At 46.7% G+C, this 71777-nt stretch overlaps 1 long non-coding RNA gene across 1 annotated transcript, besides 2 other annotated features; it reads left to right on the top strand.

Moving 5' to 3' along the window:
- Window positions 1-28732: 28732 nt before the first annotated feature.
- LOC107985945 (uncharacterized) lies at window positions 28733-45930 on the top strand. Its single transcript, XR_001739711.1, has 3 exons — window positions 28733-28797; window positions 30046-30250; window positions 45678-45930. It is a non-coding gene; the product is annotated as an uncharacterized LOC107985945 (long non-coding RNA).
- Window positions 52258-53069: an enhancer, noted in NCBI's record as "H3K4me1 hESC enhancer chr2:130540153-130540964 (GRCh37/hg19 assembly coordinates)". NCBI's record gives its function as "activates a minimal SCP1, AML or CMV promoter by ChIP-STARR-seq in primed H9 embryonic stem cells {active_cell/tissue: H9 hESC(primed)}" and the evidence as "EXISTENCE:reporter gene assay evidence [ECO:0000049][PMID:30033119]".
- Window positions 53070-53881: an enhancer, noted in NCBI's record as "H3K4me1 hESC enhancer chr2:130539341-130540152 (GRCh37/hg19 assembly coordinates)". NCBI's record gives its function as "activates a minimal SCP1, AML or CMV promoter by ChIP-STARR-seq in primed H9 embryonic stem cells {active_cell/tissue: H9 hESC(primed)}" and the evidence as "EXISTENCE:reporter gene assay evidence [ECO:0000049][PMID:30033119]".

Below are 71777 nucleotides of genomic sequence, written 5' to 3'. Positions count from 1 at the left end.
CCATGCTGTTTTGGTTACTATAGCTTATAGTATAATTTGAAGTCAGGTAATGTGATTCCTCCAGTTTTGTTCTTTTTGCCTTTGCCCATTTTTTAATAGAATTATTCATTTGCTTGTTGACTACTTTGAGTTCCTTGTATATTTTGGATATTAACCCTTTATCTGCTGTATGATTTGCAAATATCTTCTCCCAGTCTGTCGGCTGTGTCTTCACTCTATGAATTGTTTTCCTTGCTGTGCAAAAGTTTTTTAGTTTACTGTAATCCTATTTGTCTATTTTTGCTTTTGTTTACTATGCTTTTGGAATTATGCAGAAATTTCTGTCCAAACCAATGTCATGGAGCTTTCCCCCTATGCTTTCTTCTAGTAGTTTTGTAGCTTTAGGTCTCACATTTAAGTCCTTAATTTATTTTGAGATGATTCTTGTATAAGGAGTGAGACGAGAGTCCATTTTCATTCTTCTGTTTTGAATATACAATTACACCATTTATTGAAGAGACTGTTCTTTCCCCATTGTGTGCTTTTGGCAATTTGGTTGAAAATCAATTAGCTATTGATGTATGAGTTTATTTCTGGGCTCTTCATTCTATTTCATTGGTTGATGTGCCTGTTTTTATGTTAGTACCATGCAGTTTCGATTACTTTTGCTTTGTAATAGATTTTGAAATCTGGTAGTGTTTTGCCTCTAGCTTTGTTCTTTTTGGTCCAGATTGCTTTGGCTCTTCAGAGTTTCTTGTGGCTCCATGCACATTTTAGGACTAATTTTTCTATTCTGTGAAGGGAGACATTGGAATTTTGATAGAGGTTGCATTAAATCTGTGGATTATTTTGGGTAGCATGAACATTTTAACAATATGAATTCTTCCAATCCATGAACATGAGATATCTTTCCATTTATTTGTGTCATCTTAATTTTCTCATTCATGTTTTATAGTTTTCAGCATACAGATTTTTTCACTTCTTTGTTGAAATTTACTCCTAAGTATTTCATTTTATTTTTTGATGATTGTGAATTTTTTTTTTTTTTTTTTTTTTTTGAGATGCAGTCTCACTGTGTCGCCCAGGCTGGAGTGCAGTGGTGTGATCTTGGCTCACTGCAAGCTCTGCCTCCTGGGTTCTCCTGCCTCAGCCTCCCGAGTAGCTGGGACTACAGGCGCCTGCCACCACACCTGGCTTTTTTTTTTTTTTTTTTTCAATCTCTTCCGTGGTTTTATTAAAGGGTCTTTCATGTGTATTAAAAATGCAAAACATCTGCCCAATGCCAGTTTCAGAAATGCACAAATGTGAAAGGTTTGGTTTTTACAAGTTTTCTTTTTTTCTTTTTTTTTTTTTTAGTATTTATTGATCATTCTTGGGTGTTTCTCGGAGAGGGGGATTTGGCAGGGTCATAGGACAATAGTGGAGGGAAGGTCAGCAGATAAACATGTGAACAAGGGTCTGTGGTTTTCCTAGGCAGAGGACCCTGCGGCCTTCCGCAGTGTTTGTGTCCCTGGGTACTTGAGATTAGGGAGTGGTGATGACTCTTAACGAGCATGATGCCTTCAAGCATCTGTTTAACAAAGCACATCTTGCACCGCCCTTAATCCATTTAACCCTGAGTGGACACAGCACATGTTTCAGAGAGCACCGGGTTGGGGGTAAGGTTATAGATTAACAGCATCCCAAGGCAGAAGAATTTTTCTTAGTACAGAACAAAATGGAGTCTCCTATGTCTACTTCTTTCTACACAGACACAGTAACAATCTGATCTCTCTTTCTTTTCCCCACATTTCCCCCTTTTCTATTCGACAAAACCCCCATTGTCATCATGGCCTGTTCTCAATGAGCTGTTGGGTACACCTCCCAGACGGGGTGGTGGCCGGGCAGAGGGGCTCCTCACTTCCCAGACGGGGCGGCAGGGCAGAGGCACCCCCCACCTCCTGGACGGGGTGGCGGCAGGGCGGAGGCGTCCCCCACCTCCCTCCCAGACGGGGCGGCTGGCCGGGTGGGGGCTGCCCCCCACCTCCTGGACTGGGCGGCTGCTGGGCGGAGTCGCTCCTCACATCCCAGATGGGGCAATGGGGCAGAGGCGCTCCCCACATCTCAGATGATGGGCGGCCAGGCAGAGATGCTCCTCACTTCCTAGATGGGATGGCGGCTGGGAAGAGGCGCTCCTCACTTCCTAGACTGGGCGGCAGGGCAGAGGGGCTCCTCACATCCCAGACGGGGTGGCGGCCAGGCACAGGCTGCAATCTCGGCACTTTGGGAGGCCAAGGCAGGCAGCTGGGAGGTGGAGGTTGTGGCCAGCCGAGATCACGCCACTGCACTCCAGCCTGGGCAAGATTGAGCACTGAGTGAGCGAGACTCCGTCTGCAATCCCGGCACCTCGGGAGGCCCAGGCGGGCAGATCACTCGTGGTCAGGAGCTGGAGACCAGCCCGGCCAACACGGCGAAACCCCATCTCCACCAAAAAATACACAAACCAGTCAAGCCTGGCGGCACGCGCCTGCAATCCCAGGCACTCGGCAGGCTGAGGCAGGAGAATCAGGCAGGGAGGTTGCAGTGAGCCGAGATCGCGGCAGTACAGTCCAGACTCGGCTCGACATCAGAGGGAGACTGTGGGGGGGGGGGGGAGGAGGGAGAGCCTTTTTTTTTGTATTTTTAGTAGAGACTGGGTTTCACCGTGTTAGCCAGGATGGTCTTAATCTCCTGACCTCATGATCCACCCGCCTTGGCCTCCCAAAGTGCTGGGATTACAGGCATTTGTTGTTAGTGTAGAGAAGTGCTATTGATTTTTGCAAGTTGGTATTGTATCCTGCAACTCCACTGAATTTGCTCATCAGTCCTGCTTTTTGTATACTTGTTTAATAGTCCAGAATATGTTTTTTATCTTAGTAAGTGTCCTGTGTACACTAAAAAACTGCATTCAGCTCTCATTGTGTGAAGTGCTCTATAAACATCTTTTAGGTCAGGTTGGTTGATAGTGTGTGAAAATCTCCCAAATACCTTACTGATTTTCTGTCTCTGTGTTCTATCAATTATTAAGAGTGGGGCATTAAAATCTCTGACTACAATGGTGGATTGTCTATCTCTCCTTGGAATTCTATCAGTTTTGGCACCACGTATTTTGAAATTTTGTTATTAGGTGTATTGGCATTTAGTTTTATTGTTTCAGGTCTTAAAATTAAGTCTTTATTTTGAGTTGATTCTTGTATAAGGAGTGAGATAAAACTCTATTTTCCCAATTTTCTTTCTTTTTTTTTTTTTTTGAGACGGAGCTTTGCTTTTGTTGCCCAGGCTGGAGTGGAATGGCACAATCTCTGCTCACTGCAACCTCCACCTCCCAGGTTCAAGCAATTCTTCTGCCTCAGCCTCCTGAGCAGCTGGGATTACAGGTATGTGCTATCACGCCAGGCTAATTTTGTATTTTTAGTAGAGGCAGGGTTTCTCCATGTTTACTGGGACTACTCTCAGCCCCTAGAAGTTGCCTGCCTTTTCCTTCCCTATTGCCCCCTCCACAACATGGGAGTTTCTCTTTCAAGGACAGCAGAAATGTCTCTGCTATTTAGAATCTCTGATTTTCTCTGTCTCTGAACCAGCTGTATTGTGCTCTTGTTATTAGATTAGGCCCACAGGAAAATCTTTCTTTTGACTGACTCAAAGTCAACTGATTAGACTTCTTAGCTACATTGGCAAAACCCAATTTGCCATATAATGACACATAATCATGGGGTGGTATTCCGTAATACTCACAGGTTCTGTTCACACTCATAGGGAGGGAATCATGCAAGGTGTGTACATCAGGGGATGTGAATCTTGAGGGCCATCTTTGAATTCTGCCTACCACATTTCAATAATTTTTTTTTTGAGACAGAGTCTCACTCTGTCACCCAGGTTGGAGTGCAGTAGCACAGTCTTGGCTCACTGCAACCTCTGCCTCTCTGGTTCAAGCAATTATCTTGCCTTAGCCTCCCGAGTAGCTGGAATTACAGATGTGCACTGCCATGTCTGGCTAATTTTTGTATTTTTAGTAGAGATGGGGTTTTGCCATGTTGGCCAGGCTAGTCTTGAACTCCTGACCTCAAGTGAGCCACCTGCCTTGGCCTCCCTAAGTGCTAGGATTACAGGCATGAGCCACTGTGCCTGGCCTGGACCCCAATGATTTATAGCCCTTCCAAACATTCCCTAGAATCTAATCCCATTCAGACATCATTCCAAGTTTAAAATCTCATCAGGTAAATCAGGCCCAGATTTGGATGAGGCTTCTGGGTTAATTTTTTGAGACACATTTCCTCTCTATCCAAGAGAGAGGTGATCTCCCCAACACTCCCAGTATATGACGGTGGGACAGACATAGAGTGACAGTTATAGATGTTCCAGTTTAAAAAGGAGGAAAATGGAAGGTGAAACAGAAAGGAGTCACTGCTCCAAAGCAGTTTTGAAATCTAGCTGGATGACTTCCAGCCAGAGACCCTTGATTAGGTTTCCATGCCTGGGAATTATCCTTCCTTGCTCCTCAGTTATCTTGCTCACCCTCTGGGCTCTTGTTGGTTCTGTTCTCTGAGCTCTGAGTCATTCTTCCTTTTCATTAAAGGTAGGAGCATTTGCAGCTGAAGTTTCATCAACCCGCTTCCTGCTGCTGGAATCCTAAGGGTCTGACTGTCTTTTTAATTTCAGAGTCTCTCTGTTCCTTTTAGTCCAAGCTGGCAGTATTTCTTCCCAATTTTAGTCAAGAACCTTGTGGGGTTTGCATGAATTACACTGGGATTCAGACCATTAAGCAAAAGCCATGCCCACAGATCTCCTTTTAGTGGTCACTATTTTATTGCAATTGTACATATTTATGGGGTACAGTCTGATGTTTTGATAAACATATATTGTATACTGATCAAATTAGGGTAGTTAACATATCCATCACCTCATGCATTTATCATTGCTCTGTGGTGAGAACATTCAAAATTCTCTCTTCTAGCTATTTTATAATACACAGTACTGTACTGTCAATCCTCATCACTCCACAGTGCAATAGAACTTACTCCTCCTACATAATTGTAACTTTGTGCCCATTGAATAAACTCTCCTCATCCTCCCTTCTACCCTGCTTATCCCGTCTCTGGTAACCAGTGTTCTACCTCTGCTTCTGTGATGTCAACTTTTTTTTTTTTTTAAGATTCCACATGAGTGAAATCATGTGGTATTTATTTGTGTTTCTGTGTTTGGCTTATTTCACTTAAGATGGTGTCCTCTGGGTTCATCCAGGTTGTTGCAAATGACAGGATTCCATCCTTTGCATGGCTGATTAGTACTCCATTGTGTATATATACGACATTTTCTTTATCCATTTGTCTGCTGACACTTGGGTTGATTCCATATCTTGGAAGACATGTCTAGGAAGTTGCAAATGCTGCTACCTTTAATGAAAAGACATGTTATGGCCAACAGGTCTAGGAAAAAATGCTCAACATTCATCAGGGAAATGCAAATCAAAACCATAATGAGATACCACCTCATTCCATTTAGAATGGCTGTTATCAGAAAGACATAAGAAAACAAGTCAAGGGGTGTAGAGAAATGGGAACCCTTGTACACTCTTGGTGGGAATGTAAATTGGTACAGCCACTGTGGAAAGCAGTATGGAGATTCCTCAAAAAATAAAAATAGAATTACCATATGATCCAGCAATTCCACTCTTGGCAATATAAACCAAAGGAAATGAAATCAGTGTGTCAAAGAAATATCAGCACTTGTAAGTTTACTGCAGCACAGATCTTTTTGAGATAATCTCTTTGCTATATTTGGCTCTTGCTGATGCAGCTGAGGACCAGATGCTACAGGGCTGTGGTCCTCTGGTTTGGTTGAGAAGACCTGTGAGGCACATATGCTATCTCTTGAAAGAGCCCTTTGTACGACTGAATTCTCTGACTCATTGATCCTTCTGAGGTTTTAGCAAAAGGTTGTACAGTCACGCCCTCACCTTCTTTTCTCTGCCATGCCTTTGAAAGCAATCTCCTAATTTTATTGTCCGTAGCTATATGGATGGGCTGACAATTCCCCAAATCATCCAGTCCTGGTTGCTTTTTGTTTAATAGTGCTTTTCTCAAGTTATCTCCCTCCTCTCACATTTTACTATAAGCAGCAACAATGAACTCAGCCACATCTTCAACACTTTGCTGGGAAATCTCCTTAGCAATTTATTCAAGTCAGTCATGTATACCTTCTGCTTTCTGCCTAACTGCAGGGCACAATTTGCTAAGTTTCTGCCAATAAACAGTAAAGATTCCCCTTCTTTCAGTTTCCAATGACATGTCCCTCCTCTTCTTCTGAGGTCTCACCACTAGGATCCTCCAAGTACAGATTTCTACTAATAGTCTGTCCACTGCACTTCAGGCTTTTTCTGCCACGCTCCTCAACATTCTTAGAAGAATGCCTCTGCCTGCTGTCAGCTTCCACTGGCACAGCCACATTTTTAGGTATTTGTTACAGTACACCCCACTTTTAGGTAACAAAATGTGTATTGGTGCATAACAAATGACCACAAACGTAGAGGCTGGAACAGTGTGTCCATCAGTGTGCTGCTCTGTAGGCGAGAGGGATGATGATGTAATGCGTCTGCGCTCTCTGCTCAGTCTCGCCAGGCTGAAATCAGGGTGCTGGCTGAGTTTGTGTCTGCAGGCTCTGGGGAAGAATATGCTCTGAAGCTCATTCAGGTTGCCCGGCAGTCCTGGTTGCAGGGCTGAGGTCCCTGCCTCTTCACTGCCTGCCAGCTGGAGGCCCCCCAGCATCTGCAGGCTGCCCAGCTGGCTGGCTGATGGCTCTCTCCTCCTTCAACACCAACAATGGATAATTTCTCAGCCACGGAGTCTCTTTCTTTTCAAATCCCTTCTTCCGGGAAGAACCCTATTCCTTAATAAGGGATCACCGGATTAGGGGTTCTACCTAGGATAGCCTTTTTCTGAACTCAGCTGAATAGGGACATTGGTTACATCTGAAAAGTCTCTTCAGCGCAGCATGCAGATGAGTGCCTAACTAGGAGAAGGTGTGAACACACACAGGGACCAGAATCCCGGGGGCATCTGAGAGTTCCGCCTGCCACAGGGATTCTGAAAAGCCTCGGTTGATGGTGTATTTGTCCAGAGAAATTAGCCCTTGTTTCTGTGTTGGTTTCCAGGAATATAATATTTTGGGGACAGTTTAAGGTTAACTTCTTGGCTTAAATAGTATAAATTTCAAGTTCAAACCTGCATAAAAGCAGGGAAACGATTAGAAATTGTCAGGGAAATGTTTAGGCCAAGATAACAAAATTTCATGTTGTCATTTGATACGTGCAGGTAAATATTTTTCCAGTTATTGGTCTTTTGTTTTCTGAGGCAATGGCCCCTGGAGAGTCCTAACTTCACGCAGCAGTTCTCAGCTCCTCTCTATCCCATCCTCTCAATCTGCCCCATCCATTCCTGTTTGTAGAAACCCAATCTTCTGGGCTACCAGAGGGCCACCGTCCCCCACTTCTGCTGCTCCTGGCCCTAGGCGCAGGGCTTCATGTCACAGGCTGTCCATTCAATTTTCAGTGACTGCTTTTGTTTCTGAGGATTCCCTTACTTTTCATTTAAGTTCACGTTGCCTACAAATATGTTTTATTACATACTATCTGGTGCTGCTTTTTGATTGCAGTCGGAGGCAGATTCTTTCATCTGCCACACAGATGGGGGTGGGAGCTTTGTTCTCTCTGCCTGTGGTTTGAGGCCTCCTCATTTCTCCCTGCCTGGAGGCAGCAGACCCTCAGCGCTCTGTCCTCAGGGCCTGCCCTAATCCATGGCCTGCCCTAATCCACTTCCAGGCACCTGACAAAGTCACCTTTGGAAAATGTAAATCGGATCACAAAGCCTCTCGGCTTCAAGGTGCTGAGCCACGCCTGCTTCTGTGCGGGATCTGGCCTGGCCTCTGACCCAGCAGGGCCCTGCCTGCACCGCGCACCCTCTGCCTCTCCCGGCCTGAGCCCAACCCGGGGGCGCCCCAGCACGTTTGCCGGTGGTTTGCTCCTGGGAGTGCTCCTCTGCTGGCTGTGGGCGGGGAATCCTCCTTTGATTCTCAGGCCCCGTCCTGGGGAGTGTCCCTGACCGCCATGGAGCTCAGCCCTGTTCCTCATCCCCCTACTTCACTGCTGTGCTGGTGGCTCTCAGAGTGGGGGCCCCCTTCAGCCGGCCCCGCCCGCCCACGCTCCCGCACCTCCTGCCCCTCCCGCACCTCCCGCACTTACCATGACAGCACAGGCCAGGGTCCGGCCCAAGACACACTGCGCCCAGCACGCAGCAGTGGGGGCTGAGCCCAGGGCTTCTGGCTACACCAGTGGGGTTCAGGAGGCCAGAGCAAGCCCCACGCTCCGAGGCCCCAGCTCGTGCTTAAGGTGCAGGGCTTTTGTGACAGGCACAGCAGAAAAGTGGACAGAAACAAATCCAAGCCCACCGGATTAGAATACAGAGACATTTTCGAATTAAATCATTTCTACAGGCCTAATCTTTTTCTTTTTCTGCTCTAAATATTATTATATATTTTTAAATAATGTCAACTCTATTTTTTTTCTTCCACTTTTATTTTAGGTTCAGGGGTACCTGTGCAGGTTCCTTACATGGGTAAATTGCATGTCTCTGGGGTTTGGTGTACAGATGATTTCCTCATGCAGGTGGTGAACATAGTACCTCATAGGTAGTTTTTTGATCCTCTTGCTTCTCCCAGCCCCGACCCTCATGTAGGTCCCGGTGTCAGTTGTTCCTCTCCTGTGCTCATGTGTGCTCATGTTTAGCACTCACTTATAAGTGATAACATACAGTATTTGGTTTTCTGCTCCTGCATTAATCCATGTAGGATAATGGCTTCCAGTTGCATCCATGTTGCTGCAAAGGACATGATTTCATTTTTTTTTTTTTTTTTTTTTGAGATGGAGTCTCTTATTGATCAGGCTGGAGTGCAATGGTGTGATCTCGGCTCAATGCGACCTCGGCCTCCTGGGTTCAAGCTATTCTCCTGCCTTTGCCTCCCTAGTAGCTGGGATTATAGGCACCCACCACCACACCTGGCTAATTGTGGTATTTTTAGTAGAGACAGGGTTTTGCCATGTTGGCCAGACTGGTCTCGAACCCTTTCCTCAGGGGATCTGCCCGCCTCAGCTTCCCGAAGTGCTGGGATTACAGGTGTGAGCCACTGCACCCGACCAATTTCATTCTTTTTGTATTTTTAATTGGCACATGATAATTGTACATATTTATAGGGTACAGTGTGATATTTCAATACATCTGTACAATGTGTAATGATCAAATCAGGGTAGTTAGCATATCCATCACTAAAAACATGTATCACTTCTTTCTTTTGGGAACATTAGAAGTCCACTCTTCCAGCTACTTGAAAATACATGACAAATTGTTGTTAATTATAATCCCCTATGGCACTATAGGACATGAGAACTTCCTCCTCCTAGCTGGCAGTCCTGCTGTATTCGTTAAACAGCCTGTGGCCCTCCCTTACTGCAGGCCTCATCCTTCTAACATTGAGCCCAACTTTTGTCACAGTGTTGGGAGAAAAGCTTGGGATGACCGACTGCGGGGGCGAGTGGCGGTGGCCAGCTGAGGTCGGCCCTGAAGGTGCTCCTAACACAGCCTGCGAGCTGCCCACGGGGACGGACAGACGCGTGTGCCTGCCTCATGCTGGTGTTGGAGGTCATTTCCTCCTCATGTGTCCAAAGAATTACTTGAAGTAACACTGATGGATGGCAGCCCTGTGGCCTGGGTTCCTCCGATACCTGTGAGGCAGTATCTTTAACACCACCCCTACAGTCGGGGCCTTTCAGATGCCAGGCTGTCCTGGGTCTTTTACATGGGCCTTTTCATGGACCAGAGTGGGGCTTCCCAAACGGCAATCTGGAGCCCTTTCCACCAGCATGGCAGGCCCAGGAATGAAGGATGCTAGTGGACACGTTGCTCATGACCCTGACTGCAGCCTCCAGCACCCCTCTTGTTTCCTCCCCCCTCCAGCCACTTTTTTGAAACAAAATTTTCTTTTAATTTTTACGTACTTAAATCATACCATGTTTTTATGACTTTGACACTGTGCTAGAAAAACTCACCCTGCCACAGAGTAAGTCAAATATTCACCTATGTAATCTCTTCCCATGCTCATGTTTTCATTTTTTATACATAAACCTTAATTCCTTCTAGAATTCATTTGGGTACATGCTGTGATGTATGGCTTTGTCTTTATTCATTCCAGCGGTTAGCCAGTTTTCCCAATACCATCATTTACAGGACAATCTATGCTTCACCCACTGGTCTGAAGTGCCAGCTTTATCATAAACTAAGTATGTGTCTGTACACGTACATAACAAATAAGTTTATATTTTATATAATGCACACGTGTTTATGGACTTTTAGTCATCTTAACAGTTTTTCAGTCTATCAGTCTATTACTGTTGCAGTAACACCATTTTATTGATTGTAGCTTTATAAAGCATTTCAGTATCTAAGAAGATATATCTCCCTCATAAAATATTTTCCCAACATTGTCTTATTTTCTTTTGTCAGTTTCTCCAGATGAACTCATGTTTTCAATACAAAAAACATCCCAGCAATATTTAGTTTGAAATTGTGATAGATTTAGTTATTAAATTCAGTATCTCCCCAATATCTGTTCTGCTCACTGAGAAACATGACTGTTGAGGAACATCAGTTTACTCAAATCTCTTTTGATGTCCCCTGGTCAAGTTTGTGGCTTTCTTCATATAAATCCTGTATAATTCTCTATCTTGTTTAAGCCACTGTTTGGGAGTTTTCTGCTACCCTCAGAAAACCTAACCTGCCTTGCCTTATAACAAACATGTTATTAAATGTGGCTATTTCTAATAACTTGTTCAATTGATTATCTTGGCTTGCTCAGTAGGCAATCATAGTATCTATAAATTATTATAACAATTTGCAGGGCCACCTCTGTGCTCTGGCTAGTGGAGAGTTTACCTGGTATCCATCGGGTTGTTGACCGATATTATGACTTGGCTTTTGTGGGAATTGAAGTTCCAATAAGCAGAAGGCAAATCAGGCTGTTAGAATGACTACCTTTTGAGACAGAAGCCAGCTACTTGATGTTCTAGTTGACTACTTTTTGCATATTGTTCACACTGGATTATGACTATTGTGAGAACAAAAGCCATGTCCTGTGTCCCTGAAAATGTTTGACAACAAATATTTGATAAAGGGAGGAAATGAAGAAGAAAGAAAAACAGGAGAGAGAGAGAGAGAGAGAGTGAGAGTTCTGCATAGTGTTCATACACAGGGCCCCTTAGTTTCAGTTGTAGAAATCATAGAAAATTCTGTTTTTCAGAAGAGTGCTATTATTTTTATTTTTTATTTTCTTGAGACGGAGTCTTACTGGAGTGCGGTGGTGCGATCTCGGCTCACTGCAACCTCCACCTCCCAGGTTCAAGCTGTTGTCCTGCCTCAGCCTCCCAAATAGCTGGGACTACAGGCACCTGCCACCATGCCCGGCTAATTTTTTGTATTTTTAGTAGATACAGGGTTTCACCATGTTAGCCAGGATGGTCTTGACCTCCTGACCTCATGATCTGCCCACCTCAGCCTCCCAAAGTGCTGGGATCACAGGCATGAGCCACCATGCCCAGCCAAAGAGTGGTATTAATTTAAGAAAATAGATGTTTTCCTGGCATAAACTTGCTTATAAGTGGATTTTAAAAATCAATGTCTAATTTTAGCATCCTCAAGACCCTTCTTTTAAAGAATGCCCTTGGCCATACTCTGTGTCCACAATGTCTCAAGAGTGCAATTCTGCAGGTATGAGCCGAGGGTAGTGTTAAAAAAAAAAAGTGCAATTCTGGATTCTCAGAGTTCTTTTTCAACAGGAAACTGTTGTGTATATATATATATTCTCAAACACAACTGTGAGAGCTTAAATTGATAATAACCTTTTCTTTTAAGCTTGACGTATGTTTCAAAAACTTTATACTAGCGGACTCAAGAGTATAAACTTTGGGTTTGGGTCTCTATCCTAAAGACATAAAGATTATGGGCATGGAGTTTCACTGCAGCATTATCTATAATAGCAAAAAAATGTGAAAGATGGAATCACTCAACTATAGAGAAATGGTTGTGTTAGTTATGCCACCTCTCTATGAGGATTAATTATGCAGCCATCGTGATCAAGTTTTTCATGAATAGTTAATGACACCCAAAGTGACCATGCTAAAATGGAATTTAAAAGATGTAGACATACACAGGGCAAGGGTACAGGGCAGGGGGCTAGATGCAGGCTCCGATGGGCATATGCTCACTTGATGATGCCTACTGGCGACACTGCTGTGCCTGCCTGTGGCTGACGTTGTCAGCCTGGCCTCCTGCTCCTCTCACCACTCCTGCTGCCGCAGGATTTGGCTCATGTTGAAACCATTTCCCAGCGTCCTCTGGAGGTGCCGCGGAGGGACTGAGTCAGCTGTCCTTGGCTGCTCACCTGGGGAGGCAAAACAGCTAGCCATGAAGACATCGTGCGGGGCCTGGGTCTTTCATTGACATCAGCCACAGAAGTGAGGAATTCCCTTCACACCTCCCAAGGGGAAGCCAGGCCGCTTTGGTCTTCTTGGGGAAGGAGGATGATTGTCCAATGCTGGGAGGTGAGAGCAGCTACTGCGAGCACGAGGTGGGGCCCCCTCAGCATGGTTCCTCAGGTCTGAGAGGGGTTCCCTTGCTTTCCTCCCTCCTGCTCCCCTTTCCTCTTCCCTCTACCTATTTTTTCCTTCTCACACATCTCTCCTGCTTCTCCACAATCCCTAACATTTACTGCAGGCTCCCGAAGAGCCATGCCACTTTACACCCTCAACCTCATTTAATTCTCAGGAAACCCCATGAGGCCATGCAATTCTTACCCCATGTACCAAGTGAGCCAATTCAGGTGCAGAGAGACTGCCCCTTGCCCAGAGATCCTAGCATGAGGGCTCTGTACTGGTCAGGGTCTCCAGAGAAACAGCTCCAGTAGATTGTGCAGATATACAGGGAGAGATTTGTTTTCACCCATTTATGCCTGAGGTTGCGATATTTTGAATTTTTGCAATCAGGCCTTGGCAACGACCTTGAGCAGTAGGATAGAAATAACTCTCACATGCTTAGCGTTCCAATAATGGAACACTATGGCATAAGTGGATAAGAAGTTGGCTCATACAATTATGCAGGCTGGCAGGTCCAAAGCTGCAGGGTGGACCAGCAGGCTGGAGAGCCAGGAAGAGCTGACGGTGCGGCTGGAGGCCGGTGGCGGCTGCTGCAGAGCCCCCTCTTGCTGGAGGGAGGTCATTCTGTTCCGTTCAGGCCTTAGAGCATGGGACGAGGCCCACCCATGCTAGGGAGGCCAATTTGCTTTCCTCAGATTCTGCTGATTTAAATGTTAATCTCCTTCCAAACACTCCTAGCAACACCTAGAATAATGTTTGGTCACATATGTGAGCACCATGGCTCAGCCAAGTCACACATAAAACTAGCCATCTGAGTCTCTCCATCTGAAACTCCCTGCTAATGTTCTGAGCCTTGTGGGGAAACATTATGAAGAAGGAAAATAGAAAAAGTTCACAGAATCATTAAATTAACATGGTGCAGTGCAATCTGTGCGCTCTGGCCATGACCCTGGAAGGACTCGGGAGGTCCCTTGGTGTGTCTTTCGCCTGCCACCCTGGGGCTGGTCCCTGCGCCAGTGTCCCCTGACACAGCACAGGTGTGCAGTGAGCACCTGGGGTGAGGCCGTTTTTCTCCCAGCACAGGCTTGGCTGTGCTGAGAGGGAACGAGCTGGGTTTGGGCAGTTCCCTCAGGCCTCTCCAGCATCTGTGGGAGGGTCTGAGCTCAAGTTTTAGGTTTGTGGCCTCTACTATCCAGAGCCTGCATAACTTCCACAAGGTGGCAGGGAATGGGGATAGCTTGGACTCCTCAGGGTCCTCTCCTGGACCTGCCGTTGGGCGCCCCCAGCACTCTGGGAATTGAGCAATCCACTGTCCTCATGCCATGATTCGGCCTGGGAAGCCCCAGAGGAGATAAGAGTTGCTGCATTCCTTATTTCATTCAAAAATGATGTCACACCTACCCAGCCAGACCTGTGCTTAGCCCTGGGGACACAGAGGGCCTTGTTCCTGCCTCTAGGGAGCTCCCTGCACAGAGGGAACAGAAAAGATTTGTGTAATGTGCCGAGGTAGATGGAAGCATGGGGAGGGCGGTGCACAGAGGAGGGCTACCTGGAGGAGGTGACAGCTAACTAAGCACTGAAAGCAGCCAGGCCGGGCTGAGCATGAGGGGAAGGGGTGGGCCCAGGTGAGAAGGTGAGAGGCCCAGTGCAGGTGAAGACGAGGCTGGGGAGCGCCCAGCAGCTCACAGCACAGGAGTTGGGGATGAGGTGGACGGAGGCCACCCAACAGGCCTTTTCTCAGGGAGACCTTGAGTGGATCCCAATGTTCAGACATGCCCCTGCAGGGTGCTCGGCTCTTAGAAAGGGGATGTGGCACAGCTCAGCACTGGCATCAGGCACTGTGGCACGCTGCCCACTGGGCACAGTTCTCACCAGCACAGGGCCTGGCATGTCAGTGTTCAATAAATATCCTGAGCAGTGGGTTGTGCCTGGGCACTCTGCAAGCCATCGGAGACACCTTGATGGGTGAAAAGGTGTCTGTCAGGTGGGAAATTAAAGAAATAAAGAAAAATAAAATTAAAAAGAGAAAGAAATAAGCTTTCCTGTATTAGGCTGACTTATCCCAGAGGCAGCAACGGGCACAGCCCAGACCTAGGGAAAGTCTTGATAATACTATCTAAGAAGCCGGGACACAAAGGAATGTGACCTGGAGACTCTCCCAGGACTCCCTCAACACAGGGAGAAGAAAAACAAATTTTCCTTTGTTTTATGTTATGAGTTTATAGATTCTTGTTCTCTGCAACTAGTAACTTCAAGTATTCTGTTGTATCTAAGAAGTACAACGAAGGTCATGAGAAGCCTGAGCAGGCCTGAACTACAGCTGTCTGGGCACCATAGTAAAGGTTATGAGATAAACCAGTGTAAGGCTGTTTAGAGCAAAACCTAGAAAACAGACATCTGGGTTGCTTGGCAATGGTCATGTGTAATCCTGAGTTATGAACCTGTCACAATTTGATGAATTGTTCTGCCTCTGTATCCTTGCTTTCATGCCACTGTCACTGTAAGCCTGCTTCAAGCTAACCCACCTCGTTTTTGAAGGGTGTATAAAAGTCAAGTGCTGTCTTTGTTCTGGCCCAGTCTTTGGATGTTAAGTGCGCTGGGTCTGAGTGCACTGAATAAAGATATTCTCCTGTATACACCCGAAGGTCTCTTTCTCTGGTCCTCCTGATTCCGCAGCACCGCATGTTCTTATGGTTTGCTTCTCGTGAATACAGTAGCTGGTGGTTATTACGAAACTCCTTGACTTGCCATAGGCCTCCCCAGTGGGCAGAAGTGGGTGGAATTAGTGTGGCACACCCAGGTTGACACTCACGGTGGTGGTGGGTGGTCACCCCTTGACAAGGAGGGGAGTGCCCTGGACGGGCAGCCCAGGTGTGTTCATCACCTCAACCTGCATGGAGCACACACGGGGAGAGAGGGACTGCAGCTCTGCCCCCTCGGGCTGCCTGGCCCCACGTTCTCCATGGTGACCCATGGTTCTTGCCCTTGGGAGCTCACAGATGAGGCAGTGGACTCAGGTGCCCACATGTCTTGGTGTGAGAGGCTGTGACTGAGGTGACCAGAGTGTGGCCAGGGCAGGATTCCCCAGAGAGGCAGCTCCTCCCTTAGCTTTGAAGAGTGCTCACTTGTCAGTGAAAAAAACCTTCAGTTTTGTGAAAGATTCAAGTAACTCTCAAACAGCATGATTCTGTGTGTTTCAGTGAGTGAAGGAGACAGCTTTCATGATGACAGTTTGCAAAGTGACACGGCTCAGAAACAGCAGGCCTCACCAGACTAGCCATTCTCATTTTTATTCTTTTTTATTCTCATCCTCAGCAGTTGTTATTGTGAAATGTCCCCATTATATAAAAGAGTGTGAAATTTGTGCCATTTCAAGAATAATAACACAGGCCCTAGAGTACCTACCCCAGGTTAAGAGACAAGACTGCTAACACTTGCCATTCCTCCGTCTTTGGCAGCGGTGCCTATGGTCTAGAAATTTGTGTTAATAATAGCCTGGTTGGGTGTGCTGGCTCACACCTGTAATTCCAGCGTTTTCGGAGGCTGAGGTAGGATTGCTTGAGCCCTGGAGTTCAAGACAAGACTGGGCAATATAGTGTGACCCCATCTCTACAAAGAAAAAAAAATAGCCTTATTTTTCCCAGCATGTGCATTCCTGTCATCTGCTGCTCACTTTCCCCCTTGTTTGGACAGTGTGGGACTGGTACCACCCTCCCTCATCCTGTGGCTCACTGCTTTCGCTCCTGTTATGTGCTGCAGATTCATCTGTGATGATGGATATGGCTGTAGGAGTCTGCTTCGTTTTACCTTGTGTTGTGTTTGATGGTGGGCATTTGCCATGATTGATTTTTCTGTTCTGGTCCTGGGGAGCATGTGGGCCGTTGCCACGTGTTTGCAATTATGACACAGCTGCTGTGAATGTTCCAGTACCCACTCGTGTGCATGTGCCAGGAATTCTGGAGGGCAGTAGTTCTCAAAGCTGGTCTGGGAACACCTGGGTTCCCAGACACATTCACGGGGGCTGTCAGGTCAAAACTATTTTCATGATAATACTGACACATTATTGACCTTTTTCACTGTCATTTTCTCACAGATGTGTGTTTGGAAGGTCTGCTCAACTCAGGGACCCAATATTTTCCAAATGGCCCATGCATAATGTTACAAAATCGCGCATGGTCAAAAGAGCCATTCAAAGTGAGACAAACCAATGAATTTTAACATATCCGAGTATGACAATTCTACTGGTATGGTTTCAGGTTCCACAATTGCAACCAACCTTTAAGGAAGTACCACTTGTCAAATTTTGGTGTAAAACCTAAACAGAATATCCAGTTAGCCGAAAGTCTACTGGAAGACTCCTTTCTTTTCGAACTCTGTATCTGCACAAGGCGGAATATTCTTCTCATACTCTGACCAAGCCAACAAAACACACACAGACTGAATGCAGAGGCAGTGTCCGAGCCCATGCCTCACACATTGCAGTCCGCATGGCTTCCTGGCTGTTTGAGGATGGCTTTTTTTTTTTTTTTTTTTTTGAGACAGAGTTTTGCTCTTTTGCCCAGGCTGGAGTGAAGTGGCGCGATCTTGGCTCACTGTGACCTCCGTCCCCCAGGTTCAAGTGATTCTCCTGCCTCAGGCTCCCAAGTAGCTGAAATTATAGGTGCAAGCCACCATGCCCGGCTAATTTTGTATTTTTAGTAGAGATGAGGTTTCGCCATGTTGACCAGGCTGGTCTCAAACTCCTGACCTCAGTTGATCCACCCACCTCGGCCTCCCAAAGTGCTAGGATTATAGGCATGAGGCACCATGCTTGGCTGGGGATGTTTCGTAAATTTGCCTTTCATCAATGTCACTAGACAGTTTCACCTGGAAGCCTTGGCACATTAATGCCAGAATTCCTGGATTGTGGCAGGGTTTTGAAGGCTGCTGTACAGTTGGGCCTCCAAATCTGTGAGTTCTGCATCCATAAAATTCAATTAACTGTGGGATTGAAAATATTTGGAAAATAATTTGCATCTGTGATGAACATGTGCAGAGTTTTTTATCATTATTCTCTAAACAATACAGTAAAACAATTATTTCCATAGCATTTACATTGTTTCAGGTATTACAAGTAATCTAGAGATGATTTGAGGCATACGGGAGGAGGTGTGTAGGTTATATACAAACACTATGCCATTGTATTCCAGAGACTTGAGCATCTGCAGATTTTGCTATCCCTGGGTCCTGGGATCAATCCCTTGTGGATACCAAGAGACAACTGTATTAACATTTTAAGAATCTGGACCTTGCTCCCCTCATAAAATTTCTGGTAACCACAAGTGCCTCTGGCACCTTAACTTGTTTCCATTATCTTCGTCTGTTCCAGCTATGACTTTAGTGGCAGGTGGTGGGTAGACTTCACCACAGTGGGAAAAGGGTGGTGACAAATGGATTCTGCATAATCTTCTTAATGTGACAACCTTCCATTTCAAACAGGCAGGCACTGAGACATCAAAGTAGCCAAGTGCCGCCCTGACATTGAGCCGGCCTCTGTACCGCGAGGCTGCTGCTGTTGGCTCTGCGTGATCAGGAGAGTGGAGATCAAAGGTGCCCATTATGCGGTGAGCGCCGTGCCTGCGTCTGCCTGTGTCAGGCCTGGGGGACTGTGCTGACGGGGCACTTTGGGGCGGCCCCTGGCAGGCTGGCTCAGGCTCTGGTGGTTCCCAGGGTGGAAGGTGCCCAGTGCCAGGTGACAGAGGGTCACCTGGAGATGGCTTCCTCTGGCCGCTCCCAGGGCCTGAGGGCTCACAGGTGGTTTGCTGAGAAAACTATTGGAGTGATGGTGGCGCTGGGCTTGGGTTGGAGGTGCTCGTGTTTATGGTCTCTCTAAGGGTCTCTCCACAGAGACTTCGTGGCTCAGCTGTCTGCCTCCCCAGCTCCTCTGCCCTTTCCTGGAGCTCCAGAGCCTCCTCCTGGCAGCCCTGGGCCTGCCCCCTGCTGCTGGGGGTTCACATGGGACCCTTTCTGTGGGCAGCACCCTTCCAGTCCTGTTGTGCCCTCCTCTCTAAAAGGGCCTTTCCACTGGGCACAAGGCCAGATAACAGGTCCTCCTGATGCTGCCACACTATTGGCATGCTCCTCAGATGCCTGCCGTATTTCCCACGCCAGCCTGCCACAGCGAGGGCTGGGCTGCCTTGCTCTCTAGTGCACTCCAGGGCCTGGAGGCTGCTGGGAGCAGACAGCATGTCCAATAAATGCGTGGTGCACCAATGGATGAATGCACCGGCTTGGTGAACCTAGATCACTGAGCTTCAATAATGCCTAACTCACATGGTTAAATAAGACAACATAAGGCAGTGAATCCTAGCAGTTTTATATCACTGACCCCTTTGAAAAATCTGATAAATGTGGTCAACCATCTCCTCAGAAAAATGTATATATGCAAAGCAGCAATTTTGTATATGTGAAACAGTCCCTGTAACATTTATAAAATTAATCAAGGAAAAAGGGGGGTGGGCAGAAAAAAATTAAACACAGCTTGCTCCATGCTCAGCATTGATCACTGGGTCAGCCTCCTCTCTGACCTGCTTCCTCATAGCTGTTTGGTGTCTGTTGCCTCAGAATTGCATGGATCCTGTTACAAGATTAGAGGTCCCCTTAACCACTCTAGAGATAACCACCTGAACATTATGAAATGTTAGGTTTTCCCTCTGAGATATCCTTGCAGGTCCTATATATCAGTGAAACTACTGATGCCAGCTGGTCTGTAGGACCCCACTGGTGCCAGCTGGTCTGAAAGACCCTGTGAAAAGCTGACTGAAAGACCCTATAAAAAGCTGACTCACCAAAGAGTGTAGTTTCCACATCTTGATGACTTCATCCCTCTTACCCTGATCAATCAACAATTCCAGTTTTCCAGCCCCTCGCCCTCCATATTCCCCTTAAAAACCCTAGCCCAGAACTTCTTGGGGAGATGGATTTAAGGGACTCTTCCCATCTCCTTGCTTGGTGCCCTGCAATCATTACACTCTTTCTCTGCTGCATCCCTGCTGTCTCAGTGTATTGCTCTGTTACTGTGGAGCAGGCACATTAACCTGGTGGTCCTATAACACACACTCACTGGAAGTTATCCTAATACCCACCCCATACGTTCTCTGCATAGTTTATACTTTTCTTCTATGTGCTTTTGAACTTCTTGCACATATCTTTGTTAAGATAATTGTAGCTGATAGGCAGAAAACCCTGCTGTCTCTGTGGCTTATCACAGTCCACATTTTTTTTTCTGCCTCACCAAAGGTCTGACCAGTGGCAGGGAAGGCTTGAAGGTGGCCTGCTCCACAGAGTCATTCACGGATCCACCATCAGGATGTGGATCCCATGTCCTGAGGCTGTGGGGGGCAGTGGGGCCCTGAGTCTGGCCCACCAAACCATCCTTCCCTCCTATGCCTCTGAGCCTGTGATGGGAGGGGCTGCTGCAAAGGTCTCTGAAATGCCTTCGAGGCCTTTTCCCCATTGTCTTGGCTATCAGCATTTGCCTTCCTTTTAGTCATGCAAATTTTTGCAACCTGCTTAAATTCCTCCCCTGAAAATGGGCTTTTCACTTGACCAGGCTACAATTTTTCCAAACTTTTATGCTCTTCTTTTTAAAAATAAGTTCCAATTTTTGGTCATTTCTTTGCTCATGCATATGAGCTTAGATTGTTAGAAGCAGCCAGGTAACTCTTGAATGCTTTGCTGCTTAGAAATGTCTTCCACCAGATACCCTCAATCATCTCTCTCAAGTTCAATCCATAGATCCCTAGATTAGGGGCACAATGCAAGCAGGCTTTTCACCAAAGCATAACAAAAGTGACCTTTACACCAGTTCCCAATAAGTTCCTCATTTTCATCTGAGACCTCCTCAGCCTGGACTTCATTGTCCACATCACTACCAGCATTTTGGTCACAACAATTTAAGCAGTCTCAAGGAAGTTTTGAGGACTAAGCTCTGATTTTTTATCTTACCCAAATTCCTACCTAAGGGGTCTAGGGAGTCATGCCCTACAAACCATATATTCTCTTCAGATGGGTTTTATTTGACCATGTATATTGTGTCTTGCTCTTCAATCTGACTCTGGCATAACATTATGAGACAAGGAAAAAATATTTAACCCCAAAATATATTTCCTTGCCATACCTTAAAATTGCCCTCCAAAGTCTCTTCTGGGAAAAATCCACATTCTATAGAGAATCCCCTTCCCACTTTGTTTTCCTTCCTTCCTTCCCAGATCTAGGAGATAATCAACTAAGAGCCAGGAAACCTTTTAGTCCAATAAAAAACAACTTACAACCTGCTCTCTCTAAAGTCTGCTATCTAACAGCTTCCTCTGCACAATAAAACTTGGTCTCCACAATCCTTTATCTTTAACCTGAACATTCCTTTCTATCCATCCCAGGTTTTCAGACAACCTCAACCAATTGTCAACCAGAAAATGTTTTAATTTACCTATAGCCTGGAAGCCCCCTCTTTGAGTTGTCCTGCCTTTCTAAACCAAACCAATGTATTTCTTAAATGTATTGGATTGATGTGTCATGCCTTCCTAAAATACATAAAACCAAGCTGTACCCCCACCACCCTGGGCACATGTTCTCAGGACCCCCTGAGGGCTGTGATGGGCCATGGTCACTCATATTTGGCTCAGAAATCTCTTCAAATATTTTACAGAGTTTGACTCTTTTCGTCAACAGTTTCAAACTTTCCCTTATCTTCCTGTCTTCTTCAGAGCCCTCCAAACTCTTCCAACCTCTGCCTGCTACCCAGTTCCAAGGCCACTTTTGCATTTTAAGGAATCTTTATGGCAGTATCCCTCTCCTTGGTACCAATTTTCTGTATTAGTCCACTCTTGCACTGCTGTAAAGAAATACCTGGCACTGGATAATTTATAAAGAAAAGAGGTTGAATTGGCTCATGGTCCTGCAGGCTGTGCAGGAAGCGTGGCAGCATCAGCTTCTGGGGAGGCCTCAGGAAACTTACAATCGTGGTGGAAGGTAAATGGGGAGCTGCTACTTCACATGGCTAAAGCAGGAGGAAGACAGAAAGAGAGGGGAGGTGCCACACATTTTCAAATAACCAGATTTCATGAGAACTCAGGACAGTACCAAGGTTGACATCTGTCCCCATGCTCCAATCACCTCCCACTAGGCCCCACCTCCAACACTGGGGATTACAATTCAACATGAGATTTGGGCGGGGACACAGATCCAAACCATATCACTGTCCCTTGCCCAGACCAAGGCATACTTAACTTCCCCTCTCCCTGAGCACCCTATGTTCTGAGAATCCCATTGTTGTGTTGTTGCACTCAGTGTCTGCCCTATGCTGAATGCTGTCCTTTAGAGGGCGACATAGTTTACTACTCACCTCCTAGGCTAGGTACTAGCACATTTTAGGTGCTCAGTAAGTGCTTGTGAAATAACCCATTCAGAAAAAATTGCTACAGCGGATCTGACTGTGATTAGAAGGAAATGTGGTCCCCTCTGCCTATCTTAAGGCGTTTCCTTCCCCTACTACCCACCCCTCCTCTATGTAGGTTGGGCTGTCTCTCCCCATGCTCTGTGTCTGCTGTGTCCAGGACATCTTTGCAGAACTGCAGATGGTCAGGAATGAGGAAACCTCAAGGAGGACATAGTAAGAGATGCAGCTGGAGTGGGAGACAGGGCCCAGGCATGGGAGGCTGTAGGCACCCCCAAAGACCTGAGGGAATCCATGGGCTAAATCCAAGGGCTAAACATGGATGATGCAGTCGAATTTTCATTCTGGAAGCCACAGGAACTGGGATCTGAGGGATGAGAGGAGAGTCAGGTCAGTTTCATTGAGCAGCATGTCCTGGATGGCCAGTGCACTCTAGGTGCCGTGGGGATATCAGGGGGTGAATGGGGATAAGGAGTCTGGGATGGTGAGGGAGATGGACTGGCTAACAATTGGCAGTTGGCAGAGTGGTGGTGAGAGGGCACTGGCAGGTGGGGGGGCGGGGAAGAGGCCTGAGCAGAGGGGAGGTGAGAGGGCACTGGCCTGTGTGTGGGCAGGTGTGGGAGGGGAGGAAGAGGCCTGAGCAAAGGGGAGGGTTGGGCACACCTGCAAGCTTCCAGACTCACTTCCTGTGAGGCTGCACCCAGGATGAACCCGCCTTCCCACTGGGACAATGGGGAGGGAGATTGTATTTCCGTGGGAAGCTGATGGGTTTTAGTTTTCTGAGGGACCAACACTGACCTGACCTCTCATGCTGATGCAAAGAATTCCCCATAAAATGTCTCCATCAAAGGTGGCTTGGTTACCACTTGCAGGGCAGTGTTGCTGAAGGCCCTGTTTGCTCAATTCTCTTTATAATACGTAACACTTACTGGCTTAGTCCCATTTTCTGAAATCCCAGATTGTCCCTTTAAGGATAACTTCTCTAGAAAAACAAGAGCCTTTGCAGACTGCCCCTCTAAGCAATCTGCTTTATCATTTAACAGAATGTCTCTCCTAAGAAAACACCCTGTCAGAGGCAAAGGCCTCAGGTGGGAAGTGTTTTATCTGATGTGGTGGAAACTGATGACTGGTTCTGTTGAGTGTGGCCTGAACAGCATGCTGTTATACAAAGACCAGGGCCTTTGAAACCTGCGTACTTCCTCACATGTGAATCATGGTTTATGCTTCTCCGTGGACTTTGACAACCCAGGAAGGGAAAGTTCTACTGCCATCGTTTCAGATGAGGAAGTGGAGACAGAGAGGGCCACAGACTTGGCTGTATGCCACACAGCTCATTAGTGTTCATAGAAATGGGAAGGAACTGACATCTTCCAATTGCTGTCACCCTCCCAGGTCCTCAGAGCTAACACCCTCTCACAGAAGGGGTGCTTGCGATCCTGATGCATGACCATGCAGGGGTTATGTTATGTTCTCTTTACTGTGCTGACAATAGTGTGTGACTTTAGTTGCTCATTTATTTCTGCCTGTTATTGTTAAAATATTTAAAATAGACACATTAGCATAAACTCCATCAAAACGGTTAACATGAAGTTTTTGGATCTTTAGAGATACAAGGTCCAACTGTTTGGGTAACCCTATTATATGCAGCAGCTTGCAGAATGTTAGGCATGATGACATGCAGTGTGTTTTGGGTGTCACATGAGGAACAGCAGTTGGGCCAGTTTCTGACAGCTGCTCTCACCTTGATAATCTACCCAGAGCCTGGGGACTCAGAAAGCCTACATCCTTACATTCCCAAGGTTGAGTTGGGCTCACAAAGCTCACAGGAGAGCCTGGCATCACAGACTTGCCAATTTAACTGGTGCCCCATGGGGAACGCAATTACCAGACACTCACCGCTATCTGAGTTGTGGATTCCCTCCTTGCAATTGAGTTACAGATGACTTCCAAAGGGTGTGACTGACTTGGTGTTTAATGACATGAAGTCGGAGAGCTGAGGTCCTCACCTGCACATCAGGGCTGAGGTTGCCTGTCAAGCCAGACTCTTGCCAGCTGACAGAGCATCACCTCCTGGAGAAAGGGTATGAATGGCATGGCCAGCATTCATCTGTGTGACTCTCGGATGACACAAACATTTCTATAGCTTCTACTTCTGGAAAAGATAGAGTAATAAGGACCAGATTTACCTCCTGTTTGATAAATGTAAAAATATGGGACACATTATTGAAATAACAGTTGTCCAGCTATTGGGTACCAGGCAATGAAGGGGGAATGATCCATGAGAACAGGGAAGCAGGTGAGTGGAGCCTTGCGCTGGGCCCAGTGCACGACACAGGTGGTAAAAGGAAGAGGCCAGGCAAAGCTCGGTATACTCACTAAGATGAAAAACCAGAGATGAAGTTAGGAAGTCCAAGGCAGCTGGAATTCACAGGAGAGAAGGGTACACAGTGAGAGCTGTGGAGGTCTGCAGAGGATCCTCCCCGACCACTCAGCTATACTGGTCAGAGGATGGGAAAGAGAAAGAGCTACACATAACGTTAGAAGGAGCATTCTCCATAGATCAAACAGGGCTGGGAATAGTGCCTGTTCTCCCCAGCCAGAGTAGAAAACAAATTCAGTGGGCTCTGGTTAGAGTACTTAGAAGGGTTTTCCTTCAGTGAAGGATTAAATTAGCCGTAGGCTAAATGCTGCTCTGATCCCACTTAGCAAAGCATAAAAGCAAGATCAAAAAGATCAAACTCAAAACAAAGTTCAAAGCTATTTACAGGAATATAAAATATACAGCATCTGACAAAGTAAAATTCACAATGCACGGCACTCAATCAAAAGTTACTAGCATGTGAAGAAGAAAAAATGACCCACAATGGGTATGAATATCAATCAACCAACAGTGATCCGGAAATGACAAATGATATAATAGAACTGGTAGACAAGGACATCAAAGCAAGTATTATAGGAATGTTTCATATATTTAGTATAATAGAGGAAGAGGTTGATCATGTTAACTAGATACAAGGAAGATTTAGAAAAGATCCAAAACAAACTTCTCAAGATGAAAGCCACAATGCGTGAGACAAAAATACTTAGGATGGTTTAGACAATTCAGAGAAAATGATTAGAGAAGTTAAAGACAAGGAAAGAAACTATCAAGAAATACAAAACAGAGAAATGAAAAATAGAGAAACAAGAAGACTAAAAAAATAGTAGTGAGCTGTGGGTTAACTTTAAGCAGTTGAATATCCAAATACATGAGTAATTATAGTTGTAGAAGGAGAGGGAGACAGAAAACATATTTTAAGGAATACGGTTTTCTTCGAATTTTCCAAATTTGTTAAAAATTATATCCCATAGACTCGAGAAGCTCAACAAACCCGAAGCATAAGAAATATAAAGAAAATAGCACCAAGACACATCATAATCAAGTTGCTCAAATCCAGTGATAAGGGAAAATCTTAAAAGTAGTCAGATACACAAGAAACATTAGGTACAAAGGAACAGATATAAGGATGACAGCAAATTTCTCATTAAAAACAATGCAATGAGAAGACAACAGAACAACATCTTTAAAGTGCTGAAAGAAAACATTTACCTAGAGAAAATATCTTTCACTTAATGAAATAAAGACCTTCCTCCCCCTAACACACAAAAACGGAAAGAACTGATGAGCCTCAGACCTGCATTACAAGAAATGTGAAGGAAGGTCCTTTAGGCAGATGGAAAGTGACACCAGATGGAAATGTGTCTACACAAAGGAATGAAAAGCAATAGAAATGTTATTTAAAAGAGAGAATCAACTTTTTAAAACAAAATAACAGTGCATTGGGGATTTGTAAAATATGGACAGGTAAACTGTGAGACACTAGCACAAATGCAGGAGAGAAAACACAGTATATTGTTATAAGGGTCATAGACAGGGCAAGCATTCCTCACCCAAGAGTCTGAAATCCAAAATGCTCTAAAAAAATCCAGAACTTTTGGAATGCTGCCATGATGCTCAAAGGAAATGCTCATTGAAGAATTTTTGATTTCAAATTTTCAGGCTAGGGATGCTCAACCAGTAAGTATAATATTTCAAAATATTCAAAAATCTGAAAAAAGCTGAAATCTGAAACACCTCTGGTCTCAAGATTTTGGATAAGGGATACCCGACCTGTGTTGCAGTTGAGGTGACATAATATCTCTTTAGTGTATAGACTGTGAAAAGAAGTATAGTGTAAGCCCTAACACAACCACTGAAATAAGACAACAGTTGTAGCTGATAATCCAATAAAAGAAATAATGTGAAAATGTAAGAAATCCTTAGTTAATCAAAAATGCCAAAAAAGAAACAGAAAACAAGTGACAGATTGGATTAAGATAAAACAAATGACAAGACACTAGCTTTAAACCTAACCAAATCAATAATTGTATTAAATGAAACAAACCTAAACTATAGCCCAATTAAAGGTTAGAGATTGCTTCAATTGGATTAAAAAGCAAGTGCCAACCACACAAGTGTGCACATATGCAACACGCAACATTGGATCAGAGGTGAAAGAATGGAACACACTTCACACCAGTGCTATTCAGGAGTCACCATTTTGATACCAAGTAAAGTGGATTTCAGAGCAAAAATGTTACCATGGACAGAGAAGGTCATCAAAAAATATAGTTAGACAATTCAACACTCTTCTCTAAATAATTGTTGAAAATAAGTACACAGGGCCGGGTGCAGTGGCTCACATCTGTAATCCCAGTGTGTTGGGAGGCCAAGGCGGCTATTTTGCTTAAGCCCAGGAGTTCAAGACCGGCCTGGGCAATATGGTGAGACATTGTCTCTAAAAAAAAAAAAAAAATTTCCTGGTGGCACATTCCTGTTGTTTCAGCTATTCGGAAGGCTGAGGAGGGATAATCACTTGCGCCCAGGAGTTTGAGCTTATGGAGCTTTGATTGCACCACTGCACTCCAACCTGGGTGACACACAGAGAAAATAAGTAGATGGAAAATCAGTAAGAATACAGAAACAAAACTGGAAACCAAATGTGATCTAACTCACATTTATAGAACCCTCCTATGTTTAGAAGAATGCACATTTTTTCAAGTGCACATGAAACATTTACCAAGATAAAGTATTCTCTGGGCCACAGAATAAGCTTTAGTAAATGCGAAAGGATTTCTGTCATAGTGAGCCTGTTCTCTGGCCAAAATGGAATTAAATTAGGAATCAGCATTAGAAAGATATCTGGAAAATCCCCAAGTGTTTGGAAATTAAATAATGCACATCTAAATAATTCATGGGTCAAAACAAATCAAAAGGAAGATCAGAAAGAATTTTAAACTGCCCCGTCCGGGAGGGAGGTTGGGGGAAGCCTCCGCCCGGCCAGCCGCCCCGTCCGGGACGTGGGGGGTGCCTCTGACCGGCCGCCCCGTCTGGGAAGTGAGGAGCCCCTCTGCCCAGCCACCACCCCGTCTGGGAGGTGTACCCAACAGCTCATTGAGAACGGGCCATGATGACGATGGCGGTTTTGTCGAATAGAAAAGGGGGAAATGTGGGGAAAAGAAAGAGAAATCAGATTGTTGCTGTGTCAGTGTAAAGGGGGGTAGACATAGGAGACTCCATTTTGTTCTGTACTAAGAAAAATTCTTCTGCCTTGGGATGCTGTTAATCTATAACCTTACCCCCAACCCCGTGCTCTCTGAAACATGTGCTGTGGCCACTCAGGGTTAGATGGATTAACGACGGTGCAAGATGTGCTTTGTTAAACAGACGCTTGAAGGCAGCATGCTCGTTAAGAGTCATCACCACTCCCTAATCTCAAGTACCCAGGGACACAAACACTGCGGAAGGCTGCAGGGTCCTCTGCCTAGGAAAACCAGAGACCCTTGTTCACATGTTTATCTGCTGACCTTCCCTCCACTATTGTCCTATGACCCCGCCAAATCCCCCTCTCCGAGAAACACCCAAGAATGATCAATAAATACTAAAAAAAAAAAATAAAATAAAAAAAAGAATTTTAAAGTGAATGAAAATGGAAAGACATTATAAGCTGTAGTAATAAAACAGTAAACATAGATGAATAGATAAACGGAATAGGGTAGAAAATCAAGAGATGAACATACGTGTGAACAACTGATTTTGATGAAGGCATGAAGGAAGGACAGTGGAGATAGTCCCTATAAACAATTATGAAGATGTAAGAAAATAGTCCAAAAATTTCAGCAGACACATCACCAAAGAGGATATGCAGATGGCTGTTACACACATGCAAAGTGCTGAACGTCATTGGTCATTAGAGAAATGCAAATTAAACTCACAGCGTCGTATAAGCCATTAGAGTGCTGAAAATCAGAAGGAAGTGGGAGTGAGCAGGGCAGAGCTGAGCTCCGGGGCAGGCTGAGGACAGGCAGCTCCATGCCGGAGTGGCAGTTGGGCTGTCCCGCACTGGGCCAAGGTGGCTGTGCCTTTACATTCCCGTATGGATGAGGTATTTCTCTGATCTCATTTACTGCATCCTAGCATATTTATTCTGGTTTCCCTCCCAGATCATAGAAGGCATAAGGGTAGGGATTGTGACTTAGGCTCCATCCGGGGGCCCGTGTTTCCAAGGAACAGAACTGAGGATTCGTAATATTTTATTTTATTTTATTTGTAGCTGAAATGCCAGAAGTTGGAAAACACCACAAGAAAGTCATGGTAAGTGGTAACGACTAAAATATCTCACTATCATTTTTGGAATAAAGCACCATATTATAGAACTTGGTTAGTGAATTTCTTTTTCACCTTTTGGTGTCTTTAGCTACAAAACTCCAGGGAGAATCTTTAAATAATGGACATAATCAAAGCAAAAATGTTCTAAACCTCTGTCAGTCCAAATGGTGAAAAACGTGCAGAGATAGCCTGAGGGAGGATTGACAGGTGGATGGAGGCTGAGGAGGCCCCAGGGAGCCCAGGAAGCTTCTTAGTAGGCGATAATCTCCTTCTTGCATGGGGTTGAGAAACCTTCTGGAATGCAGGGTGGGGAAGCTGAAGGAGGCTGGGGTTTGGAATCCGGTCTGAGTCCCAGGCCCCTCTTACAAGCTGGAGACTTGGGGCAGGTCAGCTCGCCTCTCTGTGGTGCCGGTGGGGCTTTCAGCAGGTTAGGAGGAAGCAGCGGAACTGGGCCTGAGACTGGCGACTTGCTGTCTCCCTCACTGTCTCACTCTCTCCATCTCTCTCCCCGTCTCACTCCCACTCACTCCATCTCCCACTCTCTCTCATTCTCTCACCGTCTCACTCCGTGTCTCATTTGCTCTCTCACTCATTCTTTTCTCTCTCCCTCACTCTCCCTCTGCCTCTCTCTCCCCCTCCGTCTTGTGCACACATTGACAAATGGTGCCTGAGTGCTCGCTGATAACCTGCAGCCCATATTGGCAGCTGCCACACTGCTCCCTCAGGGAGGCCTTAAGCTTCGTGGCTTGCATCCTGTGCCTGAGTGAAGCATCTTATCCTGAGTCCCACAGATCTTGTCGTGAGTTTCCTCAAACTGTTGAAGTACAGATTAGTAGGTAACCCGGCTGGGCGCGGTGGCTCATGCTTGTAATCCCAGCACTTTGGGAGGCCAAGGCGGGTGGATCACGAGGTGAAGAGTTTGAGACCAGCCTGGCCAACATAGTGAAACCCCGTCTCTACTAAAAATACAAAAATTAGCTGGGTGTGGTGGCATGCGCCTGTAATCCCAGCTACTTGGGAGGCTGAGGCAGGGGAATTGCTTGAACCCAGGAGGCAGAAGTTGCAGTGAGCGGAGACCATGCCATTGCATTCCAGCCTGGGCAACGAGCAAGATGACGTCTCAGAAAAACAAAACAAAACAAAACAAAACAAACAAAAAAACAACCCACTGACGCTGAAAAAACACTGATTTGTTTCTAAATCATGAAGCTTTGCTGCTTGTCTTGCATGTAGGGCCTTTTAGTCTGTGTGTTGCTGTCCGTGGCCAATGACCGAACCCCTGCATTGGAGCTTGCAGTGAAGCGGACAGCTCCGGCATGAGTCCTCCCCTCCCTTCTCCTCAGCTTTCCCAGAAAATCCTTCCACGTGTGGCCGACTGTGGAGCATGCCTAACTCTGCTGACATGTCTTCCTTGGATGATCGTCACATTTGGTGTCCAGTAAGCCTTCATGAATTTATTTCTGCCTCGGCAGCCTTAATTTTGGTTGACATTACCATGTTGCAAGCCCTGAACCAGGAAGTTGGGGTCTGGTGGCCCCACTGCCAGTTTGGATGAGGGGTACTCCTCTAGGGGAATTCTGAGCTCAGAGGGTCCCCCAGAGTAGTCGAGGGGACCCCAGAGTAGTCAAGGGGCCAGAGGAGGTTTCTCCAAGTGGCCTGAGGGTACCTCCAAGGCAAAGAGGCAGATGCAAATGAGGGAAAGGCATGCTCCACCCAGGAGTTGCAGCTGGAGGGGTGCCCAGGAAGAAGGAAGAAGTGAAATAAGGATGCGCTGGGAGAAGGTGAAGACGCAGTCTCATCATGTATTGAAAGTGTGATTTCACTGTGGAGGCAACGGGAGCCCCTGAAGGAGTAATCTTGTTACTCCTTTAAATATGCACATGCTACAAAATCCAAAAGATGCAGAGGGTATGCTGAACAGTGAGTCTCTCCCATCCTGTTCGTCATCTGGGCCCCTTTCTAGGGGTGCTGCCGTGCCCTGTGTGTTCATGTGGAGCGATTTCACATGAACACAAGCGAACCCTCACACTCCAAGCTGCAGCTTTGTGCTGCTCCCTTGCTGTTCCTTCAGATGCTCATGCCACAGTTGCCCATCCTTCTATTTGTGATGGGCATTTGTGTGCTCCTAGACTTTTTTCGTGTGTGTGTGTGTGTGTGCATGTAGTGTGTATTTTCATGTTATTAAGCATATGTTGCCACGATTACTCTTATAACTCTTATATATGGGAAGACTAGATCTGTCTGTCTGTGGGGCATGGTGGTGGCCAAGGGCTTGGTGTGAGCCTGGCTAGCCAGCCATTCTGGAGGACAGAGCACCCTCAGGAAGCTGGGTTGAGTGCTTGGTGTTCACCAGAGAGTGTTGCAGTCACCTGTTCACCACCCCTACCCACACCCCGCTACCCTGCCCCAGCCTGAGATCCTGCCTAGATCGTCAGCATGCAGTCGAGGGCCTGGCTAAAGTTGATCGTTAATAAATCTGACAAATTAAAGATGACAGGAATAGCCAAATGAATAAATGTTGATAACCGATCACAGAAGGCTTGAGCCAGGATTGCCGTAGCAGACAAAACCCTGTCATGTTGCTCTCAGAAGACAATTATTTATTTAACTTTTAAAATCTTTAGCAATAACTCTAGTCTTCTGTGGGCTAAAAGATCTAGGAAAACAGCCCACTAAATGTCTACATATGAACACAAGGAAGTACTGCCAAGGCGTTCTTTACTTCATTGTCAGTAATAGTGCAAAATCAGAAACAGCATGAGTATCCGTCATTAGGGTAGTGGTTAAGACAAAATCATGGCACATCTGTGCTGTGGAATGCTATGAAGTCATCATAAAAATGAGACTGTTCTATATGTCTACTCATGGAAACAGCTTAAGACTTCTGAAAGCAGCTTTATTAAGATATAACTCACATACTATAAAGTTTAACTATTTAGTCTGCAAGTTAACGGTTTTTAGCATAACTATCACTGCAGCCGATTTTAAAACATTTTCATCACCCCAGAAAGAACTTTTAGCTCATCTTCCTATCTCTCCATATGCCTCCCCCAGTCCTAAGCAATCTCTAGTCTACTTTCTGTCTCTATAGATTTCCCTATTCTGGGCATTTCATTTAAATGCAATTATATAATATGTGGTCTTTTGTGCCTGTTTTTTTCACTTAGCATGTTTTCAAGTTTCATCCATGATGTAGCACGTATCAGTACTACATTGCTTTTTATGGAATGGTATGGCTATACCACACTTCGTTTGTCAATTGATGGGTATTTGGGTTTTTCCCACCTTTTGTCTATTATGAACAATGTTGCTATGAACGTTCACATACAAGTTTTTGTGTGGACATATGTTTTCATTTCTCCTGGGTATATGCCTAGGAGTAGGATTGCTGGGTCATATGGTAAATCTGCATTTAATTGTTTAAGGAACTTCCACACTGTATTTCAAAGTGTCTGCATCATTTTAAATTCCCATTAGCAGTGTATGAGGCTTCAAATTTCTTCGCATCCCTGCCAACACCTGTTATTATCTGACTATGTTATTATGGCCATCCTGGTGGGTGTGCAGTAGTATTTCATTGTGATCTGTATTTGCAATTTCCTGATGACTAATGATGTCAAGCATCTTTTCATGTACTTATTGGTTATTTGCATAATGCTTCCTTTCAATAATGTTCTAAGGGCATAAATTGCTCTTCAGCTTAAACCAGTGAAATCATGGCTCCTTTTCAGAAATAGTCTGAGATTTGTGTTTGATATTTGTTCTGACCCTAGGAGGGCTCCTGTCCAGCTGTCTTATTCACCAGTTCTCTCCTACAAGCCAGCCAGCCTACAGTCTAGGCTGTGTCTTCATTAAATCCATGAATCTCTTCCCAACTGCTTTCACCACAACCTCCACCATTCTTAAGAGTGCTCTTGAACTTGAACTTCTGCACACTCTGTTATAAATGAAATTAATTCCTTTGGGAAGACATAGGAGTTATCTGTTTCAGACCTGCTTCTTCTCTAACTTCTCCCCTCCCCCAGGCCTCCAGGCAAAAATCTCTGAGCCAGGGCTCTGGAGCTGGGGGTGGGGACAATGACAAGCTTCTTTCTGAGGGATACCCCCATTCCAGTAACTGAATGCTTGGCAGGGTGGGGGGCGGTATCCTGGGGTCCTCTCCTGGTGTGGAACCATCACCTCCCGAGTTGGAAGAGTTGCTATCAGGCTGCAGTACTTTCAGTGCACTGTGCCCAAGGTAGAGCCTCAACTCCTGAGTGGAAGCTGGAAGGAAGAGTGGAGTCTCCACTTTTCGATTGCATTCACCCAGCACTTAGCCTCAGCAGCAGGTGGCGGGGGCAGGATGAGAAATGCTGACATCCAACTCCTCGCAGGAAGAAAGCTCTCTGACTGGAAACAGAGGGGAGAGGGAGCCCTGTGTTGTTGGCTGAGGCAGTGTGGAGTGGAGTCTCTGCCTTACCTAGCTGAGAGCGAGGAGGAAAGGAGCTGTCCTGGTTCTAACATCATAGACTCTCCTGAGTATATGCCTAGATATGTGCCTTTCTCACCTATGTTTTATACATTTTCTTGAATAGATGTCTCTTCATTTGCTTTTTGCTACTGTTTTTGGAAATCTTTACTGATTGTGTATTTTAAACCAATTTTCACCATTTTTCCTGGGGACCAGCTCAGTGGAGCCCCTCACGCTGGAAGTTGATCCTCCCGAGATGTCCTTTGATCCTCACTGGCTCATGAGGGCCTGATCTGTGTCCCACGTCTGTGCTGCTCTCTGGCATCAGGCAGTTTCCCAATAGTAGGGGAAAGAATGGGGGTGGGTGACCCTTCCTGAAACTCTGCTAAATATGTGATTTATTTTTCCTTCTATAAAACTTTAGATAGTAAGACAATCCAATTGTAATGATTAAGATCTCACAGATGACTCCCAAAGAATCCAGAGAAGGCAATGGTGTGCTCATGGAACATGGTTCTGGAATTAGAGGAGCTAGTCACATATTGTAGAGGGATTCCAGGAAGAGAGTCTCACTGTATTGCATGTGAGTCACTCAAACCTGGCACATCATCCTGACTTCTGCATCATCCTGACTTCTGCATCATCCATGCATAACTGTCACATCTCTATTTTAAAGCCAAAACAAACAAAGACCCTGCAGTGGCAATGTCATTCCTGAGTCAGAGAGAGATCTGGATCCATGCATCACAAAGGCTTTCTGTGCTCGATGAAAACATTCAAACCTTTTCTGAAATCCAGGAGGTCCTTCCTGCTTACCGTTTTAGCTTCAGTTTTCTTGGTTTTGATTTTGTGTTTCTCTCTGCAGAAGATTGTTTCATTACATTTATTTAGAGCTTTCCCCTGAGAAAATCTCATTCATTCAAAATAGGAGCTTCCCTTTACTGAGTGTGTACAATGTGCCAGGTGCTGGTCTCATTCATTTCCCCAAATATTTATTCATGAATGAATAAATGCTCTTCTGGATACTGAGTGGTACAAGACTGCCATGGTTCCTAGCCTTGGAGTCTACTGGGGATGGCAGAGATTAAGCAAATAATTACTTGAACAAAGTTGTCAAATCATAACTTAAAGTGTAAAGGTGGACATTAGATTACCTTAAATTAGGGATTTCTGTTCAGTGAGGGTTACAGTAGGGAAAACCAATAGGAGTAGGCAAAGCCAGTAAGAATTCCTTCAAAATACAAGGAAAAGAGAGACCGCTGCAATAGGAAAATGAATAAAGGTAATGAATAACAATTCACAGAAATGGAAGCCCAAATGACTAAAAAATCCATGAAAACATGTTCACAATGCAAGTTAAAATTAAAACAAGACAGTGCTTTACATGCAACAGAATAGCAACAATCAGACCAGGGATGGGTTCACATATTGAGAAGGCTGTGGGCTAACGGGAGCCTTGGGGTGTGGACTGCTGCAGCCACCCCAGAGGACTCGGCCCAGTGCAGTGTGTGGGTTGGCCTGGTACCAGCTGCCCAACTCCTCCTAAGCGTCTTGGAGGAACCCTGATCCAGATCCATCAGGAGATACTCGCAGGGGATTGCCTGTCTGTTTATGATACAATGAGGTGTGGGAACTTGGTGTCCACTACAGAGAGCTGGAAATAAAATAAGGTGGAAACAAACTGTGGAATAACACGAGGCAGCACTGAGAAGCAATAATCTAGCTGTAGCTAGAGCAACACGGTACATCTTGAAAACTTATGGTCAAGTGAAAACGAAGAAGAAACAGAATGAGATTTAACATCTGATGTAACTCACATAATTTATGGCATATGTATATCTACCAAACACCACTACATCTTTTACAAAGAGATGTGCATATTTAAGGACGTGCATATTCAATGTATCAAATACGGTGGAGTTGGCTCCCGTGTGCATCTAGGAAATGAGGATGGGAATAAGCAATGAGGGAGTGAGCTGTATGTCTCTATCTCTGTGTCATTTGTACTTATACCTATGTTGACATCAATAGATCTATAAATTTTAATATAGAAGTAGACAGGGCATAGTCTGTATATTGTGGAATATAAACTCATCTCTGCACTCAATGTGCACAAACCACCAAAACAGAATCTTTGAAAACTTACCCCCCAAATGGCACCAATAATGATGTAACTACAATTGTGATGAGGGATCTGCAGGCTGTAAATTAACGTTGGCATCGTACTGGGCTCCTCTGGGGAAACATGTTCTGTGTACCGCTGAGGGCTGTGCACAGAGACGAGTGCTTTTCCTTTTCTTGTCTTCATGCAAACTTGTTGATGGAGACCTGGAATCGTCTGGAACCAGAGGGGCCGGAGTTCACAAGGTGGAAGGAATGGGAGGTGAAGTGAGGGACAAGATGGGAAAAGAATTTGACAGGGTGCTACTACAGGAGGATCTGCAACTCTTTTTACATTTTTTAAAAAAGATAGAAAATGTGAAAATGTGAACACTGCGAGGGAGGTCTCAAAACAATTCTTTGCAGGTCAGCCGGGCGAGAGGCCCCTGCAAACTGCACACCCAGGGAGGACTGCTCAGGCAGCTCCACGTGCTGCTAGCCTTGCGGCAAAGGCGAGCTTGCGATTTCCAGTTACAGAAGGTGCCACTTCATGTTGAGACCCCGGGTGGCCCCAGTCACCCAGTATCCTCCCTTGAGGCCCTTGCAGGCTCCACTCCCATCACTGGGCACTTCCTCTTGCCTCCACCTGGCCAACTCCTCACATTCCTCGGTCCTTGGCTGGGATATCATTCCCAGGACTGTGGGGCAGTGTTTTACTGTGGCCATGGTGACTGTGTAAATGCACTGTGGGTGGTTGCTTGCCCGGCTCTCCCACCAGACCTGACCTCATGGTGTGTGGGAACCCAGCCTTGCTCATTGCCATGCCCCAGCCCCAGGTAGAGTAGCTGCCCCTAAATCTTTGTTGGATGAATGAATGGATGAATGAATGAATGAAAGAATGAGTGAACTGAATCTGCAGTTTCAGGAAAGAGGAGGAGGTGAGCGAGATGAACCCAGAGGACCTGAAGATGCCCCAAGGACACCTCTCCCCTGCTCCATGACCTTTTATGGGACTAGTGTAGACAGCGCAGACAAGATTTCTGACCGGTGCAGGTCTTCCCTCAGCTCCCATGTAGCACCCCCCCGTGGAAGCCTGCCTCTTTTTAATGGGAGGTGTGGATGGAAATGGCCATTTACTGAGCCTCTGGAAGACATCAGGGTGGAAACTACTGTTCCGCACTAGTGGTGCTAAGCCGAGTTTCTGCGGTAAAGTCTCCGTTTGCCTTAGAGGTACCAGAGCTGGGAGCTCCACTTGGATTTGATTCATTTGGGAGCTCATGTGATGTTCCCCAGTGGAAGGAGACCTCCTCACTGCTGTACTGTGGGGCCAGCCATCAGACCAAACGTGCGGCATGCTACGGGCTTCACCTTCTGTCCCACCCCCAAAACTGCTGGCCGCTCCCAGGTTTTCCCCAGACTCTGGGCTTACCTGGAGCATCTCCTAGGATCTGTGTGCAGGGAGGACACAGGGAGTAAGGGAGGTGTTTCCTGCAGCCCAGGCGTCTCCTCACAGCAGGAGTGCACCACCTCCACAGCACTGCTTCCCCTGATGGGCACTGTGGGTGAAGGCGTGCAGGCCGCCCCACTGCCTGGCCTGCAGCTGGCGGTCCCTGCTCAGCAAGATCGAATGTTCTCTTGTGAACTCTGGCCTCCCTCACACTCTTTTGCTCTCATTTTCCCGTTGCCTTTTTTTCCCCAACACCTATATTTAGTTTATGTCTCCTTGCACCGAATGCAGAAGAAGGAAGCCGCAGCTAAACAGAAAATTTGATCCCTGCCCGGGCTCAGTTCCCTCCTGTGGGTAATGGGTCCTCCCACAGGGGTCACGGAGGAGATGGGGCGAGTGCCGCTGTGGCTTCTGCACATCTCTGCTGTTCAGGAATCGGCAGCTCCCACCATTTAGAGGGATTGTAGGGAAGGACACGGGCTTCTGAGGGGGCGTCAGGGGCAAGGCCTCACCCCAGCACCTGGGGAAGCCTCTCTCTGCCGCCCAACCTCCTCCTCCATGAGTCCCCCATGGGCTCACCCAGGAGCGATGTTTCTCCAGTTTCGGGAGCTGCTCCTGCCTTTGGAGGGTGGTGCAGACTGAAGGACGGCCTCAATCCCTCAGTGGGCAAGAGAAAACACTCTGCACACTGGCTCTGGCGTTCACATGCTCATGTACATGCACACGCACACTCACCCACACTAACTCTCAAGAAATCAGCCAGTCATTGCCAACCTCAGTGAAAGCCCTCCCCCACACACGTGTGGATCAGGCCACCCTGAGATTCGAGATCTTTCCAGACACACTGAGATCTGGGCTGTGGTGAAGGGAAGGCCGCAGGTGACAAGAGGAGGAGGGAAGCTCCTGCTGAGCTTACTCACTGAGCCCATCAGTGCAAGGATGGTGCTACTGAGGCCTGCTGTCTCCCCGAGCTGCTGGAGGCCCCGGACTTTCCTCCCACACCTTGTGGCTCCCACGAGGTTCTGCATGCTGTGAATGCCTTGTGGGCAATGCCTGATCACACTCATGGGCTGCCCCTTCGGCCTCACCACAGTGTCTGAGCCACAGGCCTCTTCCCTCAGAACCCATCATCCTCTGCCTCTGTGGCCCTATCCACTTCTGCCCCTGCTGTGTCCCTCCTGAATTCTGGCTGGGCCCTGGACATCCACCAGCACCTTGGTGGCAGCTCCAGCCCTCTCTGGTCCTGGAAACCTGTGGGGCACCCTGGTCCTGCTGGCCGGCACTCTCAGTCTCTCCACAGCAGTTCAGACCCACGTCCTGAGCGTCATGTGATGTATTTGTTTACTGCCTGCCCCCAAGGGTGTGCTCTGGGAAGCTGCAGCCTGTTCTGTGACCCAGGAGGCTTCACAGGGTTCAGGATTTGGACTCTGGGACTAAACCTCATCCCTGCCATCCATGAGGGTCATGCTCAATTCTGAGCATCTGGCTCCTGGCGCCCTCATCCTGACCCAGGGCGGGTGGCAGCTGGTGTGGCAGGCTCGTGACAGGTTGGGTTGTCCACGACGTCCTGCTCTCCCAGAGCTCAGCCACAGGTCTGGCTGTCCATGATCTCCTGCTCTCCCAGAGCTCAGCCACAGGTCTGGCTGTCCATGATCTCCTGCTCTCCCAGAGCTCAGCCACAGGCCGGGATGTCCACAATGCTCTCCCAGCTGCTCAGGCTCAGGTGCCCTCAGTTTCTAGCCATCCTTTGCCTCTCAAAATCCAACTCCCTGGGGCAAAGGACAATCTCGACCCCTTGGTGTGGCCCCATGAGGCCAGGAATCCAGCCCTTTGGTCCTTCAAGGCCTGGGGCTCCAGGGTGACTGGAACTCACACCTGCTGCCTCTCATGGCTGCACAGCAGGCAGCCCCACGGTGATGGTGGGTGTTGGGGCTGGAAAGCCTCTTAATCTTTTCATAAATAAAGCATAGGCACATGGGTACAGCACACAGGTAGATGTACAATACAACTGTCCTATTCAAATGCAATGTGCTGGCGACCAGGAGGACCATGTCTGAAGGGGTTCCTGGGGTGGGGTGTGATGGACACAAGGTGAGCTGCACCTTGGCTAGGGAGCTGTGCTTGCTTAGCCTTCAGGGTTCAGCTCAGAGGCCACATCGCTAGGAGGTGAGGCCAAGCCAGGCTGGTCCTGCACAGCTGCTACTCTTGGCCTCACCCCTGTCTCCTACAGGGGTACTGTCAGGGCCTGCCTGTCATGGTGCTTCTCCTGCCTGGACGGCTGGCTCCCCAGCGTAGGGGCAAGGTTGTGGGCACCCCAGCTGCCCCTGTGACAACCAATCGACCTTCACTGCAGTGGGAAGCTGGCCAGGGTCACCCCCAAGAAGGCCCTGGGGGCCGAGGCTTGGACCTCTCCCCTGTCCTGGCACCAGCTTTCTTCCTCCCAACACAGCTGGGGCCCTCCCTCACATGGGGAGGCCAAATGGCCCGGTGGCTGTGGCCAGGCCCTGCAACTGGGCAGGGCACCCTGATCCAGATGCAGGTGCCGCTTTTACTGTGGTGCGACTGTGCTCATGGTCTGACTTCCCTGGAACAGCATTGGGAGGGTGGTGGGTGTCCCCATGTTGCGTGGACAGTGGCAGGCAGAGGGTGATCCTGGCCCTGCCACACTCCCTGCTCTCACCCACACCTCTGCCCAATCTGTTGGAGGGTGACCAGAAAAGGCCTCACTCAGGGCGGTTTCTTGGGCACCTCCAGGTGCCAGGCACTCATGCACTGTCTCATGTTATCCTGGGACACCTTTCCATCCAGAGAGCTGGGCTCTGCTCAACTACCTATAGAACAGGGTTCCATCCCTGAGACCTCTCAAGGGGTGTAGCTGTGATTTCCCAAACTCCCTAAAGCTTCTTGGCACCTTCCTTCCAAGGAGCATGTAGTCCATTTGGAGAGAGAGGGAAACAAAACAAAATGAAAAGGTGTGTGAGCAGATGTTGGTTCAGAAGTGGGGGCTGGATCAAAGCGGTCATCTTTCCAGAAGAGATGGAAGAATTCAGCCTGTTCTGAGACCTCTAAGGGCTCCTCCTTGCTGTGAGACAGACCCCCAGCCTCCACGTGGCCTGCCGGCATCAGCTCTGGCCCTCACATCCTGGGTACACAGTGCTTGTCCATCAAAGTGGCCTGGAGGCTGGGACGCCATGTATTTTAGCACGTCCTCTGCTCACACTGCTTACTTCCCTGCTTGGAGCATCCTCTTTATCCAGGGAAACTCCTGCTGATCATTCAAAGTCCCAGCCCAGGTGTCTGTTCCTCCTGGAAGTTACCTGGTCTCCCAGGCTAAGTTTCATGGCCCTTTGTCTGCTCTTACTGTCCCCAGTAACTATCCATTTGGCTATCTGGCATCTCCATGAAAAGGCAACTCCAACTCCATAATCCATGACTGTACTCCTGGCACCCCCCAGTCCCATACTTCTTTAATCTTTAATCTTCCCCTTCTCGGTTCGTGACAACTGTATCTTTCCAGTTGTTTGGGCCAAAAGTTTTAGAGTTATCCTTGAGGCCTGTTTTTCTGTCACACTCATGTATGGTCTATCAGCAAATCCAAAAGTTTTACCTTTAAAATGTGACCAGAATGTGACCACTTCTGCTCACCTCCTCAGGCGCTACTTAGACCCATGCCTCCACTGTCTCTCACCTAGACTGGGGTGCCAGCCTCTTCACTGGACTCCTGCCCATCTGCCCCTCCCGTGGTCCAGCCGGGCAGTGCCTGCTCCACGCATTCCCTCTATGACAGCGGTCCCAGCATCCACTGCTCCATAGTTCTCCTGTAGTATCCTCCATCTACACCCACCATCTCCAAAAACTGTACCATGCTGTGCATGATATAAAAGAGAAACAACACCAAACAATTTAAGTAAAATGACAGGCACTTCAATAAGCAAATGCCAAGCGTGGCTCCACTGGACGACACCGTGAGCCGGACGACACCATGAGCCCGACGACACCATGAGTCAGGGGCTGGGTGAATGTGCTGTGGCCACAGACGGAGGCCCATGGTGATGAGAACTTTTTTTACGTGGCATGGCAGTCCCGGAACATTCACTGTGTGTTGGCACTAGGCACACACGCCTCAGTCTGCATGCAAAGCAGAGTTAGGTGTGGGTGGTGGCGCCGGAGGGCAGGTCCTGCCTGTGCCTGGTGGGCATTGGAGGGTCTGGGGTATGGCAACTCTTCGTGGGGTGCGGCTTTCCTGCACACAGCCTTCAACACCACCCCTGGTCCAGCAGCAAAGGGCAGAAATGCTCCCAATCTCTGTGACAACCAAAACAGGCCCCTGCAAATTCCCACCTCTCCCGCAAGGGGCATGACTATCCCCAGAAGGCAGCAGCACATTCCAGAAGATGCCTGAGCCCTAGAGAAGCAAATCTGAGGCCCAGCACGGCCTCCACCCACGGTCTCCTGGTTGTCCCTGATTTGCTAAGCACTCCCTACCCGAAGGTCCTGCATCTGCTGTTCCTTCTGACCATGCTGTCTCCCCAACACCCACCCAAATCCCTCCCACAGGGGTCTGTGCAGATTTGCTTTCTCCACTGAAGACAAGCTTCTCTCTTCTATTGAAAACATTTGGATGTGTGACACCACCCTTCCCCAGTACCCCTTGCCTCCTTCCCTGCTTTAATCGCTCATTAGCAGTGTCACCTTTGGTTAGCTACATGTTGTCTTTGTTTATTCTCTGTCTCGTCTCACTATAACATAAGCTCCATTTGTCTATTGATAGAATAGAATTAGGTATTCAGCGCATGCTCAGTAAATACCTGTGGAATAGATCAATCCACAGAGTGGCATGAATGAAGCCTTCTGTCTCATCTCCTGGTTGGACTGGGTAAGATGAGGGCAGGGCAGGTGGGCCTGTCATGCTCCTGTGCCCAGCGCAGACCTGGCCCCCCAGACAACTGTGGCCTCAGTGATGGATGAGCTGAACTGAGTGTAAAGAAGGCTGGGGGCTGGCTGGGCAGCCTGCCCATGAACAGGCTGAGATCTGGCTTCTGAGCTTTGTTTTTTTTATGGAGAGGCTGACAGGTCTGCCCTGGGGCAGGTTAATAATTGCTGTTCATTTTCAGGAGTGTGACTCGTTGCATCTCTTTGCTTATTTTTCCAGTTTTGAGCAGTTTTACCTCAACAGCCAGTGTTGGGAAAGGACCGAGTATTGCTGTGACTTGTGGTGTCTTGTGTCCTTGGTGGGCTCCCTGGCCAGACTGATGCTGTCTGTTGTCATCTATGCAGGGTTTTTGGCACGGCAGTGCCGGCGGCTGCAGTTGCTCTCCAGAGCCTGACAGCAGACTTCAGAGGCCAGAGAAAAATCTACATAAGCATGAGGCCAGAGCCTCCTCCATATGCATGACTGGTGATCAGGAAGCCTTTCAATAATGCATTAGACCAGGACAGAAAACCAAAAAATGTCCTCTGAAGTAGAAACAGAAAAAGTATAAAGCGAGGCACTAGGAAACAGTGACTACAGAATGAATGTTAAGGACAGCACCCTATTGTGCCTTCTCCCTGTGTCTGGGTAGCACAAGGCTTCCTCTCACAGGGGCAGCTGCGTTCGTCGTCCTGTGGTGGGCTGCTGGGTCAGAAATCCATAGTGTCCCAGCTCCCCACAAAGCAGAGGGCATCTGTTCTTGGCTGATGTGTATGGAATGCAACTCTAGACAGGCCGAGGGCAAATGGCTTCCTCACTCCACTGGTGGTGGAGTCTTTGTTTTTGACTGCTATAATGGAATACCATAGACCGGGTAATTCATAAATAAAAGAAGTTTATTGGGCTCATGGTTCTGGAGGTTGGGAAGTCCAAGAACATGGTGCCAACATCTGGTGAAAACCTTCAGGCTGCATCATAACAGGATGGAAGGATGTTAACACGGAGAGAAAAATTGGGCTGAATTCATCCTTCCTATCAGGAACCCACTCCTGAGATAACTAAACCACCCATGATAAAGGCATTAATCCATTCATCAGGGGCAGACCTAATCACCTCGTAAAGGCCCCTCTTCTTAATACTGTCATTGTGGTAACTAAATTTCAGCATGAGTTTTGGAGGGAACATTCACACCATAGGGCAGAGGACACTGGTTTTTGGGCAAGGTACATAGGACGTAACTCCAAAAAAAACGAGGCCATGGCATCTTTATTTTGCTTGTGATGGAGTTAAACTGCACTATCTCAGGGTCATAGCACTCCTTACCTTCAGTGTCCATTGCATTGGCTGACTTGGAAGGCAGGCTCCCGACCCACTGTTTATGCGGGGATGAGCTAACCAGGCGGAGGGATGCTGCGAAGCCTCAGCAGCTGGCCTTGCCTTGCACTCTGCTCCGCCCCACCACTGACTGCCAGCACCTAGGTGGGCCTCTTCTCCAAGCAAGGTATTGGGGGATGGTTGGGGTCCCCATCCGAGGAGCACCCTGGATGTGTGGCCTGCTGGGCCCAGAAGTTGGTGGCCAGAGATTGGACAGGGTAGGCTTAGAGCTACTTCCTTTCCTCGTTACTAGCACTGTCCCTGGGCCTGTTTTTTCCTTTGTAAAGTGAGAATAAAAACCCTGTAAGTTGCTGTGATGGTGAAGGTGAATGAGAATGTGTAAATTGTTTGAGAGAAGGTGCTGAGAAAACTCTGCAGGACAGAACCTCACCCCTGAATTCTGGCTCTCCAGGACTCCCACGGCCACACCATGGTCCCACTTCCACCTTAGAATGTGAGCAGGGATTGGAGGTACCAGCGAGGGGCAGGAGTGAGGCCTTGCACACGGATGCACACACACTTGCATGAGTGCACATTCAGAAACACATCCAGACCCAGACACAGAAACACTGCATACACTTAAGACTCACATACATCTGCTCTCTAAATAGAAACTCAGGCACACGTAAACGCCTTCCCACAGATGCCCACTCACACTCACACATGCTTGCTCACAGGGAGCGGGGCCCTCTGACATGGGCCTCCATAGCCTGCGGTAGCAGCTTCCTTTCTCCCCGGCTCACGGGTCCTCACCGGGTCTGGCTCCTCCGGCCTATGTCCCCCACCGCCAGTCTTTGTGGGAGTTTCTGGACAGCTGGTCTCTATGCACGAGGTGCTGGGAATGCACCTCATGAGGGTACTTTAATCCTCTAGGATTTCTAAGATTTCTTTTTTCTCTCATGCTTGGTTCTTTTTCTTTTGCCTCAGGATCCTTTGCTTCCATTTCTCTGCACGTCAAGTTTAATTTCTTTATAAACCAGCTCCCTCCACTTTGCACACATAGTCAAAAGTTGCCAGTTTTCAAGGGGGGAGCTGGGGCCATGGTGTGTCCACCGGAGCCCTGGATTTATCACTCGGGGGTGATAAATCCCATATCTTTATGCTGAGTGCAACAAACCATACTCAAATGACGATATACCCCAACACTCCATTTATATGAGGCTCGAGAACAGGCAAAACAGATCTCTGATGGTAGAAACCAGAGCAGTGATCATCCTGTGGGACCAGAGGTGGACTGGGAAGGGCCATGAAGGTCTCCCAGGTGCCTTGATTTGGATCACGGATACATGGATGTGTGCGTTTATCAACAGGAAATATGCATTTAAGATCTATGCCCTTGCCCTGTGTAACATGAAAAACATCAGGCTGGAAATTTCATGTTTAAATGAACTCGGAAAGCTGGCTTCCAGAAGGAACACTGAGGTGAGATCTACAAAGCAAACACCTTCCCTTGTTAATCAGATGCATATTTATTAAAGTGGGGTTCACCTGCAAAGGATGGAGAATTTGCATAATCTCCTCCAGATGATTTCTCTCGGTGAATTTTGAAAAGGGCACATGTTGGTGGAGTGGGCTGGAAGAGAACTTCGTTTTCATCATGTAGAAACAGGTGAGGATGCCGAGGTTTGATGCAGGGGCTGCCTGAGGCTTGGTCTCTTGATCCTCCAGGACTACTCTGAGCTGAAGTTGGAGAACCCAGGGCAACCAGCCTTGCTCTGTGTCCTGCCCTTCCTGCAACTTGCTGGACCTCACAGCTGCAAATGGGAGCCTTGTCTCATTCTCTGTGAGTCTTTAGGATAATGGTATATTAATAATAATAGCAATAATAATGTTAGTCTAGGTCACCCAATAGTAAGTGAAAGCATTCCATTGCAGCATAAACTATAAAGAAGTATTTATGGCAAGCATTCAGGGGTACTTGGTGGATCCCAGGCAGGGACCTGGGCCTCATACGGGTACTTTAATCCTCTAGGATTTCTAAGATTTCTTTTTTCTCTCATGCTTGGTTCTTTCTCTTTTGCCTCAGGATCCTTTGCTTCCATTTCTCTGCACGTCAAGTTTAATTTCTTTATAAAACAGCTTCCTCCACTTTGCACACATAGCCAAAAGTTGCCAGTTTTCAAGGGGGAACTGGGGCCATGGTGTGTCCACTGGAGCCCTGGAAAGCCAGAACTCGGAGGTGAGGTTCTATCTTGCAGAGTTTTATAAACACCTTCTCTGAAACAATGTACACAATTTCTCATTCACCCTCACAGCAAGAAGGTGAATTTAGTTTCACTTTATTCTCACTTAACAGAGGAGGAAAGAGGCCCAGGAACAGCACTAGTAGCCTCAGCTCCAACTTCACTTCTCTATAGTTCAAATTTCGGTCCCGTGTCTCCATGCCTGGTCTAATCAAGTATAGGAAGGGACAATGTGGTCCCAAGGCAGATAATCCAATGGTTATCAGTAATATTATCCATATTTATGATAGTAATAGGTGCCATTTACTGGGTTCATGCAATGAATTAAATGCTTTTGTGTATTATCTGATTTAATTTTCACAACAAATTAACAAGGCGCATATTATCCTTATTTTGCAGATGTGGAAGCTGGAGATGTCTGAGGTGAAGTAATTTGCACATTGTCCTGATTGGTAGGTAGCAAGACTTTAACTTGAGCCCACATCTGCCTGCCCACAAAGCCCTTGTTTGCTCCAGAGACAATACCTTGTGTTTTCATGTCTAGCTTGTGAAGGCCTAATTTTTCTAAGGTTAAAAATCATGACTCTGAACAAATTAACAAGCAAAAGACAACTTCATTAAAAAGTGGGCAAAGGCTGGGCATGGTGGCTCACGCCTGTAATCCCAGCACTTTGGGAGGCCGAAGCAGGCAGATCATGAGGTCAGGAGATCGAGGCCATCCTGGCCAACATGGTGAAACGCTGTCTCTACTAAAAATACAAAAATTAGCTGGGCGTGGTGGCACGTGACTGTAATCCCAGCTATTCGGGAGGCTGAGGCAGGAGAATCACTTGAACCAGGGAGTCAGAGGTTGCAGTGAGCTGAGATAGCGCCACTGCACTCCAGCCCAGTGACAGAGTGAGACCCCATCTCAAAAAAAAAACAAAAAACAAAAAACAAAAAACAAAACAAAAAAAGGGCAAAGCAGGGGAATCAAGCAAGAGAAAGAAATAAAGGGCATCCACATAGGAAGAGGGGAAGTCAATCTATCCCTGTTTGCAGACCACATGATACTATATCTAGAAAACCTCATAGTCTCAGCCCAAAACCTTCTTAAGCTGATAAACAGCTTCAGCAAAGTCTCAGGATAAAAAATCAATGTGCAAAAATCACTAGCATTCCTATACATCAAAAATAGTAAAGCCAAATCAGGAACGTAGTCCCATTCACAACTGCCACAAAAAGAATAAAATACCTAGGAATACAGCTAACCAGGGAGGTGAAAGATCTCTACAAGGAGAACTATAAACCACTGCTCAAAGAAATCAGAGATGACACAGACAAATGGAAAAACATTCCATGCTCACGGATAGGAAGAATCAATATCATGAAAATGGCCATACTGCCCAAGGTAATTTATAGATTCAATGCTATTTCTATTAAACTACCACTGATCTTCTTCACAACTAGAAAAAAACCATTTTTAAAATTCATATGGAACCAATAAAGAGCTCAAATAGCCAAAGCAATCCTAAGCAAAAAGAACAAAGCTGGAGGCATCATGCTACCTGACTTCAAACTGTACTCCATGGCTACAGTAACCAAAACAGCATGATGCTGGTACAAAAAGAGACACATAGATCAGCGGAACAGAATAAAGAACCTAGAAATAAGACCACACACCGACAACTATCTGATTTTCTACAAAGTTGACAAAAACAAACAATGGGGAAATGATTCCTTATTCAATAGATCGTGTTGGGATAACTGGCTAGCCATATGCATAAGATTGAAACTGAATCCTTTCTTTCTACTGCAAACAAAAACTAACTCAAGGTGGCTTAAAGACTTCAATGTAAAACTCAAAACTATAAAAACCCTGGAAGACAACCTAGGCCATACCATTTAGGACATAGGTACAGGCAAAGATTTCATGACAAAGATGCCAAAAGCAATTGCAACAAAAGCAAAAATTGACAAACGAGATCTAATTAAACTAAAGAGCTTCTGCACAGCAAGAGAAACTATCAACAGAGTGAACAGACAACCTCCAGAATAGGAGAAAATTTTTTGCAAACTATGCATATGTCAAAGGTCTAATATCCAGCATCTACAGGGAACTGAAACAGATTTATAAGAAAAAACAAGCAACCTCATTAAAAAGTGGGCAAAGGGCATGAACAAGTACTTTTCAAAAGAAGACATGCATGTGGCCAACAATGATATGAAAAGAAGCTCAGCATCACTGATTATCAGAGAAATGCAAATCAAAACTACAATAAGATACCATCTCCCACCAGTCAGAATGGCTATCATTAAAAAGTCAAAAAATAACAGATGCTGACAAGGTTGTGGAGTAGAAGGTATGTTTCTATGCTTGTCAGTGGGAGTGTAGGTCAGTTCAACCATTGTGGAAGACAGTGTAGTGATTCCTCAAAGACCTAAAGACAGAAATACCATTCGGCCCAGCAATCCCATTACTGGGTATATACCCAAAGGAATATAAATTATTATGTTGTAAAGATACACACATGCATACATTCATGAAGCACTATTCACAATAGCAAAGACATGGAATCAACCCAAATGCCCATCAATGATAGAATGGATAAAGAAAATATGGTACATGTACACCATGGAATACTATGCAGCCATAAAACAGAATGAGATCATGTCCTTTGCAGGGACATATCAGATGGAGCTGGAGGCCATTATCCTTAGCAAACTTACACAGGGACAGAAAACCAAACACCGTATGTTCTCACTTATAAGTGGGAGCTAAATGATGAGAACACATGAAGGCATGGAGAGGGGAACAACACACACGGGGGCCTTTCGGAAGATGGAGGGTGGGAGGAGGGAGAGAATCAGGAAAAATGACTAATGGCTACCAGGCTTAATGCCTGGGTGAAGAAATAATCTGTACACCAAACCTCTGTGACATACAGCTTGTTTATAGAACAAACCTGCACGTGTACCCCTGAGAGTAAAATAAAAGTTAAAAAAAACATGACTGATGCAAATATAAAACAAACATATGTCAAAGAGCTTATTTAGCTCATCAGTTAATGATGGAGGCAGTAAAATGTGAAAACCAGTCCAAGGAGCATTTGAGGAGCTAGGTATTTATATGTAATTTCATAAAGAAATGTTAGGACAGGTTTGCTGGGTTAGATACAAAACTAGTTAATGTCCTTCAGGACCATAAACTATAACCTTTGTGTAACTAATTGTCTTTAGTCAGATAATCTCATCCTGGTGAGTGGGTCATTCTTTCCCTGTAAGATGGAGTTAGATTTCTTTTTGTCCATATTTTGTGATGTGATATGTAGTTGGACTCTAGTAGGTGGCCTTGTTTCCCTCATGTCAGAGTTTGGAGACAGCATGTTGTGCATGGCCCTTGCCCTCATGTGGACAACTGAATGCACCTCCCAGAGATGTTGGGGGCATGGTGGTAAGAAACCAGTGTAAAAACCTCAGCACGTGGTGGTGTTTGTTCACTCCCTGAAATCCTTTTGGAAAAAAGGGCATAAATAAGTGAGTGAACGAAAGATCCACACATTTTCTTCAATAAATGATGACTGCTTTTATCATGAGGCTGCTTGACCCACTCGCCTGGCAGGTCAGCTGTTCTACATCCAGAGTGGGGTTGGAAAATATGTTTCACTTTTTCTCAAAAATAAAATATAAAATATATTAAACAGTATAATGAACATTATAGCTTCCCTGATATACTGACTTGTTCCCATCCTCAGGGACACCTGCTTTGGGAAGTCAAAGTTAGATAGAAAAGAAAATGAAATAAAGTGAAAATGTTCAAGCTTCGGCACCACAGTACAATAACCATGCCATACCCACCCTACCTGCTACTTCGCAAGTGCTATTATTATTCTCCAAGGTGCTGCTCCTCTCCAGCCACCCTTCCCTCTGGCCACCACCCTTTTCTAACCTGTCTTGTTCTCATGCTCTAGTGTACATGCGCTGAATCCAGTGACTCCTCTTGCATTGTCATGCATATGTGGCTCTCACTCCTTAAGGGCACGGCCCTTAGTTTTGTTCTCATTTTCATAACATTGACCACAGTGCTGGGCGCCTAGGAAATGGAGGGCTGGAAAGAGCATGCACTTTGGACTAGGGTTAGCTGGGGGTGAGAGTCCAGCTCTAGCACTTACTGGCAGTGTGACCTTGAGCAGATCACCTTATCACTCAGAATCCAGGGGTCTTTATTGGCAAAGTGGGCATGATAATGTGAGAGTGCCCGGCACAGTAGATGCTTGATAGAATTTGGCTGTTGTTATTTTTTAGCAGTAGAAGCAAGGGACTCACATTCTTGCTTTAAAAAGATATGAAGTCGGGGGTGGCGCACGCCTGTAATTCCAGCACTCTGGGAGGCCAAGGTGAGCGGATCACCAGAGGTCAGGAGTTTGCGACCAGCCTGGCCAACATGGTGAAACGCTGTTTCTATTACAAATACAAAAAAATTAGCCGGGCGTGGTGGTGGGTGCCTATAGTCCCAGCTACTCAGGAGGCTGAGGCAGGAGAATCGCCTGAATCCAGCAGGTGGAGGCTGCCGTGAGCCGAGATCATGCCACTGCACTCCAGCCTGTGAGGCAGAGTGAAACTCCATCTCAAAAAAAAAAAAAAAAATGAAGTCAGCTTAGAGGAAAATGGCTCTGAGGTCCCCTGGACAGAGGGACGCCTCCCCATCCCAGTGTGAAGGTCTCTGTTGAGAACATTTGCTTCAAACTAGAGTACATGTCTCATGGCAGAATTTTTGAGCTGGTAGAGTTTACTTTTGTTCTATTTTTGGAGTGGTGGAGGGTTCTATCTAAATTTAATTAGAATGGAATTAGCCAAGCCTATGCTTAAAGCAAACTCTGTGAAGCCTAGGCCAGCTTCCTTTCTCACTCCGATACTGTGCTAATGCCTCAAGAACGCTGCTGCAGAAGATGTCATTGCATGAGCAGACCACACTCCATCCGGATTTCTGTGGAAACCAGGTTTGTCCTCTGCAGGTTCATTGATTAAAGCCTGAAGCCATGTTTTTAAATAATGTAAGATGCTCCCTAAGTTCCCAGAGATGCTCTAGGAAGGGAAAGGAGACACAGCAGCAGCACCCAGCTGTGTGGCTGGAGAAGGTCAAAGCTTGGCCTGAGGCTCAGGCCCCAGCTTGCCCATCGAGGGGAGTCATACATTTATTCAAAAAGCTCGAGTGGGTCATGACCACAGAACAGGCATTCCATTTGCTCAGACATGACTGGTCTCCCTCCCCCAGACCACCCCATCTCATTGTGCTCAGGCTACGGTTTGCTATTATCTCTCTCCAAGTGTCTGCAAAGAATTCGAGAGAAATCTATAGTTGATCTAGGAACTCGATTGCTGGAGTCTTCAGAAAATAGTTTTTTTCTTTATTTGTCTCTGAAAAAGATTGCTCCTTAAAAAGAACTTTTTACTTTGAAATAACTGTAGATTCACAGGGAACTATAAAAAATGTCGGGGGGCGGGTACGGTATTTCTTTTGCGCAGCCCCCTCCAATGTTAATGGATGGCTTTTGAAGGAAGAATGCATCTTGCATAAATATAGTGCAATATGAAACCTGAGATTAACGTTGGTACAACCCACAGACCTTACTTGGATTTCGCCAGTTTTACAAGCACTCATTTGTATGTGTTTGCGTGTGTGCGTGCACATGTACATATAGTTCTAGGCAATTTTATCACATGTGTAGGTAACTACCATCACATGTTTCACAGAAACTTCCAAACTGTTTTCTAGAGTGGCTGTACCATTTTACATTCCCAGCATCAGTGTATGATTCTCAGCATACTCACCAGAATTTTGGTTTTATCATTTAAAACATTTTAATCATTCTGATATGCATATAGCCATATCTTAGTGTGGCTTAAGTGTGCATTTTCTGATTACTAATGATATTCAACATCTTTTCATGTGTTTTTTTTTGACATCTGTATATGCTCAGCAGTGAACTCTCTGTTCTTGCCTTTTGTTATTTTCTAATTGATTTGTTTTCTTTATTGTTGAGTTTGCTTTCTATGTATTCTAAAGGCAAGTCCTTTGTTGGATATGTGGTCTGCAAATGATTTTACAAAAAAAATCTTTCATGTGACCTTTTGAGGAGTAGACATTTTTAATTTCGATGAGTTTGATTTATTGTCTTCTTTTGTGGATTGGGCTTTTGGTGTCAATTCTAAGAACACCTCCCCTAGCCCTGGGTCCTAGAGATTTTCCCCTGTATTTTTTCACTTAAAGTTTTAGAATTTTTCATTGTACACTTGTCTGTTTTGAGTTAATTTTTATAGAAGGTGTGGGACTTAGGTTGAGGTTCATGTTTTGGGTTATGGAGATTCAACTTCTTCCAGCACCATTTATTGAAAAGGTGGTCCTTCCTCCCTTAATTTGCTTTTCCACTTTTATAATACATCCATGTGGGTCTATTTGTTTGGGTCTATTTCTGGGTTCTCTGTTTTTTTCCTGTTGATCAATGTGTCTATGTCTCTGCCAATACTAACTATACTGTCTTGATTTCTGTGGTTACACAGGAAGCCTTAACACCAAGAAGAGTGATTCCTCCCACTTTCTTATCTTTATTTTTCCCCCTTTCCGTATATGCATTTTAGAACGAGATTGTCTATTTGAACAAAAACTCTTGCTAAGCTTTTGTTAGGAATTGTGTTCAGCATGTAGAATAGTTTTGGTAGTACTGGCATCTTTCCTATGCTGAGCCTTCTAATCCATGAGCACGCTGTGGCTCAAATTTTTAAGCCTTCTTTGATTTCTTTCATCAGCATTTTCTAATTTCCAGTGCACTGATCCTGAATATGTTTTGTTAGATTTATGTCTAGATATCATTTCATTTTTGATAGTGTCAGATAGACTGTATTATTATTGTCAAGAAATGTATTTAATTCCACAATTCTGCACCCACCCATTCCCCAGTATGTTATTATGAGAGAGAATTGTGTGAGTATACTGATTTTAGTTCCATAAACCCCTCAATTTAATGTGAATAACTCTCCAGGTAAGTTGGCTGTATTCTACCTGGACTTTGGTGTGATTTTGTGTGTGTGTGTGTGTGTGTGTGTGTGTGTGTGTGTGTATGGTCTGGAAACAATGCAGCTTCAAGCCACTGGTTTTATTGTGCTTTGAGTGACACAATGTAAGAAGCATCAGTATATCAAGCCACATGTAGCTTCTGCTCACTGATGGAGGAAAGGCAGGGTCGGCCCAAGCTCCCTGGCTTTTCTAATTGGAATGGAGCCCAATGCTCGCAGTGGGGTCCCAAGGTTGCAAACACCTTTCTCAACTTCATGAGCCACAGGACGAGGAGCCCTCCACGACCTGGCGTGCACACTCCCATCCCACAGATGCAGGTTTAGGATGGCTGCAATTTCTGGACCCCACAGTGGTGCCCAGGCTGTCAAAGCCAGGCTGCTGCTGGTGACACCTGAGTACCCTGAAAAGGGAAGTGGAAGGAGGCTTCTACCCTCATGAAGGGAGCAACAGAACCCTGGGAGGAGGAGAGACCCATGAGACATCAGAGAAGCCACCCCCACCCTGGGAGAGAGGGTGGTTGAGCCCGGCCACCACCGAGCCACAGAGAGCTGGAGCAAGAAGGCAGGTCCCTCGCACGCTGTGTGCACACAGGATGTTAGGATCAGGCTGTGGATGTGCGCCAGGCCTGGACACAAGGGTCAAGAGCTGGAGATAGTGTGGGGACCCCAACAGAACAGCCTCTCAGCCACTGTTCCTGAGAAGGAGGAAGTACAGATGGAATCAACCCACCTGGCCTTGTTTGTGCCTAATAATAATAACAGGCTGTGTGGGCTCCTCCATGCCGGGGCGTGCTAGGTGCTGAGCCTCGCTGTCTGATTAGTCTCAGGAGGTGTCATTCCTGTCACCCTGGTTTTGCAGGTGAGGAGGATGGTGGCACTTGCCCCAGATTTCACAGGCAGCAGGTGGGAGCCACCTAACCTGTGCCAGTAACCAAATCCGTAACCACACAGGCAAACTGTGGTACCCCTCATTACTGGGGTGGGGACGCTCTCCCTCCAGTCTTTGTTCTGCCGGCTTCATCAAGGGCCTCACTGAGCAGGACCCAGGATCCAGATGGGATCAGGCCGGTGGAAGCCACCCCATCCTCAACCTCTGTCAGTGTTTCCTAGAGAGCGCAGAGCTGTAAGCAGGACAGCCCTTCCCAGCGCTGCCTGTGTGTTGTCTGTATGCAGGATCTCTCCTGGCAGGCATGCACGAGCACGAGGACAGAGAGAAGGCAGCCTGTGTGCCGGGCTTCCTCTCAGTTATTGAAAAAAGGGGCCAGATCACTGGAGGGCAAGCACTCAAGGAGGGGGCTGGCTGAGGTCTGTGAGGCTCTCAGGTGATACCTGGCCATCAGGACACACATCCCCATGGAGGAGGGTGTATTGTGCCCGGGAGCTCCGAGGGCACAGACGGTGCTGGGGCACTTTCAGCCACTGATGAGTGGACAAAGGCACAGGTGAAAGGAAAAATGGCCCCCTAGGGCTGCCGCCCTATTGATTCCACTTCGAGCTTTAGCCACTGACGTTTTGAAAAATCAACAAGTGATGATGTCTTTGGGGTCAGATATTCTTTGCTCAACCTTAAATAAGTTACTTAAAATCTCAGTGTCTCAATTTTCTCAGCTACTGTGCGTAAGACAGCTGTGGGGACGGGACAGGCTGCGGGAGGGGACCCTCAGGACTGGGAAGGACAGCCGCATGCACAGGGCTGCCACCCCAACCTCCTCTTCGCTCGGCGGCTCAGCCTTGCTGCCCTCTCCTATCCCCTTGCTCTCTGTCTCTGTCTCTCTATGTCTCTGTCTGTCTCTGTCTCTCTGTTTCTGTCTCTCTCTATGTCTCTATCTCTCTCTCTCTGCCTCTGTTTCTCTGTCTGTCTCTGTCTGTTTCTGTCTCTGTCTCTATTTCTCTCTCTCTCTCTGTGCCTCTGTCTAACCTGACCATGACACCTAATTCAACACGAGCCCTTCAGCTAAAGTTTTTCTCACCAACTGCTGATAGCTTCTTTGCATACGCCGGCTCCTTCATCCCCCAGGCACAGTGCTCCCCTCCTCCTCAGAGCCAGGACCATTCAGGGGGTGTTCAGGAAGGCACAGGGGCCTGCACTCAAGGGTGAGTTCACCGGAGTGCTTTGGCAAGTTCAAGCCTTCGGCCACTAGCACTTTGCTGTGGAATCAGAGAAGACTCCGTTCCCTTTCTTCTGCTGTCCTGCTCTCTGCTGGGTGCCGTCCCAACAGGATTTATGCTTTCAGTAATTTGGAAAGAAAAGGGAGGCCCCACTTCCCCTCTGCTATACAGGAGCCAGCTGCTGGTCCAGGTTTGCAACTCTGAGTTTCAAGATAAAGACAAAATTAAATGAAACCAAGCAAAGCAAGCAAGCAAACAAAAACCAAACCACAAAGCACTAACTTACCGTGAGAGGGAAAGGATTCTAATCTGACCTTGGTCTTTTACCCAAAGTCAGGAATAGTTTATCAGAAAATGTAAATTGCAAGATTAAATTCAGTCCCAAAAGGAGCCAGAGGAAAAGTAACCCAGCTGTGTGTCTAACAGTGCTGAGAGGTAGTGATTCAGACACTGGGGCCAGCAGGGCAGGAGCACAGCCTGTGACAGGGGTGTCTCCCCTGCCGGCGGCACAGGGGTGAGCCTTGGCTGAGCAAGAGGGGTCCTTGAGAATTTGACATTCCTGAGAAGGACCATTCCTCACATCCCTGCCCTGTCCCCTCGCCTGGCGCCTGAATCTTGGAGGCCATCTGGGGTTTAGGCGAACCCCTGGGGGTGCGGGCTATGGGAGTCTGGGCTGTGGTCAGGATGGGGGCCTCCCCTCCAGCATGGAAAGCCAAACGGGGGCCTCTGAGAGGGGTTGGGAGAGGCACTTCCCCGTCTGAGAGTCCAGGGGGCTGGTTCCTGAGTCCCCAGAAGCCCTGCAGGGTGTGTGTTTCTGGGCTAAAGACCATCCCAAAGTCTCATTCATGGCTGAAGGAGAACCTGGGGTCCTTCCTTTTGGCAGAGGCTGTGTGGCCGGGGAGCTTCCCATTTATTTGGGTCACAAAGTATTCAATTATCCTAATAAAATGCAAATTCCCTGACAGGAGGGCACCCTAAGCTACTTGGCCTCATGGGGGTGAGACCGGACAGAAGGTGTGGAGGCAGCAGTGAGGTGGGCAGGAAAGGCCAAGAGCAGAGGGCAGTGTGTGCCAGACCAGTCTCATGAATGCCCGTGTGCTGGGCAGGCACTCAGGTGAACCTCACATGGCTGTATCAGCCTTGTTGGCTGGGACCCAGGAGACTGGGGAGCCTGAATGAGGGTGGCCAGTCGCGGAGGCTCCTCTGAACAGGAAGGTCCCAGAGAGATGGCAGCAGAGCCAGATGCATCCCAAAGTCAACTCCAGCACGGGGCCAGACTGGAGCAGGCTCTGGGATGCGTGGCTGAGCCTTCCCAGGGTTGACACTCCTGTGAGGCCACAGTGCTCTGTGAACATGGTGTGAAAGCATGGACTCAGGCCATCGTCCACTTCAGATCTGGAGAGACCAAGGACACAGAGTGGGCTAGTGGCAGAGCCAAGGCCTAGTCTCCCCTCATCCTTCCTCCACCATCTCGAAGTGGAGCTCAATTCCATCTGTTGTGTGCAGCCCAACAACAGAACAAATGTGCATATTGGACACAGGTGGACCCAACCTTGAGTGCTAGCTGCACCACTTGCTCACTCTATGCCTTCCCTGAGAATTCGATTTGTCACACAATGATGGGGACAGGAAAGGCTGCCCTGTGGCTGCTGTTTCTTAAATGCATCATGCTGTTCCTAGGTCTTCAGAGGTAGCTGCTCTCTGTCCTTCAGCTCAGGAGGCCTCCTCCAGGAAGCTGCCCTGAAACATCTTCCTTTAGGCTTGGCTGGGGGCTCCTTCCACAGCCACAGGGCCCCAGCCTTCTGTGGTCCCAGCCCTGGTTTTCCTCTGTGAGTATCTGCCTCTGCAGATGAGGATGGAGGGCCAGGCCTTAGTGCCTAGGCCACTGGTGTGTTCAGGAAGGGCCTCTTCCCTTTCTCAGGGATGGCGGTGGTAAGTAGAATGAGTCCAGGCTCTGCAGTGAGCCAGACCCCCACCCTCACCCCTGAAGCTGGATCCCACTGGCTTTGTGATCTGAGGTTCAATTTCCTGCTCCATCACTGAGGAGTGAGTGGCAACAGATACTCACAGGGTCCCTGTGCCCAGCAGCACCCCTGCACGCGTCCTGGGTCCTGACCCAGGCACACTGGTGCAGTAGAAAGATGGGAGGATCAGAGTCAGACCCCCATGGGCCAAATGCCAGCCCGCTTGCTAATTATATGCCTGATTGTGCATCTAATCATGTAATTATTGCTTAATTATGCATCTAATTATGTAATTATGTACCTATAATGTAATTATCTGCCTAATTATGTAATTATGTGCAAAATATGTGTTAATTTTGGGCCTTTCACTTCATCTCAGGGAGCCTCAGTTTCCTCATCTGTAAAGTGGGTCTGGTGCTGACAGAACGGTCGAGAGTGTTACAGCAGGTGTTGGCAATACGCTCCTGCACTCAATGGGTCTCTAGCTCTGCCTCTCAAGCCCTGGGTCAGTGAGGTTTCTTCTCCCTCCAGCTCCATTCCGAGGCTGAATGTCCCCACCCACACGTGCTGATGAAGCCCGTCTTAACTGTGCATTTGCTCAGAAATGCAGCCCCACAGTGGGGGCTGGCGCATTGCCGCCAGCCAGGCTGTGGGGCCCCCTGCAGAGCACACACTTGCACAGAATAGCCAGGCTGATGAAGGGCTGTGGGCGAGTGTGATGGATCGAGATGGGAACAAGACTCTGGAGCCACACCCACACAGATGGGCAGACAAGGCTCCCAGACTGCCATGGCATGGCCTGGCTTCTCCACTGATTCTTGTTCTTCCCTGACCACTGAGCCTTGGCCTGTTCTTCTCACCTCTTAGATGAAAATTACTAAGATGCCTGCTCCTTGGACTGCCTCTACTTCCTAACAGCAGACCCCGGTTCCTTGAACTCTCCCAAAGTCACCAAGTTCCGCTCAAATCCTACAGCCAGCTCCTCTGGACTCACTCCCTTGTATCACCGTCCCCCGGGGCTTGCCGTGCCTGCAGCCTCCCTTGCTGCAGCAAGCAATGCACCCTGCCCTGCTGTGCTTTTGGTGGACCTGCAGTGAAGAGGGCCAAATATGACACTGGAAATCAAAGTGCAGCAAACTTGTAATGACCTTTACCTGCTACAGAGCATGATTTGCAAACAAGCAAATCCAGAGCAACAATGTTAATCATGTTTTTATTCACTCTCCACTCAGCAGCAGTAAAAAGTTCTACTGTGGGATTCACCACACCCATGGAGACATTCCCAGCAGCCTACATCTGGCCTTCAATTACCCTTTATTATTTATTTCATCCCCAAAATATTTTGACTCCTGTGCCTGTCGTCCTAGAGCAGAGGGAGGCATTAGCCAATAAACAGAGACACACGCAAATTTATCAACAGATGGATTAAAAAGGAATACAATTACATGCAAAATGCCTTTGCTTTTAAAAAGCATTCATACATAAATTAGTCTGTCAGGAAATATATGCAGTTAATTGCAGGAAAAATTGGGTCCTACAATAATATCATCTACATATAGTCACTTCTTGCAAAGCAGGAGTGATTGGGCACATTATTAATTTAACAGAAGTCAAACTGTATTCATTAAATTGCTTCTTTTGAGGGAAGAAGCCTATTAGAATTCATTTTATAACATACTCCTTTTTACAACTTAATAAGTATTTAACTCTTATTTGCAGGCCAACTAAAGTAATAATTTTGCCCTTTTTGGAATAAAATTAAAACGAAAAATAAACTACAATAAGCATAGATGGTTAGACAGAGCAGAGCTGAGGACAACCTGGGGCTCAGGTTTCTTTGTGGCCAGTCGGAGGCCTGACCTGGGCTGGGGCAGCTGCCCAGTGGCCACAGTGAGCTACAGGCAGCTGAGCCCTGATACAGACCCAGAAAAGGGAGCTGACCCCATTAGAACAATTGGGTGAGATGTGTGCAGATCAACAAGCCACACTCCATTCCTGGGCTGTGAATTAGCACCACTTGTCCAGATCTGACTGGTCTCTGTGCTGTGGACTCCCTGAAGCCTAGGGTGAGTCTTCTCATTCTGTATTGGACACATAGTCAGGGCTATTTTAGTGCGTATTTCATACATGTTCGCTGGCAGGATCAGTCCATAAGGAGCTTTAATGCAGGGTGTGGCGTAGAGTGTAGGCTACTTCATGCTTTGGTCAGAGGCACAGCGTGTCTGGGATGGTCTCGTGAAAGGCAAAGCTGTGGCCAATAAGGAATCCACGTGTTAGTGTTTTATATTTTCTAAACACTTTATGTCTTTGCGCTTTGACCCTCTGTGGACAAAAAACCTGTTTTTGAGGGTACTTTCCCAGAGGGTGGCTGACATTTGTTTGCTCAGAGGCCTTCTCCAGCCCTGGGGAATGATGGGCAGAGCCTCTGGTTGTCTGACCTTGGTGCTGTTCAGAGGGCAGGGGGCACCTTTCCGTTCATCTCTATATTTCTAGGGCTCAGGTTGCAACACTTGTAGGGTGGGAGACAGCATTCCTAAGAGAAGGTGTCATGTGAACAATGGTGTAGAGATAGGAACAGCTAAGCAGAGTGAGGATACAAGCATGCCAGGGGTCTGCAGTGTAAAGTGTAAGGTTTGGGGGTGAGGATGGGGACTCTGCAAGAAAGAAGGCTAAGGGGCTCAAACCTGGAGCGCTTTAAGAATTAGGGAGCTGAATATGGTAGGCCTGGCAGGAGACTGGAGGCCAGATGGATATGCTGCTGAGATGACCCCTTGCCTCTGGGAGCCGGTGAGGGTCTGTTGGGGTGGGCTCTATGTGCACTCCCATCTAGGAAAGGCCTGGGTCTGGTCCTGTGTCTGCAGTTCCTTCACTGTGACAGCCATGCCTTGGGCAAATCCTTCCCTCTGTGAACTGGAAGTTGTGTTGATGAGTTCTGGCCCAGCAGTGCTTAAAAGTTTATAAAAACGAATTTATAAAATGAATCAAATAACTTGTCAGGTTTTAGGCCAGGGTGTTATTGTTCTCTGAGAATGGCAACCACCTTCTGTGTTTTATGATATCTTAGCCATAAAGTACACCCTGGAAAGTCTTTGAGGAGATTTGCTGAGCTGGCAGAACAGCCTCTCTGTGGATGAAAAGATCAGCTATTATTAAAATGAACCTATTAACCAAGATGCTTTATAAACTCCAGATGATCTCTTTTCTATTATCCTCTAAGAAGATTAACATTTTTAGTGGTTTTTTAATGAAGTTTTTGGGAAAGACAAATAACCCAAGGTTAAACAGAAGCACCTCTTCCTGTCCTGTCAATTTCCTTTTGTTTTTTTCCAGCCTATAGTCAGAAAAAAGGAGCTCACGAATGCATAAACAGTAACATTTTCCTAGTCTCACCAATGCTGGAAAATATTTCCTATGGTAGAGTCATTTTTTCACTAAAAAAAAAAATTTGAGACCAGGCATGGTGGCTCACGCCTGTATCCTAGCACTTTGGGAGGCCTAGGCAGGTGGATCACCTGAAGTCAAGAGTTTGAGACCAGCCTGGCCAATATGGTGAAACCTCATCTCTACTAAAAATACAAAAATTAGCCAGGTGTGGTGGTGGGTGCCTGTAATCCCAGCTACCTGGGAGGCTGAGGCAGGAGAATTGCTTGAACCCAGGAGGCAGAGGTTGTAGTGAGCTGAGATTGTGCCATTGCACTCCAGCCTGGGCAATAGAACAAAAACTCTGTCTTAAAAAATAATAAAAAAAAATTTGATGAGTAACTATTAAGGATCAGGTAAAGGAAATCAGAAATCTGGGGTGGCATGTTCATGGATTGGAAGAAATAATGTTGTTAAAATGTCCATAGTACCCAAAGCAGTCTACAGATCTAATGCAATCCCTATCAAGATCTCAATAACATATTTCACAGAAACAGAAAAAAAAATCCTAAAATTAATATGAAACCATGAAAGACCCCAGATAGCCAAAGGTATCTTGAACAAAAAGAACAAAGATGGGGGAATCAAACTGACTTCAAAATATACTACAAAGCGGTAGTAATCAAGACAGTGTGGTACTGGCGTGAAAACAGACACATAGAACAATGGAACATAATGGAGAACTCAGAAATAAACCTGAGTTTATGGCCAATTAGTTTTTGACAAAGGCACTAAAAACACACAGTGGGGAAATAGTTTCTTCAATTAAGGGTGTTGAAAAAACTGGATATCCACATGTAGAAGAATGGAATTGGACTCTTATCTCACACCATATACAGAAATCGACTCAAAATGGAATAAAGGCTTAAAGGTAAGATCCAAAACTCTAAGACTACTAGAAGAAAACATAGGGAAAAGTCTCCAAAACATTGATCTGGACAATGGTTTTTTTGAGTAGTATCGTTTTTTTTGAGACAGAGTTTTGCTCTGTCACCCAGGCTGGAGTGCAGTGGTGCAATCTCGGCTCACTGCAATCACTGCCTCCCAGGTTCAAGCAATTCTCTACCTCAGCCTCCTGAGTAGCTGGGATTACAGGCGCCCACCACCACGCCTGACTAATTTTTTGTATTTTTAGTAGAGATGGGGTTTCACCATCTTGGCCAGGCTGATCTTGAACTCCTGACCTCATGATCCACCCACCTTGGCCTCCCAAAGTGGTGAGATTACAGGCATGAGCTACCGCGCCTGGCCTTGAGTAGTATCTTAAAAGCACAGGCAACAAAACCAAACATAGACAAATGGGATATCATGAAACTAAAAAGTTTCTGCATAGCAAGGAAATAACAGAATGAAAAGACAACCTACAGAATGGGAGAAAATATTTGCAAACCATACATCTGATAAGGGATTAATACTCAAAATATATTGCAACTCAATCACACACACACAAATCCAGTTAAGAAATGAGCAAAGGATTGGAATAGGTATTTCTGAAAAGAAAACATATGAATGGTTAACAGATATGTGAAAAAATCTCCAGCATCACTAATGTGAAAATGTGTTAAGTTAAATTAATGCAAATTAAAGCCACAGTGAGATATCACCTCATGGCTGTTGGAATGGCTGCTAACAAAAAGATGAAAGGTTATAAGTGTTGGCAAGAATGTAGAGAAAAGGGATGTTTCTCATTGCACAATGTTGCACATTGTTGGAGGGATTGTAGATTAGTATAGTCATTATGGAAAATAGTTTGAAAGTTCCTCAAAAAACTAAAAATAGAATTACTATGTGATCCAGCAAACTCATTTCTGGGTATATATTCAAAGGAATTGAAATCAGTATGTTGAAGAGATACCTGCATTCCTATGTTTATTGCAGCACTATTCACAATAGCCAAGATACAGAATCAACCTAAGTGTCCCTCAACAGATGAATGGATAAAGAAAATATATAAAGAAATGTATATGCACAATAGAATACTTTATAGCCTTAGAAAACAAGAAAAATCTATCATTTGCAACAGCATGGATGAACCTGGATATCACTAGGCTAAGCAAAATAAGCCAGACACAGAAAGACAAATACTCATATATGGAATCTAAAATAGTTGGACTCATTGAAGTAGAGAGTAGAATGGTGATTACCAGGGGCTGGGGTGGAGGAGGATTGGGATAATGTTGGTCAAAGAGTGCAAAGTTTAGTTAGTCAGGAGGAAGAAGTTTTAGCAATCTATTGAATACCATGGTTACTATAGTTAATAATAAGGTATTGTATACTTGAAAATGGCCAAGAAAGTAGACTTTAAGTGTTCTTACCACAAAAAATCATATGTAGATGAGGTGATGGATATTTTAGTTAGCTTGATTTAATCATCCCACAATGTATACATATATTAAAACATAACATTGTACCCCATACATATATAGAATTTATTATTTGTCAATTAAAAATACAGAGTGGGTATGTTGCAATTTTAAATGGCATAGGTGGGGTTGGTCTCATGAAGAAATTTATATTTGAGCAAAGAGTTGAAAGAAGTGAGGGGCTAACCATGACTATATATCTGTCAGTTCTGAATGGGTTTTGATTGATTGATTTATTGTGCATTTTTCTGCTTTATCTGCCTTGTAATTTTTTTTTTTTTTGAGACAGAGTCTTGCTCTGTCACCCAAGCTAAAGTGCAGTGGTGTGATCTTGGCTCACTGTAACCTCCACCTCCCAGGTTCAAGTGATTCTTGTGCCTTAGCCTCCTGAGTAGCTGTGATTACAGGCACATGCTACCATACCCAGCTAATTTTTGTATTTTTAGTAGAGACAGGGTTTTGGCATGTTGGCCAGGCTGGTCTCTAACACCTGACCTCAGCTGATTGACCCATCTTGGCCTCCCAAAGTGCTGGGATTACAGACATGATCCACTGCGCTCAGCCTGCCTTGTAATTTTTGATTGGATATCAGACATTGTGAATTTTACCTTGTTGGGTGCTAGATGGTTTGAACTCCTCCTTTTTGAACTTTGTTGTGGGATGTGGTTAAATGACTTGGAAAAGTTTGACCCTTTGGAATTTTAAGATTTGTTGGGTAGAACTGGAAAAGTTCTCAGTCTAAGGTTTACTGTACCACACCCCTGAAGCTATTGGTGGTGGGAGGCAGTATGACGTGGGATTAAACTGTGTGTAAATTCAGCTGCAGCAGTTGTTCCCTGTGTGGTCCTGGGGAAGACACCAGCCCTCTTTGAATGTCATTTTTCTCATATGTAAAATGGGAATATTAATGCCTAATTTTGTAAAGTTTTTTTGAGGTCTGGAGACAAGGCATGTAAAATGAGTAGCAGATGCTCAGTAAGAGATAAATAAACTAGCAAACCTAAACTGTACCTAAGAAGCATGTTTCCAAAGCAGATGTTGAGGTCCGGAATAAGGAAGGATTCCAAAGCTATTGCAACATCATGTGGCTATTATTAGGCTCTCAAGATCCTCACATGAAATCAGTCTTAATTGGGTGGGACCTGCCACCGATTTGTACTCTGAAGACTTCATTTTACTCTACATTGGGCTGGAGTAGAGTAGTATGTTTAGAATACTTGTGTTATGGGGAAGCCTGGACAGACAAGCACAGGGGGGCTGAGAATATTTCAGGAGGGAGAGGAAAATCTTGGTTAGTGTGACTTAAACCCAGAACCTCAGATCTCACAGCCCAGAAGGAAGTTGTGAGAGCTCCCACAGCAAAGCGGGTTTTCCTACCATCTCTCATCTCTCCTCTCTGAAACATCTACTATGTGTCAGGTAACTGGCCAGGTGCTCCTTGCATAATATCTTACTGAATTCTCATCACAACCTTGCAAGGTCAAGATCAGGAGGGGCATGGCTTGAGCAGCTCACAGAGCCGGGACAAGAACTTGGGCCATTTTGATTCCAGACTCTGCTGCTTTAGGGGAGAGTGGGGCCTGGACACTGCGTGTGCCCACTGGAATGGGGCAGGTGGCTGCAGGCAGTGTCCTCAGGGCATGATGGAGAAGGTAAGTATATAAGGGACTGACCAGGAAATGCACAAGATACCGCATTGAAGATGATGCCAGGAATGTCTGGTGATTGGAAGTAACACCTGAGAACTTGTAAACCAGTCCCTGGGCTCCCCAGGCATGGAGCTGGCGGCCCTAGTGGCCCTGTGCTCAGCTCACAGCCAAGACTGACAGGGTTGGGGAGAAGCAGACTGAGGTCTTGACTGGAGGGCACTGAATATGTTGATTAATTTGGGAAGAACTGACGTGTTTACATTATGGAGACTTCCATCTGTGGGAATTATTGACTATTTATTTGCATCTTTTTAAGGTTTCCATCTATAATGTTTTGTGGTTTGTGTGTAGAGGACTTGCTCACTCTTTGCTAGATTTAGTCTTAGGCATTTGATATTTCTTGGCTGCTAGTGTAAGTGGACAGCCTTTTAAAAATACCATTTTCTAATTTTTTTGTTGCTGGTATATAGAAATATGAATTAACAGTTTTATTTCTTCCTTTCCAGTTTTTAAACCTTTTGCTATTTTTTGCTTGCTTTGGGCATTGGGTAGTACCTGTAATAAAATGTTAAGTAGAAGTGGTAATTAGGGTAATTAGCGGGCATCTTTTCTTGGTCCTGATTTCAGGGTTAGGTTTTCAGTATTCCACTGTGTAGGTATAATATTTGCTATAGGAAATGTAGATACTCTTTATTCAATTAAGAAAGTTACCTCTTATTCTTAGTTTTCTAACATTGTTTTTCCTGAATGGATGTTGGGTTTTATCAAATGCATTTTCTGCATCTGTTGATGCTCATATGACTTTACTCTTTTAATCTGTGAAATCTGTACATATAGATTTCTGGTTGTGTCTACATATAGCTTTCTGGATTTTTTCCACTAAGCATAATGTTGTCACTAAGGATAAGGTTGTCATAATGTTTTTCACTAAGCACAATGTCAATGTTTTTTTCTTTTTTTGGAGATGGAGTCTCGCTCAGTTGCCCAGCCTGGAGTGCGGTGGCGAGATCTCGGCTCACTGCAAGCTCTGCCTCCCAGGTTCCTGCCATTCTCCTGCCTCAGCCTCCTGAGTAGCTGGGACTACAGGCACCCATCACCATGCCTGGCTAATTTTTTGTATTTTTAGTAGAGACGGGGTTTCACTGTGTTAGCCAGGATGGTCTCAATCTCCTGACCTCGTGATCAGCCCGTCTCAGCCTCCCAGAGTGCTGGGATTACAGGCATGAGCCACTGTGCCCGGCCCAATGTTTTTCCACTAAGCATAATGTTGTCAAGGTTCATCCATGTCATAGCATGTATCAGTACTTTGTTCCTTTTCATTGCTACATAATATTCCAGTGCTTGGATATACTGCATTTCATTTATCCACTCACCCATTGATTCGCACTGGGGTTCTTTCTACTTTTGGACTATTATGGGTAATTATGCTGTAAACATTCCTGTATAAGCTGTTCTGTGGACAAATGTTTTCATTTTTCATGGAAGAAAATTTAAATTAGAAATTTTGTTTGATTTATTCTTGCTAAAATTCCATATCATTATATTTACTGAACATATTAATCACAGCTATTTTTATATCCATTTCTGATAATGCTAATATTTAGGTCTCCAGTGGTCTGTTTCTAATGTCTTTTTCCTTTTAATTTCAGTCACTTCTTGTCTTTTAGCACAGGGTTTTTTTTTTTTTTTTCCTATTGAAGGCCAGCATGTGTATCATAAGATCACAGGCATGATTTGAAGTCTTGGAGGTTACATTCCTCCAGGGAGGGTGTATGTTTGTTTTTGGCAGGCTTTTAGAGTAGGAGGAAGACCACTAAGTCTGAATGGACTTGAAGCTGTGCCACTGTTTGTGAGGTGAGCCTTTTTCTCATCCACTGTGCCCCTTTGGGGAACCTGTAGTGTTCCCCAGGCCCTGAACTCTGCCTTTTCCCCCTCAATCCTGAGAGGTAGCCAGAGGCTTTGCTCAGCTCTCAGCCTCTCAGTAGCTGCTTTCTAAATGGCTGCTTGACTTGGGAGTGGAATGATGCCGCTTGTCTTTGAAGCCAGAGGGACCTGGAGAGGGTGTGCCCGGTCCACTGTTGGTGTCGCCAAGACTGAAAATCTCAGGCCCTGACCGGGGTGGTGGCGCTTCCACATCTGCCCTGCGGCTGCTCCCAGGCAGTGCCTTCCAGGTAGAAAAGGGACCAAGGCCACAAGGCACAACTGCTCATGGCCCTCACTCAGCTCCTGCCCTGGAGACCAATCCCATCAGAGGCAGACGTGATGCACAGGTGTGGGGAGGGCGATGGACAGACAGCAGCAGATAGGGCTTCTGAGGTTCCTGAAGTGTCCCCCAGGGAGTCTGGCTTTGGACTTTGAAGAACACACAAGGGTCGCAACATGCTGCAATCTTCTCCCCACCCGGCCCCCTGAGGAAGGAGGGGAAAGACTTCAGCAGTTCTTCTTGTGGTTACTATTTATTTTGTATTTTCCCTCTGGGTTGAAACTAAGTTGAGATTTAAATCATTTTGAGAAGTCGAAAGCTGTACTGTTGTTTTTCTTTTGTAAAGAGCATAAATCATTCTGTTTTGCCAGTGGAATTTAATATTTTACTCCAGAAGCTAATTTCATGGCTCCAGAAAAGCAATTTGTTTTTGGAATGAATGCAGGGTGTTTGGTCAGATTGCCTGGTGTGTTTTGAGCTCGGATGCAGGCCAAGCTCACCTGCAGAGGCTGACGGGGCTGTGTGCTCCTTCCTCCCTGGCAGACAGTGCCATCTCAGGCCACCTCCACTCACAGTATGGGCTTCTGATGGGATTAGTCCTCAGCATGGGCTGTTTACAAGGAGATAAAGACAGAACAGAGGTCACACACCATCTAGAAAATGTTGTAGTAATTCTTTGGAGTAATTTTACATCTGTTAGACCTAATGAAGATTTTTGGCTTGTATTTTATGTATCTTTGTTTTTCATTTTATTTTTCTAGTGTTTTATTTTTATTATATTTAGCTAAAGTATCCGTCTGCAACGTAGCGGAGTGAATGAAATGGGTCCTTCTCCAGATGCCGTGAGAAGTCCTGATCAGGACTTGGGAGGCGGATGCAGCCAGGGGCTGGCCCCTTTGTGGTTGGACACAGTTATTGAGCTCCAGGCTGTGGTGGGAGCCTCCTCATGGAGGGCACTGTTTGCTTCTGCAGAGGAGAGCATTTGGGTGGGGCGTGAAGCAGTGGTGCCTGCGGGAGACTTGCTCCAGGATGGTGGAGCAGAGGGCGTGGGGAGCCTGTGGCTGTGGAAGGGGTAGAGCTAATACCGGGATGGAGCTAAGACCCCCAAGACACACTCTGGAGAAATTGAGGGTTTTCCCTGTTAGCCAAATTTTGGGGGTATGAGGAAGCCCAGTACTCATCTCCCTTCTCCACATCCCAAGTTCTGAATCAGCTCAGGGAAAGGCAAGTAGAGGGATTGTGAATGTCAACATTTGGACTCTATTTCTGGTAAAAATTGAGTTTTCTAATGCTAAATCTCAGCTTCAGGGGACTCAGTGAGTAGCCTGTGCTGGACGTGCACCGGCTTCCTCAGATGCTGGCTACCCGTGGGTGACTGCAGTCTGGCGGAGTGCCCAGAGGGCAGGCCAGAGCACTTTTCCTCTCCTAGCCACACAGTAGGATGGCCTCTCCTCTCCCCATGGGACAAGTGACTGAAGGGGCCGGCCAGGGGTCAACACCAGCAGGGTCCCTCCACAGGGAAGCAACTCCAGGGGTGAGGAGCACAGTTCCCCACCACACACACGCTGAGGTGTTTCAGCCTCATGAAAATAACACGTTTCCCTCAAGCGTTTTCTCTGCCTTCCATTTTGTGCACGTTTCTCCTTCCATTTCTGCTGCCTCCCCAGTGAGACGTTCATTCATGGTGCAGGTGCTCTGAAGCATGTAGTTAATTAAATGTAAAAACCAAACAGAAGCTTACGAAGTAGTTAGGTCTCCTTTTCCCCAGAAGACAACAACCACAGGGAATTGGTTGTGCAAAAGTGATTGCAAAGCGAGAAATTCAAGAGCTCAAGATTTCACGTCATTGTTCAATTCCCAGTGACGTCCTGTGGTATTTTCTAGTTCCAACGAGGCTGAAGAATAAACCTTTCCTATGGCACGGGATGCTCACATGCGGGCAGCTGTGGCCACAGGACACCCACTAGACTGTCAGTGTTTGCAGGTTGGATGCCAGTGCATCCCAGTCTGCAGCACAGAGGCGGCCCGGCACCGAGCTCTCAGTGTGTGGCTGGTGGATGAAAGAGCAAGTGTCGATGCTCTCACAGGCCCTCTACCCCTGGCCAAGGTGGACCGGTGCTCACACATGGTGGCTTTACCAATCCAGGCCACGGAACTACTTTCCTTACGTTTCTGGGCAGGGACCTCTTGCGTGTGGCCCATCTCTCTGGGAGATGGAAGTGCTACGACACAGGGTTTAGGTGGCGTCCCTGCTCGCTTCTCATTGTAAGGGGGAAGCTGGGCTGCCTGGGGAGAGGCTGGGAGCTCCTGCCCTGCAGCCCTCTCCTCTTGCCTTCCAAATCCTGTGTTAGACATCCTGGATCCATCCTTCCATTTTCTTTTCTTGTTTTGAATTTATAAACAACAGAAATATATTCCCCACAGTTCTGGAGGCTGGGAAGTCCAGCATCACAGCACTGGTAGGTTCAATGTCTGGTGAGGGCTACTCTCTGCTCCAAGGTGGCTCCTTGAATGCTGTGTGCTCCAGAGGGGAGGGTGGTTTTCTTGTGCTTCCTTGCATCAGCTCTCCTTTCCTGTAGATCCCCTTAGCTTTATTTTTAAATCTTTCTGGCACTTTTAAACAAAGTTTCATCATATTTTCTTCTCCAAGAGTGTTTTCGTGTCTCCTATTTTCCTGATCACCACTCCGTCCTTCCCTCAAAGGTGACCTCATCCTCGTTGCTTCATCTCATCCTGTCACCCACATCATTTCTATCCATTTCCCCACTGGTGGGCATCTGGGAGCAATTGTGTGGCAGACATTCTCATGCATGCCGCTGAGGACAGTGTGGATGGGGCGACAGTCCCCAGTGCGAGGAGTGGTGATGCCTGGGAGTGTGTCATAGTGCACACAGCACGCAGCTGCTCTTGGTGACGAGCGTTACTTCACTGTGGCCACAGCATGGGGTGAGCTCTCTCCCGGGAGGCTGCCATCTCACTGGGACACACGCTCCTCCGCTGAATGCTTTTCAGTGGCTTCTTGTCGCTCTCAGGATGAGAGCAGCACATGGAGCCCCTCACGGACTCACACTGCCTCGCTCTCACACACCATCCAGCTGTGGTGAATGACTTGCTGTCACCCCAAGTCACGGGGTTCCCTGAAGCCCATGTGAGTTCAGAGTGCATGGGGGGCAGGCAGTGTGGCCATTCAGATGATGCCTCTGAGGTCAGGCCCCTTAATGTCCTCACTTCCCCCTACTCCCCGGGACTCTCAGTTTAAGCTGCTGCCTGCACGTCCTGCTCCTGGAGGCTGCACAGGCAGGTGGGCTGAGTGGGGCTGGTGAGGCATCCTGGGCAGCTGTCCACACACCAGGGCTGGGCCCAGGACCCAGGGTGGCTCAGTGCGGACTGGGTGGGGTGTCACTGGGTCCTGCTTTGGAGCTGCAGGGTTTCTCTGGGTTGTTAGAGTGAGTGATTGAAGAGGCGCCATCCTCCCCTCCAGTCTGACTCAGGAAGAAATCATGCCCCGCTGCCGGGCTCCGTGGCTCTCCAGATCTTCCTGCAAACACTCCCAGCCACATAGGTTAACCCGTGCTTGTTTTGGGATTGGCGGCACTGTGTCAGGCTGGGAAGCTGCATGGCAGTGTCGGGAGGAGGAGGTGATGGCCAGCTCTGTCCCAGAAGGAAAGGAGGCAGTGGGGCATCAGGGGAGAGACTTGTAGAACTCTGGGGTGGGTGAAGGGGGGCACCCCAAGCAGGCTGCCCTCACTTTTTCTCGATAGCAAGCACACAGCCCACCCCCGAGGAGAAAAGCCCAGAGCACGCCTGCCCTCCTGGGAACACGGCCACTGACATCGTTTCCTGGGGCTGCTGCAACAAACCGCCACACACCAGTGGCTTCAAACAACAGAGATTTATTCTCTCAAAGCTCTGGACGTTGAGGTCTGAAATCAGTCATCACTAGACCCAAATCAAGGTGTCGGCAGGACCGCTGCCCTCCGGAGCTCTGGGGAGAAGTCCTTCTTGCTAGTTCTGGCTTCTGGTAACTGCTGTAGTCCCTTGGCTGTGGCCCTGTGTCCCTTGAGTCTTCGCCTCCCTCCCTAAGGGGCTTGGGATTGCACTACACCCACCAGGAAAGCCCAGGGTGATGCCCCTGTCCCCAAAGAGCCTTACTGCCCTGTAGGGTGTATGGGTCAGGGTGTATTGGTCCAGGGAAATAGAATAGAATACATATGTTCATACAGATGGACACACAGAGAGAGGGAGAGGCAGGGAGGGGGGGATCAGGAGAGAGGGGTTCCTCTTAAGGAACTGGAACCTCAGGGCTTCTCTGATGCACACTTCGGGCACTGAAAGTGCCCCCGTGTGCTTGACCTCAGCACCTTGGTGCCCACCACAGGGCCTGGCATGACCAGCACTGGGCACCATCTGGGTGGAAAGAGATGGAATGGTGAGTGGGTGGGCACATGGGGCTGCCCAGAGAGCACCCTCAGACCTCCTCGAAGTGTGTGCTTCCACAGGGTGGAGTGGGTCAGCCATGGTGTCCATTATGGAGGCTGGCAAGTCTGAAACCATGCAAGGAGGGTGGGCGGCTGGAGACCCAGAGAAGCATCCCAGCTGGAGTGGGAAGGCCATCTGCTGGCAGAGTTCTGCTTTCCTCAGGAGGCGGGAGTTGACTCTTAGTCTTTGCTCTGAAAGCCTTCAACTGGTTGGATGAGGCCCACCTACACTATGGAGGGTGGTCTGCTTCGCTCAAAGTCTACTGATTTAAACATTAGTCTTATCTAAGAAGCACCTCTGAAGAAAGATCTAGATTTGTGTGTGACCAGGCAACTGGGCACAATAGCTTAGCCATCATATAGGATGACATGAGTTGCAGGGATCAGGACGGGGACATTTATCGGGGCACTGCTCAACTATCCCCTAGCCCCAGAACCTTTGCGGGCCGGTGCTGTGCTCGTCCAGCCAATGTCCCCCCCTCACCTAGATGGTCAGGTCCTTCCAAGGATGGACGTGAAGGCGGCTAGCTCCATGTTGTGGTGCAGGAGCACTGGCTGAGCCAGACGGCCTGGTCTTGGTCCCAGCTCTGCCACCCACTGGTGGTATGGCCTTGGGCAAGTCACCTGATCCCTCTCGGCCTCAGTTTGCTCATCTGAAAAGCAGGGACTGTTGCCATGGTAGTCCTTGCGAGGATTAAATGAATAGAGGCAGAGTTCCCTCTTGCCCTGTGCCCTCCCAGCATGACAGCAAAGCCTCCTGTGGCCCTGGTAATGTCTATGGATTGACAGTCACCTGCCTGGCCGGCCTGCCATTTCATTCTGGTGCAGTTGCGCTGACCCGGGGATTTTTATTATTTCCATTTTACTTAGTCGGAGAAGCAGTAAATTTATTTTAAGGTAATGATCTTGCTTTTTCCTCTTGTTCCCATAAATTATGACTCAACAGGTCTTGCACAAACAGTTTGGTTTGATATCTCCCATTAATCTTTGCTATATTTTGTAAGCGAACTTCAGTGCAGTGAACTGGGTTTTAATTAAATCTTGAAATTTCCAGTATTTCACAGCTCACTGTGGCATTGGACTATAAAGGGAGGAGGCCATATAATTTCATAGGCAGCAGCTCCCTTTACTACAAATATGCAAAGTAGAGCTTGCTTCCTTCAGAATTCTTGCTCTAGACCATTTTATTTTCCTGGCAACACCTGCTAGATGTCCTTCTTTCTGAAATAAGCAGGGTGTTTGGGGACTCCAGGGGGAGGG

This window comes from Homo sapiens, chromosome 2 (genome assembly GCF_000001405.40).
Source record: "Homo sapiens chromosome 2, GRCh38.p14 Primary Assembly".
NCBI classification, from domain to species: domain Eukaryota; kingdom Metazoa; phylum Chordata; class Mammalia; order Primates; family Hominidae; genus Homo; species Homo sapiens.
The sequence above is the reverse complement of the archived record's forward strand: the minus strand, read 5'-3'. Positions and strand labels throughout refer to the sequence as shown.